Genomic DNA, 72,089 nt, shown 5'->3' with positions numbered 1-72,089 from the left:
TTCTCCCTGCACCTGATGTACCAGCAGATCTAATTCGCCAATTTCCAGTAATTCCTGGATATTTATATCAACAGCCAAATTGAGTCCCAATATGCAAGCCTCATATTCTGCTATATTATTGGTGCACGGAAATCTGAGTTTCACGGATACTGGGTAATGTTGACCTATTTCTGAGACCAAAACGGCTCCAATACCCACTCATTTGAAGTTTGCGGCTCCATCTAAAAACATTATATATCTGTCGTAGGCTTCGGCGATATATTCTCCGACGAATGATACTTCTTCATCAGGAAAATACATTTTTAGTGGTTCGTATTCTCCTCCTACAGGATTTTCTGCAAGATGATCCGTTAATGCTTGTCCCTTAACCGTCTTCTGAGTCACATAGACGATGTCGAATTCACTCAAAAATATCTGCCATTTTACTAGCTTCCCTGTAGGCATGGGTTTCTGGAAGATGTACTTCAGAGGATCCATCCTTGATATGAGATATGTGGTATAGGCACAGAAGTAGTGCCTCAGTTTTTGGGCTATCCTGGTCAAAGCACAGCAGGTGCATTCCAGCAAAGAATACCGTACTTCGGAAGGTGTGAACTTCTTACTCAGATAGTATATGTCATGTTCTTTCCTTCCCGTCTCATCGTGTTGTCCCAAGACACAACCGAAAGCCCCATCTAATACGAAGATAAAGAGAGGTAGTGGTCTACCAGGTTCTGGCGGGACCAGGACTGGCGGTGTGGACAAATATTCTTTGATTCTGTCAAAAGCTTTCTGGCAGCCTTCAGTCCAACTGGTTGCGGCATCCTTCTTTAACATTTTGAAAATCGGCTCACAGATCACGGTTGATTGTGCTATGAAGCGACTGATGTAATTAAGACATCCCAAGAAGCTCATCACGTCTTTCTTGTTCTTTGGAGGTGGAAATCTTGGATAGCCTTGACCTTTGATGGGTCTAGCTCAATTCCTCGGCGGCTGACGATGAATCCTAACAACTTTCCTACGGGGACCCCGAAGGCACATTTTGCGGGATTCAGTTTCAAATTATACCTCCGAAGTCGATCAAAGAATTTTCTCAAGTCTTCTATGTGATATGTACCCTTCTTGGATTTGATGATGACGTCATCCACATATACCTCTATCTCATTGTGTATCATATCGTGGAAAATAGTTGTCATAGCCCTCATATAAGTGTCCCCAACATTCTTCAGACCAAACGGTATCATTTTATAGTAGTACACCCCCATGGTGTAATAAAAGTTGTCTTTTCGGCATCATCTTCATCCATCTAGATCTGATGATATCCCGCGAAGCAATCTACAAAGGATTGGAGTTCATTCTTGGCGCAGTTGTCGATCAGTATGTGTATGTTGGGTAACGGGAAATCATCTTAGGGACTTGCTCTATTTAGGTCCTGATAATCGACGCATACTCTGACTTTCCCATCCTTCTTTGAAACTGGCACGATGTTAGCCAACCAAGTTGGATATTCAACCACTATGAGAACCTTAGCTTTGATCTTCTTGGTGACTTCTTCTTTGATTTTTAGACTAATATCTGGCTTGAACTTTCTGAGCTTCTGCTTTACTGGTGGACACATTGGGTTGGTGGGTTGTTTATGATCCACTATAGGCGTGCTCAAACTAGTCATATCATCAAAAGACCATGCAAAAAATGTCTTCATATTCTTTATGGAAATGGGTGTATTCTTATTTCTCTAATGGTGACTGGTGAATGCTTATGCGAGTTTCTTTGGCTGTTTCGGAATCTCCCAAGTTGACTATCTCAGTTTCGTCCAGGTTGGACGTAGGCTTGTTTTCAAAGTTTTTCACTGTTCTGACAATTTACTTGGGTATTGTATCCTCTTCCAGATCCTCTGAATTGTTATCCTTATGTTGCGTTGTCTCATTACATGTCACAGTCGTAAGTTCATCGGGATAGGTAATAATAATGTTGTAGAGAAAAACGTAAAGAATAATAATAAATACTAAAAACAGCAACGCATTAGATAAATCTTGAAAACGTCAAACAGGTACGGCTCGATGACCCGAGCAATTATTTCAAAACAAAACATGCTTAAAACAAAATACTGAAAATGTCTTAAATGCTCATAAAAATTTCTTTTAAAATAAATGATGCTAATTTCTAGGCTACCCAGGAACTCGACGGGCCCTTGATGGTGCAGCAGTCCAGTTCTCGAGAATAGCTCCTTTCTCCACGGTCTGAATAATGAGGCCTTCCTCCTCCTCCTCTTCAACTATTGCGCTGTAGTCCATATCTTCATCTTCCAGGAACAGACTCCTTAAACCGGCAAGAATTTCATTTTCTTCAGATCTCCACATCATATCGGCCTGATGGAAGGATTGGCTCAAATGTGGTATCGGCTGCTCAAGAAGGTAATAAGGACCACGCCATGGTGGCGACCAATTCTGATACTCATGCCAGGTGAATTCATACCCAAGCCCAAAAGTTGTGCCGTGAAGCTTTAGTTGTATCGGTTTGGTGATCCCCTGGAGATTCTTACCAAGACCTTTGTTGGGTTCATACCCTCTCTATGCCAATATGCTTTCTATTTTGCTACTCCACCATTTGTCCTTCTTGATCACGTTAACACGCTCAATGCGATGGTAAGTCTCTCCCCCTAGCTTCCTTCTATTCTCCACAACTGGGACAGTCTGGTTGGTGTAAATAGGGTTACTCCCGTCTCCATGAATGATCACCTCCTGATGATTCCATTCGAACTTCACAGCCTGATGCAGAGTAGACGCTACAGCCCCAGCGGTGTGTATCCAAGGTCATCCCAATAGCAGATTGTATGAGGCGTATATGTTGAGCACTTGGAATTCAACATCAACCCAAGTTGAACCCATTTGTAAGAAGAGGTTGGTTTCTACGATTGTGGCCCTTTGAGTCCCGTAGAGCGCTTTTACGTTCATAGTTCCTGCTCGTATCTCATGTAAACCTTTACCTAACCTCATTAAAGTAGTCAATAGGAAGATGTTGAGACTTGAACCCCCATCTATCAAGACCCTGGCGATGAATTTGTCTTCGTACTGTACTGTGATATACAGTTCCCTATTGTGATTCATCCCTTTCGGTGGCAATTCATCTTCGTGGAAAGTGATCTTATGGCTTTCCAATACTTGTCCTACCATGTTGGCCATCTCTCCACCGGTAATGTTGTTGGGTACATAAGCCTCATTCAACACTTTCATCAATGCGTTCCTATGCGCCTCAAAATTTTGCAGTAGTGATAGAATGGATATCTGAGCAATGGTTTTGTTCAAATAATCAACCACAGAATACTCCCTCGATTGCACTTTTCTCCAAAGATCATCCGCATCGGTTTCAATGATAGGTTGCCTGGAAGTGGTTTCTTTACTTGTTCCCCCCAAATGCTCGGGCGTGTAAACCCTACCAGTTCTGGTCATACCTTGTGCTGCACCAGTTTCTTACATTTTCCCTTTTCCTTTCCCTCTTGCGTCCGCAGTATAGTCCCGGGGCACAGCATTAGAGTTAAAGGATTGTGTGGGTACTACTGTTATGGTGAATGGTGTGGTCACTTCTACTTTGAACGGAGTTGGCGCGGCTGAGGGCGTTCTTACTTCAACCTCGAACGGAGTCGGTGCGGCTACCTCAAATTCAATTGGTGATTGTATTTGTACCACAACAGGTGTTAGAGTGACTGGAGACATTTTGGGATCATCCTCTCCTCGAATGAGTCCAATTAACCCCTTCGGGTCCCATTCCTCATCAGTTACTATCACATTTACCCCCTCTCCCCTTTGATAAGGGAGGGGATTGTTGCAGACATTGGGTGCAGTCTCCTTTTCCTGTATAACTTTGGTATCAATCAGCATCTGGATCTTATCCTTCAGAGTGCGACATTCATCAATAGTGTGACCCTTCATGCCCGAATGGTAGGCACATGTCTTATTCAGATTGACCCATTGAGAGAAATTTTCTATGGCGACAGTGGGAATGGTAGTGACATAACCGGCGGCTTTCAATCTCTCATACAACTGGTCAATAGGTTCGGCAATAGGAGTGTATTGTCTGGGCGGCCTACGGTCGATATTTGACCTGGGTTTTTGGTAATTTTGGCGGGCTGGTGGTGAGTAGTAATATGATGGCTGAGTGTTGTAAGTGTGTTAGGCGGTAGCGGGTTGTTGATATCTAGGAGGTGAAGGCTGATATGTGGGTAGAGGTGTTTGGTATGTAAGAGGAGATTTTGGACCTTGGGCTATCATCACAGCCCCTACTTCCTTCTTTTTGGATATGCCTCCTGACTACAAGGCTTTGTTCGTGGCCTGGAGTGCTTCGAAATTTGTTATCATCCCAATTTTGATTCCATATTCTATTCTTTCTCCCAATTTGATGATGTCGGAGAATTTATGATTTTCAATAACCATCAACCTCTCATAATATTGTGGCTCCTAGGCCCGGACAAAGAATTTATTCATTTGCTCTTCTTCCAATGTCGTCCTTACCTTTGCAACTTTAGATCTCCATCGAGTAGCATACTCGTGAAAAGACTTTGTTGGCTTCTTCTTAAGATTCTGGATATAGAAGTCATCTGGTACATTCTCTGTATTGAATCTGAATCGATCCATGAAATGTGATGTCATACTTACCCAGTTAATCCACCACTTTGGATTTTGACTGATATACCAGGATATGGCGTCTCCAGTGAGGCTCCTCATGGACAGCTTCATGCGGATTCTTTCATTTTTACAAACCCCTATGAGCTTGTCGCAATACGTCCTTAGATGTACCTTTGGATCGCCTGTCCCGTCGAACATCTCAAACGTAGGAGATTTGTAACCCTCTGGCAGTTCTACATCCGGTTGAATACATAAATCCTCATAGTTCAAACCTTTGATGCCTTACCACCTTCGACACCTTGGACTCGCCTTGTAAGCTTTTTAAGTTCCTCTGCCATGTTCTTGATGAGCAGGTCCTTCACGGCAGATTCTGGTATGTACGGGGATTGTTGTGAAATGTGGGGTAAGGTTTCTACGTATATGGGGTTACTTTGGTGGACTCTAGGGATTTGGGTGTAGTGGTGCTCATTGGTTGAGTTCTGGGGATCAGGGGTAGGTTGTGGTGTGTTTTGAGGAGTGCGGTTGTTAGTAGTTTGTGGGCACTGTATTGGATGATGTTGGTGTTGTGGAGGAGTTGGTACTGATGGAGGATTAGGATTTTGGGGAGGCGTGGCGTATTGATGAGGTGCGGGAGGATTTTGGGGGTGATGTTTTGCATGTTTTGAGTAGGTGTTGAGTTTTGGGCGTTTTGTTGGTTGATGTTAGGAACATTCAGGGTAAGGGAATGGTTTGCCAAGTTACGGACCTTCTCAAGTTCTCCTTGTAACTCCAGTATCTTTTTCTCTAATCGCAAAACCAAGTCGTTTTGTGCCGGAGTACTCCGACCATCCAAAGTCTCAAAATTCTCTGCATGTGTAGTGTTGTCTTTCCTGATACCGCTCAAATCATCCATCTTAGCCTTTCCTTTGTTCTTAGGATCACTTGGAGGAGGAGGAGGTGGAGGACCTCTAGATCTGGTATGATATGCCGATGATGCCAGTATGCACAAACCAACCTTAGGTGATGGGAATAAACAAAGAAAATAAGAAAAACAAAAGGTAAACAAGTCAGTAAGGAGTATTAAAAGGATATTTACGATATTTAAACAAGTATTGCGGAATTCGCGTCTTAATTTGGGGACCTCATCGTGCCCGAGGTAGACCTAGCGACATATAGATTTGGAGAAAATTCAATAACGATAACTGCGTCATTTCATTAATATGATAAATAGACCAAATCTCTACTAAAACGACAATAATTATAAAGAGTCACTAGTGGCATTGGCCTTATTACAATCAAATTCTAAAATGAATCCATAAAACATCATTCCTAGTCTAATTGGTCCCAGAGGGACCTTCTCTAAGCTTGGCCTTCTTAGCCCCGTCAATCAGATACCCCAGGTCGCGCATGTCCAATAGCAGATATGCCCTTTCTAGATGTCCTCCTTTGTTGCCCCCTGCGTTCTGACAATCTGAGACCCTTTTTCTCATATTTCCCTCAAGTTTCATCAAACCCTGCTCCAAATACTCCAACCTTTCTATTGATTTAGCAGCGATTCCCTTCCATTCATTGATTGCTTCCATGTCCACTTTATGTTGTTCCAAATGCATGGCCCCAGATTCAAAGACCCTTTTGCGCAACATCTTGCACTTGACTTGTGCTTCAGCAGCGTCATCTATGACCCTATTTCTCAAATCAGCCCCTGGCTTGACCTCTCCTGCTATGTCATCGACCAACCATGATGGGTATAAGTACACATGCTGACATGATACCTGTCTGGCTCGATGGTATCTTTCTCCATAATAATATTTTGATGCCGCATGTGTTGTGCCTCAAACTTGAATGGAATGTCATTCCTTTGGAAGTCTGCTTTGTAATGAACCATTTTGGAAACTCGCGGTATAACTTGTTTTCTCCCAGCTTGCCTCATGACTCTGATAGGAGCATAAAGATAGATTCCCCTTAATCCTATTAGCACTAGATGAGGAACATCTCTCGACCTGATGATGAATTCACTGCTAGGGAACCACTCGAACATCTAATGTACCGTGTCATCAGTACCTAACCCACAGCGTTTCCCGGTTGTGCAAACCTGTCTGGGATAAAAGTCATTCTCTTCGGATAGTGATAAGCTATGTGGACATTCCATGGTCGTCGCGGAAATTCTTGACGTTATTGTCCTCTCTGAAGGTGTTCCAACAACCATATTTGCAGCAACAGATTTCAACCCCTGAAATGCCTATATCCCTTTTTACAATGGTCTAAAGCTCTGTACATATCAGCCATGATCATTGGGATAATAGTGTAAGTTTGTCCCTCAATTCCTTCTATTAGGATCTTAGTGACCACAGCTAGGCGAGTGTGGATCCTTTATCCTTGTATCAGGAATATTAGCATCCCCAGAAAACAGACAATGAATACAAAAACCCGGAGGTGAGTCCAACCCAAAGAAGTGATGGCAAATTCATCATAGTAAAGACGATATGACTTGATGTGACCATAACGCTCGTAAAGGAAGTCGAATGGTATGTAAGATTACTTCAGACAGACTAACTCATCATTTTTTCCTGAAACCCATCATTTTTAGGAAACTTCGAGAAGTACGATTTTCCGGTACCAACAAGCCAGGGCTATCCCATAGGAGCCCAGCGAAGCCTCCTATTTCCTCTAGAAGGGGAGTCATTTCTATATCACCAAAATGGAAGACGGACCTCTTCTCATCCCAGAACATGGTGGCAGCCTCAATTAACACATTGTTCGGCTGAATATCTAACAAAGAAGGTAAATTCCCGAGAACTCTTTTCACATGGTTTTTGTCACTTGGCGAGATATTTTCCCACCAATCTAGCAACAAAGGTGGGATACTTCGAACCATACCGAACCTGGGGACTTCGTGCCTCATTTCTGCAAAACAAATAAAGTTAGCCCTTTCCCCTAGCGGATTCAACTATTTACACATTAATGATTAGCATATCGGCACATTTTCTTCAAATAATGCACATATCATGATTTTACCCATTGGGATTTAAGGAAATCTCGGCGGGCTTTGGACAATGCTTGCCTTAGAGAGTTATTATGCGGACAACGTTCTAACCCATACTAGGTTTAGACATGATGCATGAACAGTTAATATTAGAGTGGGGGTTTCTAGAAGAGTCTAGACTGGTACCCTCAAGTGGACAACTTGAGAGGGGAAGGCACGGAACCGTCGATTGCACCGCTGATCGACTAGTTTTACCCCAAAAAAAAGCCTTTTCGAATTTAAAGGGTGATTTAGGAAGAGCGCGGACACTCATCAAGCGCCGCTATGGTATTAGTTACGCACGAGTGAAATATGATGTGGAGCATGCTTTATGTAAAGATAAAACAATATGTTGTCAAGTATTTTTCATGATGAAAACAGTAAATGCAGTATTAAATGAAACGTAAAGACATAAAAAGAAAGGAAAACAAAGAAAAAGTTAGTTCGCGTAATGTGGAAATTGTAATAAAGTAAGCAAGGGAGTAGGGGTAGGGAGGAACATAATGTAGAAAATTTAAAAATGATTTGGAGCAAGTAAGCATGACTAAAGGGAAACACATATTGTAACTGAATTAAGCAGAGATTTGCATATTAATAGAATTCACATAAAGGAAAAATAGGGAAAGGATGTGCATGTAGCAATAAAAAGGAAACGGGAGCGGGATATTCATGTAATAGCAAAATAACAAATACACGCTTATCAGAGAAGACTAATTCATATAGACCAAGTTCGCTATGGAAAGAGCCTAAAAAAATCCTCAGCAGAGTCGCCATGCTATCGCGCCCCTCTTTTCTCGCGAAATCGGGTTTCGACACGGGACAACTCTTTTAAAAGAAAGGGTGTAAAAGAGAGAGTCGCCACCTAACGGGTTTGGGGTGCGTTAGGGCACCTATTTGCAAGTAACTCTGGTTTAACCAGTTTGCGTCACCAAAGATCGGGTAAGGTCTCAAATTACCTCGAAGAGAAGTTATTAGGCACTCTTCGAGGTTCACAACTATGGGTCCCGGACGAACTTGAATTATATGAATTAGTCAAATAGTCAGAGGAAAAAATAAGAAGTTTGAGTAATCAAAAGTCTACCAAGAAACACAAATAATTGACTTTAAGATAAGATGGGGGTCCTAAGTTTTTTAGCCTAAACGATCACCTCGTGCAACATAAATAATACTTCATAACTCCCTCGAGATGGGGTGTTACTCTTATTATTCAGCGGGCACAGACTATCATCTCCTTCTACCCAATTACTATCTTTAGCTTGTTACCTAAGGCGCACTAGTTGATTCTAAATTGTGCCTTATGTGTGCACTACCCGTCCCATGCCTATGGTCCAGGAGGCATTTGAACCTCTATTTCAGGTGGTTCTAGACTTAACTTAGGTTGCTCAAAGTGATAAAACTAGGCGACATACAGAAGCAAGTTGGACTTTATAAAGGTAATTAAGGGCTCAAGTTAGCCTCCACACTTAGACAACAAATGCACGCAAACGATTTAGGCGTTAGATAGTTTTAGAATTGTGACGAGTTAAAAACATTAAATCCTATAGACATGATTTCTATGCGATTCTGGATTTCAAGCGTGCAGGCAGTGTCGCTTTGCATATCGCGAGTATTACAAATTCTATAGGCATGCTTTCTAAATTGTTTGCGTAGTAAAGCAGTGAGACAGTTGGTAGTTCAAAATTGCCAGTGTTTCTTTTTGTCAACACGCTTTTAGGCGAGCATTAGGATCCTATAGGCAAGATTTCTAGGAATTGTCAATTGAAACTAGTTATTTATCCTTTCATTCCTATAGGCATGCTTTCTAGGCGAGCAATATAATGGGAATGGCGGTAATAGTAGCTAATTCAATTACAGTCCTATAGGTATGACATCTATGTGAATATTATAAAGAGCATGTGTTTATTACTTAACATAATCCTATAGGCATGATATCTAACATGAAGCAATTTGAACGAATAATTATTGTGTTGCAGTATAGTGGGAAGATAATAATGTGAGAGTGGAACATGAGAACATGTGAGATTATTTATGTCCTATAGGCAGGATTTCTACCCTTTTCATGCAAACATTAGAATAGACCCATTTTCCCAATTTTTGCTAATACCCCAATTTTTATTACAGAATTATTATAGGCCCCATACTGAAGTAAATTACAGAATTACAGAGTAGCTATTGTGATGACCCAAAATATAATCTTTAAATTTAATAAGTAATTATGTATTCTAAGAGCTCAAAAATCACCATTTATCGTTCCTCGACTTGCGTGCACAGTCCGTACAATTGTCCGGAAAGTTTTTATGTGAAAAATAGATTAAAATGGGGAATAGATCTTTAAAACTCAACTAAGTTGACTTTGGTCAACATTTTGAGCAAACGGACCCGGATCAGTGTTTTAAAAATTTTGGTAGGTCCGTATCGTGATTTGGGACTTGGGCATATGCCCGGAATCGAATTCCGAAGTCCCTAGCCCGAGTTATGGAATTTTGATGAAAACTTAAAAGCTTGAAAGCTTAATGATTTCTAAGAAATTACTGATGTTGGATTTATTGACCTCGGGTCCGTATTTTGGTTTCGGAGCCCGGTATAGGTCCACTATAATATTTATGACTTGTCTGCCGAATTTTGTTAGAATCAGAGTTGATTTGACGTGATTCGGACGTTCGGTTGTAAAAATATAAGTTTTAAAGTTTTCTTGAAAACTTCCTTTGATTTGGTGTCCGATTCGTAGTTCTAGGTATTATTTTGGCGATTCGATCGTGCGAGCAAGTTCGTATGATTTTTAGAACCTGTGTGCGTGTTTGGTTTGGAGCCCCGAGGGCTCGGGTGAGTTTTGGATAGGCTACGGGATGATTTCAGACTTAGGAAATCTGGTTTTCTACAGACTTCAGGCTTCTTGTGTGTTCTTCTTCGCGTTCGCGAAGGTACTCTCGCAAACGCGAAGAGCAAATTGGGCTGGCACATGTTGTGCTTCGCGTTCGCGACATAGTGACCGCATTCGCGAAGGCTTGTGGTTCAAAGCTTCGCCTTCGCGATAGAAGCCTCGCGTTCGCGAAGGGAAAGAGACTGGCCAGGAAAATTAGCCTTCGCGTTCGCGAAGGCCAAGCCAGGCGTGCATCGCGTTCGCGAAGTAGCCCTCGCGTTTGCAAAGAGTAAAATTCGACAGCACATAATTGTGCTTCACGAACGCGAGGCACTGACCTCGTTCGCGAAGGGTAAAAATCCCAAAAACAGAACTTAAGTTCTGGAAAGGGGGTTTCGACCCATTTTCAATTCTTTCCCATTTTTGAGCTCGGGTAAGACGATTTTTGGGCGATTTTCACAGAAAAACATTGGGGTAAGTGTTCCTTATCCTATATTGATTATATTTCATGATTTTATACTCATTTATATCATGAATCCGTGAATTTATGGAAGACAAATCAGATTTTTATAAAATCTTCCAAAAACAAAAATCTAAGATTTGAAGCTCCATTTGATATCGGAATTGGACAAATTTGGTATGGTTGAACTCGTATCGTAACAGATGTTCGAATTTCGTGTGTTTTTCCGAGATATGAGACGTGGGTCCTACTGCCGAATATTTTAATGAATTTCGGATTTTTATCCGAAAAATTCGTAAATTCATATGGAATTAATTCCTATGATTAGTATTGAATATATTGAATTGTTTGTGAATAGATTTGAAGCTTTCGGAGGCAAATTTAAAAGGAAAAGTTGTGGTTGAATAATTGATTTGGAATTTGCAAACCGAGGTAAGTGTAGGGGTTAACCTTGACTTGAGGAAATAGAACCCTTAAATTGTTTGTTATGTGAATTGCATGTAAACGACGCATAGGCGAGGTGACGAGTGTCTATACGTCGTCAAATTAATTGTTTGCCTGCTCACTTGAAAAATCATAAATTATTTTTAATCATAAATTAATTACTATAATAATTGTTTCTCTCTTATTCCTTGTCAAAATATTAATTCTTGAATTCCTACATTAATTGTTACATGCTATTTGAATTATATGTTTTAATTGCTAATTAACATTAAGCATATCAAATATTAAACTGTCTATTTCCTCTCTGATTTCTATAATAAATTGTTAATTGTCATTGTTTGTTTCATAATTAAATTATAATTGTTGTATGCTTGTTGTCTTATGATTTTATATTAATTGTTGCGTTTATTGGAGAATTTCTTCTATAAGAATTGATTGAAATGGAAATATTGGAGGATCGGGTTGCACGCCGCAACAGACTTGTTAAAAAGTTAATATTGGAGGATCGGGTTGCACGCCGCAACAGACTTATTAAAAGTTAATATTGGAAGATCGGGTTGCACGCCGCAACAGACTTGTTAAAAAGTTAATATTGGAGGATTGGGTTGCACGCTGCAACAGACTTATTAAAAGTCAATATTGGGGAATCGGATTGCACGCCGCAACAGACTTATGAAAAGTTAATATTGGAGGATCGGGTTGCACGCCGCAACAGACTTATTAAAAAGTCTATATATATACTTGATTGAAATAAATATATAACAGACTTGATTAAAATGAATATATTGGAGGAGCGGGTTGCACGCCGCAACAGAATTGAATGTGAATATATTGTGAGAGCGTGTTGCACGCTGCAACAGAATTGAATGTGAATATATTGTGAGAGCGGGTTGCACACTGCAACAGAATTAATGGAAATGATAATTGGTTATGACTGTTGAGTTGCCTTCAATTATTATAAATGAATTACCTGATTTATTTCTATTATTGTTGTTGTTACTAATATTGCGTACAGGTTAATGTAAGTGAACCGCCTTAGCCTCGTCACTACTTCGTCGAGATTAGGCTCAGCACTTACCAGTACACGGGGTCGGTTGTACTGATACTACACTCTGCACTTCTTGTGCAAATTTTGGATTTGACCACAGCGGCGTACCATAGTCTTGCTCGAATTTCAACTACCAGAGGAGACTTGAGGTATAACTGCATGGCGTCCACAGTTCTGAAGTCCCCGTCTATTGTACTTTAGTTGTGTGTTTATCTGCAGACAACTTTATTTTATTCAGACCTTTATTTGTATTTATTCTAGAAGCTCGTGCACTTGTGACACCAATTCTGGGATGGTATTTAGACACTGTTATCATTATGGATTATTTCAAAATTGCTTCCGCATTTGCTTCCTTTTTATTAATAAATTTAAAAATTATTTTAAAAATGGATAATGTTATTCTAACGTTGGCTTGCCTAGCAAGTGAAATGTTAGGCGCCATCACGGTCCGAAGGTGGGAATTTTGGGTCGTGACAGCTATAGTGAGCCTAAGACTTGCCCAAAATATGCCCAGTCAGGCCAGGCCATCAACCTCAAGTCCACATAGTTTTACAACAGTCCAAAAGTAATATCTTCATTTACATAAGGCAGCCAGAAACCAATTGATTCAGCAAGTAGGTGAAAACAGAGTTGAGCAATTAGAACCATGACCCTAGTGTGTCAGAGTTCACAAGGGCTTCAAGAACCCAGGGCAGTGCTTACACTAGGGAGGTTGATAAAGGAAAATTAGAGAATAACTAGGGACCAAGTCCTAGTATATCAGAGTTCACAAGGGTCTCAATTGGACCCCGAGCAGTGCTCACACTAGGGAGGTCAAATGATAGAACCTAAGTGGCCTTGGCTTTCAGCCGGCTAAGAATGAGAAATCAAAAAAGAATTCAGCTATCAAGTGAAAGAGAGTAGACCAAGGTTGAGAGGCAGGGATTGGGGACACTTATAATTTAAACAGACATGACCAAATTGAGCATATAGAGCAGATAATCGAACAAGTCACAAACTTAGCAGGTTTAACACTTAGCACATAGGCAGTCACATATTGAAAGAGTTAGGGAAAGAATAAGTTTGCAGGATTGACAAAGATTATTATGCACAGATGTACAATACTAAACATGTTGAAATATAATTGGAAATTATGCTAAGTATACATCCTAGTATCATTATCGAGAAACAAGACATCATTTAGACATGATGGGGAATGCGCATTGAGATGAGCCAAGTAATCACAGAAGGAATAGGGCATCAAGTGGATCAAAGACATACTGAGGGACGTGTTATCAGAGAGGCAAGATCATAGTCAATAGAAAAGGTCCCAACACAAATTAGGACATATAACATATGCAAGACTATCATTACAGAGATTCAGAATAGAGTGAAAATTAAATGCATGTCAAATAGCAGATGTAGGCATTCAGACATTGACATAGTAGACTAATTAACTAAAGAAGGTCAAGTTGTATCAAAGATTCATCCTAATATTAGAAAACAACAATTCAAACAGGCTGAGATAACTATTCTGAATCACAAGCAAACACTAGAGGGGTATGAGATCGAGTGAGCATGCTGAGTGACACAATAGTAGAGAGGAAAATTATAATTAACAATGAAAGTCTTAACTAAGGGTGGCATGTGGGCCGGTTAGAACCGGGCCCGGCCCAGGACTGCAAGCCCAAATGGGCGATGGGCCTAAACGGTCCTAACCGGATAGGACTGGGACCGTGGGGAGGTGGGCTGGGTAGTGGGACGGTCCCATAGGCGAGGCCCGCGAGACCGGGACCAGTTGGGACCGGGAGCGGCTGGGAAGTGGGCCGGTTCAAGCGGTCCTAAACGGGCCTATCCGGGCCCAACGACTAATTGTTTTTAAAAAACAAATTTTCCACATTATAGCCGTTATGGCATTTAAAATATGGCTGTTTTACCTGCCAAAATAGTCGTTGGCTATTTATAAAATAGTCATTTAACCCCCCCAACTTTATTTTTAACCCCAAACGTTTTATAGCTATATATACATGTTAAGATATATATATATATATATATATATATATATATATATATATATATATATATATATATATAAGCTATATTCGATTTACTATATATACATCTTAAGATATATAAGCTATATACATCTTAAGATATATAAGCTATATTCGATTTATATACTATTTATACATCTTAAGATATATATATATTATAATATTATAACTCATTGCTTTGAATATCTCTTTACAATATTTTTATCTTTAAATTTGAATTAAAAACTTTAGGTGACAATTCTATAATATAATTTACAAAAAATTGCCTTAGATATTTTTATTACCATTTTTTTTCTCTAACTTCTATAAAAAAAAAATTTAAAAAAAAGTATCTGTTGGGCCCACTTAGGCCCAGGACCGTTAGTTCGTGGTCTTGGTCCCGGACTGGTTCCAACAAAAAGCCCGTGAAGTCCGGGAGCGCCTAGGACTGACCCACTTAGGACCGGGCCCGCGAAGCCCACTTAGGATCGGGCCCGGCCCACATGTCACTCTTAGTCTTAACACAAATTACTACAAATGTGAGGCCTTCATTACAGATATTTAGGACAAAGCAAGTAAACAGATTCATGAACATTGAGGCGTCAATACACTAGCTAAACAATCTTAGGAAGAGTCAGATTATCCAGTTAGGCGTAGATAATCTCAGAACTAGCAGCATTAGGAGTAGTTAAATGCTAAAGAGACTTAAAGCGCGTGTAAAATTAACAGAGTGGTGCTTAAAAGTAACCCAAAAACATATTAAGCCATGGATTTCATAAGTAAGAACACATGCAAATCAGAGACACACAAGGATAAAATTGCAAAGGTCAAGTAACTTACCAGATAAACGAAAATACAAGAAAGAACAAAAGTCCACAGTATTCTGAACATCAACGAGAAGCAAGAACCCAGAATTTAGTGGCCTTCGCTTTCAGCCGGCCAAAACCAAAATATAGAACGAGATAATGAAGAATGACTGAGTAAAGCTTTAAATATTTAGTGAGATTCTAGCGACTCAAAGTCTTGTCCTAAAGGGGAATGGGGAGGGGTTTATATAGTGACAGAGATTGAACAAGTAAATAAGGAAAATTTTCAATCAAACACTAGAAAGGAAAGAACATCACATGCAATCGAAATCAGTAAGGAAAAGAGAGAAATTTCAAAACCCTAATTTTAGGGAAATTACAAAACAATCGGCAGAATCTAAAAATAAAAAAATCAAATATTGCACAGAATACGATGAATATAGACAGAAACATCGCTTAAAATCAAAGAATCGAACCAATTTTGGTTCGATCTTAAGAGATCTGAAACCCTAATTTTTAGGGTAAGTAAGAATCAACAGAGATACACAGAGATTCATACCCATAATACAACAAGAATGAACATAGACGGAATAGTAGAACGGTCAAGAAGTTGATCCGACTTTGGTTCGATTTGAAGAAAATCTGTAAACCCTAGTTTCAGGGTAAGTACGAATCAGCAAAATATAAACAAAATCAGACTCACACATTGTAGAATAAACGTGTGTAGATGGAATATCATCCAGATTCAAGAAATAAGAGTCAATCGGACAGAATCAGAGTAGTAGTACTTTCCATGTTTAGGCAAGTACTAGGTGATACCATAGTGAATCAACCAGTAGTGGAAATACACAGATATGGTAAGTGAATGAGAAGGAAATCCCATTAGAAGATGGATTAGGAGAGGGGTTTCGAGAGATGGCGGGTTAGGGTTTTTCAGAGGGGAAATAGTAGAGAGGATTTAGAGGTGGCGGGTGGTGAAAATGGTTAGGGTTAGGGGGTTTGGGTGGTGATTAAAAGAGAGGGAGTAATGTGGATCGTTGATCTCAGAGATCAACGACCATGATTTAAAAGGGGTCTCGGGCCGGGTGGTTAAACGGGTTGCGACCGGGTTGTGGGGTTGGGTTAAATGGTTTGGGCTAGGGTGCTAGGTTTGGGCCATTGTTTGGTCCGAAAATAGGTTTAGTGTGAGGCTAGTTTTTAAATACCCAACATTTTAGCAAACATAATTTATAAAAGTAATTAATAAATAATAAAAATATAATTTATATACTAAAGTGATTAAAAATAATTACTTAATATTATAAAAATATAAAAAGTTATTTTCTGCATAAAGAATATAATTATACATGCATATGGGCTATTATTGCAAAAATGTGCAATTAGCTATAAACTGCAAATGTAATTATAAGAAATGCACTGAAAAAAAAGTATTTAAAACCTCATGTTGGTATAAATGATAAGTTTAAATGATTAAATCTTCATAAAAATAATTTGGAGGATAATTATTGGATATTTATATAATAAAATGCAGGAATAGATTGGTTTAAAGTCTTTAAAAAATCATGGAAAATTATGAAAAATACTTGTGTACGCTTATAAATGAAATGATGATGCATATGCACTATTTTGATAGTGTATATATATATTTAAACTATGAGGGGAAAATTGGGTATCAACATACCTCAAGAAATCACTCAAAACCCCTCTCAAAAATCGCCTTAACCTGAGCTTGCTAAGTCCAAAATGACTGAAAATCTCGGAACCCTCGAAATTAAACACTACCCATGCATTTCCGCACCTGCAGAGCCTGGGATCGCACAAGCACTCCTGATTTTTCTTAGAATACTTCGCTTCTGGGAAACCCACTTAACAACCGACCTCGCGCACCTGCGAGGCCATACCTGCGAACCATTCCTCGCTTCTACGACTCCAACACAGCCTGCCCAAATCCGCTTTTGCGTTCGACCATGCGCAGATGCGCATCCGCATCTGCGGAACCTCTCCGTGCCTGCGACCCCCAGTGGCCTTCCTCCTCTCAGCAGCTGCACTAACTTAGCCGCTTTTGCGGCTCTGCATCTGTGACCAATCCCACCGTAGGTGCGATAACACCAGATCTGAAGTACTTCAGCATAACACTTAAGCCAAATTCAATCTGTTAATCATCCGAAACAAGTCTGAGGCTCCCAAGACCTCAACCAAATATACCAGTAAGTGCAAAAACACGATATGAACATAGTAGCAGCCTCAAATCACATCAAACAACATCAAAAACATGAATCACACCCCAATTCAAGCCTAACGAAAACTAAGAAATTTCAACTTCTACAATCGATTCTGAAACCCATCTAATCAACTCCGATTGACCTCAAATTTTGCACACAAGTCATAAATGATACAATGGACATATTCCAACTTCCGGAACCAAAATCTGAGTCTGGTAACCACAAAGTCAACTCTCGGTTAAACCTCTCAACTTTCCAATCTTCTAATTTTCCAACTTTCGCCGTTTCAAGCCAAAATCAACTACGGACCTCCAAATCACTGTTCGGACACACTCCTAAGTCCAAAATAACCAATGAAGCTATCGGAACCATCAAAACTACATTTCGGGGCCATTTACACATAAGCCAACATCCGGTCAACCATTTCAACTTAAGCATCCAACCTTGAGACTAAGTGTCTCTACTCATTCTGAAACATCCCCGAAACCAAACCAACTACCCCGACAAGTCACATAATAAAAATTGAGTATAAAATAAGTAGTAAATAGGGAAACGGGGCTACAACACTCAAAACGACTGGGCGGGTCGTTACAATATGTAAAGTTATTACCCATTCGATAAAATAAGAACAACCCCATGTCCTGTCATGACCCAAAAGGTCATCTTATGTTTTAGAACTCGAATCTGCAGTCTTAAGCCTTAAAAATCTCATTTTTACCATCCTCGATTTGCGTGCACAGTCCGGGCAGGTTTCCAGAAAGCTTTTATGTTGAAAACTAATGAAAATAAGAATTTTTGTATTAAAAGTTAATTTTATTGACTTCGGTCAACATTTTTGGTAAATGGGTCCGGATCTGTATTTTGATGGTCCCGGTAGGTCCGTATCAAATTATGGGACCTGGCGTATACCCGAAATCGAATTCGGAGGTCCCTAGCTCAAGTTATGAATTTTTGATGAAAATTAGAAGTTTGAAAATTAATTATCTTTTTTTAGAATTGATTTATGCTTGCCATTTTTGGTATCGGGTCCGTATTTTGGTTTCGGAACCCGGTACAGTTTCATTATGATATTTAAGGATTGTCTGTGAAATTTGGTGAGAAACGGAGTTGATTTGACGTGATTCGGACGTCCAGTTCAGAATGGCTAGGTATTATTTAGCCGATTTGATCGCGCGAGCAGGTCCGTATGATGTTTTTAGACTTGTGTGCATGTTTGGTTTGGAGCCCCGAGGGCTCGGGTGAGTTTCGGATAGGCCACGGATTGTTTTGGACTTGGGAAAAAATCTGGTTTCTGCAGATTCTAGTGTCTGTCATATCCTTCTTCGCGTTCGCGAAGGTCCTCTCGCGAACGCGAAGAGTAACCTGATGAGGCTGAGATTTCTTCTTCGCGAACGCAAAGTGATGGGGGATTTCCCCTTCGCAAACGCGACCGGCTCAACGCGAACGCGAAGCATATGAGGACCTAGGGGGCTTTGGTCGTTCCTTCATCGCGAACGCGAGCAACGTCTCGCGAACACGAAAGCCAGAGGGGAGTAACCATCACGAACGCTAGCTGGGTATCGCGAACGCGAAGGCTTGGCAGTCTGAACCCTTCGCGAAAGCGACAGTGGCCTCGCGAACGCAATTCACACTGTCGCCCAGCACTTAACAGAACCCAAAACGGGATTTTTGCCAAAAAACTCATTTTTCTCAAAAACCAAACGGTGAGGGGCGATTTTTCAAGAGTCATTCCTTCCCCAAATTGTTGGTAAGTGATTCTAAACCATTTTGTTTCAATTACCTATTACATTTCTTGAATTTTAAACCTAAAATCTAGAGTTTTTATGGTAGAATTAGGGGTTAGGGTAGAAAATAGGGATTTCGGGAATTTGGGGATTTAGACCTCAATTTGAGGTCGGATTCCAAAACTAATTACATATTCGAGCTCGGGGTGAATGGATAAAAGGATTTTGGTCTGAACCTCAGGTTTTGACCAAGCGGGCTCGGGGTCAATTTTTTGACTTTTTGGAGGAAAATTTGGGAAATTTAATTTATTCAATATAATTGATTCCTTTAGAAATATTTGATATTACTGAGTCATTTTTGAATAGATACGAGTGGTTTGGAGGTGAATTCCAAATGAAAAGTTGTGATTGAGAATTAAATGGCCTTCGGAGCGAGATAAGTGTTGTGTCTAACCCTAACTTGAGGGAATTAGGAACCTTAGATTATTTGCTAAGTGAAATTCATGTGAGCGGAGTATATGTGAGGTGACGAGTACTTATGCGCCGAAAATTTACTTGTTTTCCATGTTTCTCTGTTTTTCTTATATTATCTTTTTCCTATGCCAAATTGCTACGTCTTATGCTAGTGTTGTTCAATTTATCGTTCTTATCATGTTTACGAATTTTCTGGTGATAATTGAGTTTTTATTTCAAAGTTGAGATTGATATTATGGAACCAAAAGTTGAAGTAAGGTTTGTACTTGTTATTCTATCTCCCTGTTGTTATTTATGTATTGCATTATGGTAAGGGAGAGTGTTAATGCACGAAGGGTGATGTCGTGCCATATTGTGAGTGTTAATGCACGAAGGGTGATGTCGTGCCATATATGAGAGTTAATGCACGAAGGGTGATGTCGTGTCGTTTCTATTAATTTTATGGTAAGATTGAGAGTAAAAGCACAAAGGGTGATGCCGTGCATTTTTCCTTACTGTATTCACTACTCCTGTTGATTCATGGTATATTGACTGCTCAGGTGATCATTTTGTTGTAGTTTTTTATCTTGCATTCCCCTCAATATGTTCCCCTCCCGACATTTCCTATTTAGTCCTTCATTTCTGTTATTTGTATATACACTGTTGAATTGTACATGTTGATTTGTAGGTGCCTTGCCTTAGCCTCGTCACTACTTCGTCGAGGTTAGGCTCGACACTTACCAGTACATGGGGTCAGTTGTACTACTGCACTCTGCACTTTCTGTGCAGATTTTGATACCGACTCTGGTTGATCGAGATTTTGCTATTGGTCTGCTGTCTGGAGAATCAAGGTAGATCTGTCGGCGTCCACGGACCTTGAAGTCCCCGTTAATCATTTTTGTTCTACTGTTTCTTTTATTCAGACAGTTGTATTTCTTTCAGACTATTACTTGTAGTAAATTCTAGAATGCTCGTGAATTGTGACTCCAGATCCGGGTGGTAGTAATTAATACAGTTTTACGATATTCCGCACATATTATTTTTCATTTGAGTTAATTATTGTTATTTACTGAATCGAAATAAGGAAATGGTTTAGTGATTTTCTAACGTTGGCTTGCCTGGCAAGTGAAATGTTAGGCACCATCACGGTCCCGTCGGTGGAAATTTTTGGGTCGTGATAGTTGGTATCAGAGCACTAGGTTGCCTAGGTCTCACGATTCACGAGCAAGCTTAGTAGAGTCTGGAGGATCGGTACGGAGACGTTTGTGCTTATCTTCTAGAGGCTATGAAGTTTAGGAACAAGTTTCACTTTTATTATTCTTTGTCGTGCGATTTTGCTTTCTCAATACTGATTGAACTCTTCTATTCTTATTCTCTCGCAGATGGCGAGAACACGTACTGCTTCCTCAGCTGAGCAGAAGCCAGAGCCCCCAATGACAGCTCCTACGCGGGGCAGAGGTCGAGGCCGAGGCCGTGCCAGAGGCCGAGGCAGGGGCAGGGCTCAGCCTAGGGCCCGAGCAGTAGCCCCAGTAGTGGAGCCTTAGATAGATATTGACGAGGAGCTTCCAGCCCAGATTGTTCCTGTCAGACCAGCTCAGGTTCCGGAGGGGTTCATTGCTACCCCAGTACTTCAGGACGCTTTGGTCCGTTTGGTGGGCCTTATGGAGAGTGTGGCCCAGACTGGTGCATTTCCCATGGAACCAGCAATCTCTCAGGCTGGAGGAGGAGCCCAGACTCCTACCACTCCCGCTCCGGAGAAGATAGCTCCCCAGTATCAGGCTCCAGCAGCTCAGCCAATCAGATTAGTTTAGCTGGTTATTGCGGCACAGGTCGGAGATGGGCCAGCTATGTCTTATGAGGCTTTATGGACATTGGACAGGTTTACCAAGCTCTTTCCTATTCACTTCAGTGGTGCTCCTTTAGAGGACCCCCCAGGAGTATCTTGATAGCTTCCACAAGGTTCTACGGAACATGGGTATAGTGGAGACCAATGGGGTCGATTTTGCTGCATTTCAGATGACTGGTTCCGCCAAGAAATAATGGAGAGATTACTTGTTGACCAGACCAGCTGGGTCGCCTGCTCTTACTTGGGACCAGTTCTCTCAGCTCTTCATAGAGAAGTTTCTGCCTATCACATTGAAAGAGGGGCGTCACCGTCAGTTTGAGCATCTCCAGCAGGGCAGTATGACTGTTACTCAGTATGAGGCCCTTTTTGTTGATTTGGCTTGTCATGCTATTCTTATGCTTCCCACCGAGAGAGAGAGAGAGAGAGAGAGAGAGAGAGAGAGAGAGAGTGTGTGAGGAGGTTTATTGATGGACTTGCTCAGCCTATTAGATTGCAGATGGCTAAGGAGACTGGGAGTGAGATTTCTTTTCAAGCGGCTGCTAATGTCGCCAGACGAACCGAGATGGTTCTTACTCAGGGAGGTCAGGGGTCTGACAAGAGGCCTCGTCATTTCGGTGAGTTCAGCGGTGCCTCATCTAGAGGCAGGAGTACTTTTGGTAGAGGCCATCCTCCCAGGCCATTTCATTCAGCACTCCAGGCATCCCACGGTGCCTCAGGTGGTCGTGGCCCTCAGATGCATTATTCCAACCAGCTAGCCTACAGTGCACCACCAGCTCATATTAGTGCACCTCCACTCCAAAGTTATCAGGGTGGTTATTCAAGTCGACAAGGTCAGTTTCAGGGTCAGCAGTCACAGCAGTCGAGGTTATGTTATACTTGTGGCGACCCGAGGCACATTGCCAGATTTTGCCCTCGGGCAACGGGCAGCTCACAGCATCAGAGTTCTCGTGCCATGGTTCCTGCACCAGTTGCTGCACCACCTGCTCAGCCAGCTAGAGGCAGGGGTCAGGCAGCCAGAGGTAGGGTCCAAACAGTTAGAGGTGGAGGTCAGCCCGTTAGAGGTGGAGACTAGCCAGCTAGAGGCCATCCCAAGGACGTAGTTCAGGGTAGCGGGGCCCAGCCTCGGTGTTATGCTTTCCCAGCCAGGCCTGAGGCTGAGTCATCTGACGCCGTTATCATAGGTATTGTTTTAGTTTGCAGTAGAGATGCTTCAGTTCTATTTGATCCGGAATCTACTTACTCCTATGTGTCATCCTATTTTGCTTCCTATTTGGTTGTGCCCCATGATTCTTTGAGTGCTCCTGTGTATGTGTCCACACTAGTGGGAGATGCTATTGTTGTAGATCGTGTATATCGTTTGTGAGTGGTCACCATTAGGAGTCTTGAGACTCGTGTAGATCTTCTACTTCTCGACATAGTTGATTTTGATGTCATACTGGGTATGGATTGGCTGTCACCTTATCATGCTATATTAGATTGTCACGCCAAGACGGTGACCTTAGCCTTGCAAGGGTTGCCTCGATTAGAGTGGAGAGGGAATCTTGGTCATTCTGCCAGCAGGGTTATCTCTTATGTGAAGGCTCAGCATATGGTCGAGAAGGGGTGTCTAGCTTATTTGGCTTATGTCCGCGATTCTAGTGCGGAGGTTCCTTCCATAGATTCGGTGCCGGTTGTTCGTGAGTTTCCATAGGTATTTCCTGCAAACTTGTCGGGGATGCCACCCGACAGAGATATTGATTTCTGCATTGATTTGGCTCCGGGGACTCAGCCTATTTCCATTGCGCCATATCGTATGGCCCAGCCAGAGTTGAAAGAATTGAAGGAGCAATTGCAAGATTTGCTTGATAAGAGCTTCATTAGACCTAGTATCTCACCCTGGGGTGCACCTGTGTTGTTTGTGAAGAAGAAAGATGGATCGATGAGGATGTGTATAGATTATCGGCAGTTGAACAAAGTCACCACCAAGAACAATATCCATTGCCAAGGATTGATGATTTATTTGATCAGCTTCAGGGTGCCAAGGTGTTTTCAAAGATTGATTTGAGATCTGGCTACCATTAGTTGAGGATTAGGGCATGCGATATTCCTAAGACAGCTTTTCGGACTCGGTATGGGCATTATGAGTTTCTAGTGATGTCATCTGGGTTGACAAATGCCCCAGCAGCATTCATGGATTTGATGAACCAGGTGTTCAAACCCTACCTAGATTCCTTTGTTGTTGTATTTATTGATGATATCTTGATCTACTCCTACAGTCGCGAGGAACATGAGCAACACCTTCGGATCGTTCTTCAAACTCTGAAAGACAGCCAGTTATATGCTAAGTTCTCAAAATGCGAGTTTTGGTTGAGTTCAGTTGCTTTCTTAGGTCACGTTTTATCATCAGAGGGTATTCAGACGGATCCTAAGAAGAATGAGGCAGTCCAGAATTGGCCTAGATTCACATCAGCTACAGAGATCCGTAGTTTTCTGGATTTGGTGAGCTATTACCGCCGATTTGTGGAGGGGTTTTCATCCATATCAGCCCCATTGACCAGATTGACCCAGAAGGGTGCCCCGTTCAGGTGGTCAGACGAGTGTGAAGCGAGCTTTCAGGAGCTCAAGACAGCTTTGACTACGGTACCGGTATTGGTGTTACCCACAGGTTCAGGATCTTATACAGTCTATTATTATGCATCTTGTATTGGTTTGGGTACGGTATAGATGCAGAGTGGAAAGGTTATTGTATATGCTTCACGGCAGCTGAAGGTTCACGAGAAAAATTACCATGTTCATGATCTAGAGCTGGCAGCCATTGTTCACGCGCTGAAGATTTGAGGTATTCACTGATCATCGGAGCTTGCAGTATTTGTTCAAGCAGAAAGAACTCAATTTGAGGCAGAGGAGGTGGCTGGAGCAATTGAAAGACTATGATATCACCATATTGTATCATCCCGGGAAGGCAAAATGTGGTGGCCGATGCTTTGAGTAGAAAGTAAGTCAGTATGGATAGCCTTGCATATATTCCAGTTGGTGAGAGACCGCTTGCATTGGATGTTCAGGCCTTGGCCAACCAGTTCGTGAGGTTAGATGTTTCTGAGCCCAGCCGTGTTCTAGCTTGTACAGTTACTCGGTCTTCTTTATTTGAGCGCATCAGAGATCGCAGGATGACGATCCTCATTTACTTGTCCTTAGAGACACAGTGCGGCACGATGGTGCCAAGCAGGTTACTGTTGGAGATGACGGAGTTTTGAGGATGCAGGGTCGTATTTGTGTGTCTAATATGGATGGACTTCGTGAGTTGATCCTTGAGAAGTCCCACAGTTCCCGGTATTCTATTTATCCGGGCGCCGCCAAGATGTATCAGGACTTGAGGCAGCATTATTGGTGGAGGCGAATGAAGAAGGACATAGTTGTCTATGTAGCTCGGTGCCTAAATTGCCAGCAGGTAAAGTGTGAGCATCAGAGACCTGGTGGTTTACTTCAGAGGTTAGATATTCCTGAGTGGAAGTGGGAGCGTATCACTATGGACTTTGTTTTTGGACTCCCACGTCCTCAGAGGAAGTACGATGCAGTTTGGGTCATTATGGACAGGCTGACTAAGTCAGCGCATTTCATTCATGTGGCAGTTACTTATTCCTCGGAGCGGTTAGCAGAGATTTATATTCGTGAGATCGTCCGTCTTCACGGTGTGCCCGTGTCTATCATTTCTGATCGAAGTACACAATTTACCTCGCACTTTTGGAGGGCAGTTCAGCGTGATTTGGGTACGCGGGTTGAGTTGAGCATAGCATTTCATCCTCAGACGGACGGGCAGTCCGAGTGTACTATTCAGATCTTGGAGGATATGCTCTCTGCCTGTGTTATTGACTTTGAAATTCTTGGGATTAGTTTTTGCCGTTAGCGGAGGTTGCCTACAATAACAGCTACCAGTCAAGCATTCAGATGGCTCCCTATGAAGCATTATATGGTAGACAGTGTAGGTCGCTAGTTGGGTGGTTCGAGCCGGGGAGGCTCGATTATTGGGTACAGATTTAGTTCAGGAGGCCTTGGACAAGGTCAAGATTATACAAGATCGACTTCGTACAGCTCAGTCCAGGCAAAAGAGTTATGCTGACAGTAAAGTTCGTGATATTGCATTCATGGTTGGAGAAAGAATATTGCTTTGGGTATCACCCATGAAGGGTGTTATGAGATTTAGGAAGAAGGGAAAGTTGAGCCCTAGGTATATCGTGCCATTTGAGATCCTCGAGAGAGTGGGGGAGGTAGCTTATAGATTTGCGCTGCCTCCAGGGTTATCCTCAGTTCATCCGATATTCCATGTGTCTATGCTCCGAAAATATCATGGTGACCCGTCCCACGTGTTAGATTTCAGCTCTGTCCAGTTGGACAAAGATTTGACTTACGAGGAGAAGCCGGTGGCCATTCTAGACCGGCAGGTTCGTCAGTTGAGGTCAAAGAGTTACCCTTCAGTTCGAGTGCAGTGGAGAGGTCAGCCTATTGAGGCAGCTACTTAGGAGTCCGAGTTCGATATGCGGAGTAGATATCCCTATCTTTCACCAGCCCAGGTACTTTTCTATGTCCGTTCGACGACGAACGGTTGTTTTAGAGGTGAAGATTATGATGACCCAAAAGTTCATCTTATATTTTAGAACTCGAATATGCGCTCTTAAGCCTTAAAAATCTCATTTTTACCCTCCTCAATTTGCGTGCGTAGTCCGGGCAGGTTTCGGGAAAGCTTTTATGTTGAAAACAAATGAAAATAAGAATTTTTGCCTTAAAAGTTGATTTTAGTTGACTTCGGTCAACAATTTCGGTAAACGGGTATGGATCCGTGTTTTGATGGTCCCGGTGTTATGGGACCTAGGCGTATACCCAGAATTGAATTCGGAGGTCCCTAGCTCAAGTTATGAATTTTTGATGAAAATTAATTATTTTTTTTAGAATTGATTGATGCTTGGCATTTTTGGTATCGGGTCCGTATTTTGGTTCCGGAGCCCGGTACAGTTTCATTATGATATTTAAGGCTTGTCTGTGAAATTTGGTGAGAAACGGAGTTGATTTGACGTGATTCGGACGTCCAGTTGAGAAATTAGAAGTTTTAATGTGTTCTTGAGAATTTCATTTGAATTGGTAAAAAATTTAGAGTTCTAGGTGTTATTTTTGCGATTTGATCGCGCGAGCAGGTCCGTATGATGTTTTTAGACTTGTGTGCATGTTTGGTTTGGAGCCCCGAGGGCTCGGGTGAGTTTCGGATAGGCCATGGGATATTTTGGACTTGGAAAAAAATCTGGTTTCTGCAGATTCTAGTGTCTGTCATATCCTTCTTCGCGTTCGCGAAGGTCCTCTCGGGAACGCGAAGAGTAACCTGATGAGGCTGAGATTTCTTCTTCGTGAACGCGAAGGCCTGGTCGCGAACGCGAAGTGATGGGGGATTTACCCTTTGCGAACGTGACCGGCTCGGTGCGAACGCGAAGCATGTGGGGACCTGGGGAGGGGGGGCTTTGGTCGTTCCTTCATCGCGAACGCGAAAGCCAGGGGGAGTAACCATCGCGAACGCGAGCTGGGTCTCGCGAACGCGAAGGCTTGGCAGTCTTAACCCTTCGCGAATGCGACAGTGGCCTCGCGAACGCGATGCACACTGTCGCCCAGCACTTAACAGAACCCAAAACGGGATTTTTGCCAAAAAAACTCATTTTTCTCAAAAACCAAACGGTGAGTGGCGATTTTTCAAGAGTCATTACTTCCCCAAATTGTTGGTAAGTGATTCTAAACCATTTTCTTTCAATTACCCATTACATTTCTTGAATTGTTAACCTAAAATCTAGAGTTTTCATGGTAGAATTAGGGGTTAGGGTAGAAAATAGGAATTTCGAAAATTTGGAAATTTAGACCTCAATTTGAGGTCGGATTCCATAACTAATTATATATTCGGGCTCGGGGGTGAATTGGTAAAAGAATTTTGGTCCGAACCTCGGGTTTTGACCAAGCGGGCCCGAGGTCGATTTTTTGACTTTTTGGAGGAAAATTTGGGAAATTTAATTTATGCAATATAATTGATTCCTTTAGCAATATTTAATATTACTGAGTCATTTTTGAATAGAGGTATGTGTTGTGTCTAACCCTGACTTGAGGGAATTAGGAACCTTAGATTATTTGCTAAGTGAAATTCATGTGAGCGGAGTATATGTGAGGTGACGAGTACTTATGCGCCACCAATTTACTTGTTTTTCATGTTTCTCTGTTTTTCTTATATTATCTTTTTCCTATGCCAAATTGATACGTGTTATACTAGTGTTGTTCAATTTATCGTTCTTATCATGTTTACGAATTTTCTGGTGATAATTGAGTTTTTATTTCAAAGTTGAGATTGATATTATGGAACCAAAAGTTGAAGTAAGGTTTGTACTTGTTATTCTATCTCCTTGTTGTTATTTATGAATTGCATTATGGTAAGAGAGAGTGTTAATTCCCGAAGGGTGATGCCGTGCCATATTGTGAGTGTTAATGCACGAAGGGTGATGTCGTGCCATATTGTGAGTGTTAATGCACGAAGGGTGATGTCGTGCCATATTGTGAGTGTTAATGCACGAAGGGTGATGTCATGCCATGATATGAGAGTTAATGCATAAAGGGTGATGCCGTGCCGTTTCTATTAATTTTATAGTGAGATTGAGAGTAAAAGCACTAAGGGTGATGCCGTGCATTTTTTCTTACTGTATTCACTACTCCTGTTGATTCATGGTATATTGACTGCTCCGGTAATCATTCTGTTGTAGTTCTTTATCTTGAATTCCCCTTAGTATGTTCCCCTCCCGACATTTTCTGTTTAGTCCTTCATTTCTGTTATTTGTATATACATTGTTGAATTGTACAGGTTGATTTGTAGGTGCCTTGCCTTAGCCTCCTCACTACTTCGTCGAGGTTAGGCTGAACACTTACCAGTACATGGGGTCGGTTGTACTGATACTGCACTCTGCACTTTCTATATAGATTTTGATACTGACTCTGGTTGATCGAGATTTTGCTATTGGTCCGATGTCCAGAGACTCAAGGTAGATCTGTCGGCGTCAACGGACCTTGAAGTCCCCGTCTATCATTTCGGTTCTACTGTTTCTTTTATTCAGACAATTGTATTTCTTTCAGACTATTACTTATAGTAAATTTTAGAATACTCTTGAATTGTAACTCCAGATCTGTGTGGTAGTAATTAATACAGTTTTACGATATTTCGCACATATTATTTTTTATTTGAGTTAATTATTGTTATTTACTGAATCGAAATAAGAAAATGGTTTAATGATTTTCTAACGTTTGGCTTGCCTGGCAAGTGAAATATTAGGCGCCATCACGATCCCGTCGGTGGAAAATTTTGGGTCGTGACATGTCCAATCCCCTTTTTAGTAGTAATATCGTTGTGGTCTTAATATTACTTTTTCTTTTGTCTTCAATTTATCTTTTATGAAACTGGTTATATAAAGTGTGTTGGAGCAATCGGAAAACATAAGTATGTCCTATAATTTATTCAACTAATATAGCTAAAATCATAAAGAATTTTATTAAAATGCAGTAATTTAGTTTTATTTCACGCAGCTAATTCATTAGTTTAAATATAAAGCAGGGACAGAAAAAGTTGATGTGGCATTCTCAATGACCTGCAATTAGATTTATCTCTTTCTCCTTTTTTGCAACTTTTCCCTTTACCTTACGTAAAGATAAAAAGTAACAAACTTGCGTCTTTTCCCTTGATTGTAGCTGCACGATAACTAAGGAAAAATAAATCTTACCGCCGTTTCTGAATTCTAATGGATGTGACCTAACAGATGCGATTTTTTCCATTTGTTTCTAAGAAATTAGTATTGTTTTTGCTAATTTATATGGAATAAATGCTTACCGTTACAAGAAGGTTTAAATGCTTACCGTTATAAGAAGGCTTCGGCTTCTTCAAAAAGGCAAATAACTTTGACTCTCATGTGAATTCTCAAGAAACTAAACAAAAAATGAAGTTTCAGTGTTTTATTTGCTCATGGAGTACTCAACACTGAATACTTCATGGATTTCTTCAGTTTTTTTATTTTTTTGCTCAAACATCTCTAAATTAAATATCAGGTGAGTTATTCAACAGAATGATTATATATGGATATAATCCTTATGAATGTGATTCCCGTATACTATTATATGCTCTCAATGGGCAAGAATTGAGACTGTAAAAGGTGTGGAGTTCATAACTTTTGTTGGAGAATGTAAAAACTAGAAAGTTGTATGCTTGATCTTTTCTTTTATCTTTTGCAAAGTTAGAGAATTCGACGGTCTGGCATATCCCATTTTCTTCTTTAAAGAGCCTTACACGGCTTGGCGGCAAGAATCCAAATTTGTCCAATCAATGGTTACCAGATTCTGAATAATTATACAAGTAAAATACAAAGGCAAACTAATAACATATCCGAACGTTATTTTCATTTTGTTGTTATATCAATTACTAGGCTTTCATGTTTTTCTTATTGTATATGGGATTCTTTGGAACGCATTATCAGTTTGTGTTTCAATTTAAGATTGTTTTTCTTCTCTTTGACTAAAGTTACCTATTTCTTTTGAGACCAAATGTCTCTTATTATGAATAATAGTTACCTCTAAATTATAAATTTATTTTAAACTAATGATATTGTTGACAATAACTAAAATTATTTGGGGATAAATATAAATCAAGGGCATGCTAGAAGAGTTGTGTTACATATTCTTTTGCTCCATAAAATGAAGGTTAACTTCTCTCTATGTGACACACTTAATTTTATGTATTATTTTTACATTCGATTTACATTTTGCATATGTATGTCTTATATTATATTTTAATCATAAATTTTTGTATAAGCTTTTAGCTTTTCTATATAAACAAAATTTATAATGATACATGTTTGACAACTTAACTAGTCCATAATAGGAGAAAGTGAGGAATAAATATGCATCCACACTTTGGCTTCCTTTTTTTGGGTTTAGGGTACACTTTAGCTTTCTAATTTGCTGTTTGACTTCACACAGAAACTAAGGTATAATGTTTTAAATAAACAAAAAGAGATGATTTAATATATGAAGCTTCGCCACCCCATAAATTTTAAATTCCTATTATAGCTGGGTGGGGGGACAAAGAAGACCCCCTAAGCCCTAGCCTTTTTCACAAAATCTTTAGTAGGGACCAATAATAGAATTCCTTTGGTACCAGCTTAATAAAAATTCTACATTAATTTTTTTCTGATTTGGGATTGTATTGGGGTTTGATTATACTCAAATAAGATTGCAAAGTGCTGTATTGGAAGTAAAGCTGGGCGAAGCTACCGACGTTTCGTCAAAAATTATATAGAGAAGGTCCAAATATATTCATGTACTGTCTAAGAATACCCCTCGTTATACTATTGGGTTATCTATACCTATGCAGTCATACTTTGGGTTCAAATATACCACTCATTTAAATGAAGGGGCACGTGTCATCGTCTTATTGGCCAATTCTAAATATATCCTAATTAATTAAAAATACCCATTATCCATACCCGAAAAATAATTTTATAAAGCAATTTTGTTTTTTGTAAAAACTGAAAAAAACGAAAATATTTTTTTTTTTATTTTTTACAAAAACATCTGCTTAAAAAAACTGAAAAATATTTCTTGAAATAATGTTTTTGTAAAAACTGGAAAACAAAACTGAAAAATAATTTTCTAAAGCAATTAAAAACTGAAAAAAAAAACTGAATAATCGAAAATATTTTTTTCGAGTTTTTAGATTAACATTGCTTTAAAAAAACTGAAAAATAATTTCTAAAGCAATTATTTTTGTAAAAACTAAAGAACAAGAACTGAAAAGCAATTTTCTAAAGCAATGTTTTTGTAAAAACTGAAAAAACAAATATTTTCTTTTTTTCAGTTTTTAGTTTTAAAAAATTCAGTTTTTTTTTAGTTTTTAATTGCTTTATAAAAATTATTTTTTAATTTTGTTTTCCAGTTTTTACAAAAACATTTTTAAAAAAAATATTTTTCAGTTTTTTTTGAAGCAGAATTTTTTGTAAAAAATGATAAAAAAAAAAATATTTTCAGTTTTTTCAGTTTTAGTAAAAAAATAAATCAGTTTTTTCAGTTTTTACAAAAAAATTGCTTTATAAAATTATTTTTCGGGTATGGATAATGTGTATTTTTAATTAATTAGGAGATATTTAGAATTGGCCAATAAGACGATGACATGTGTCCCTCCGTTTAAATGAGGGGTATATTTGAACCCAAAGTATGACTGCAATGGTATAGATAACCCAATAGTATAACGAGGGGTATTCTTAGACCATTTTCGAAAGTAGAGGGATATTAGGACCTTCTCCGAAAATTATATCGTGTATACAAGTAAAATATTAAGTTTTAGAAGTATATAACATATCGAAGAATTGTTTTCGCTTCTTTCAAGTTTGAATACCATTGCAGACATTTCTCGCTTCGCCACTAAGGTAAAATATTTCATAACAAAAACGATTTCATACTCAAAATTTAAACCCGAAACATATGATTAAGGATGAAAATATACTTACCCTCCGCCACGACTATTATTGATAATTCAATATAGTAATTTCGATGCATATGTTAGGTCTGGTTGCACAAAAGTAGTAAATGTCTGGGGCTCCAATGACAGTGCCATGGACAATGTCTTACACTGTCTATGGCATTGTTGTTTCGTTGCCTTGCACTTCTTCTTTAGTGCTCCATTTTTTTTAGCTCTAAGGTATCCTTCCGTGCAATTTTTCTCCAATTTATGTCCAAGCATTCCTACACGTGAAATAAGCTCTATTAAGCACAATTGTCGCACAAATTAGCATTCAAACAACAAGCAAGTAGGGTAAATAACGTCAAAATATATAAAATTATAGCACGGCATCAACACCCCACACTTAAATGTTGCTTGCCCTCAAGTCAATCAACCAAACACTTCCTCTTCAAGGACCCAACAAGTCACACATTCACAACACACTACACCTATGACCATGGTTGACAGTAACAATTAAGCTCTAGCATATGCTGTCAACACTTCCCATACTCCTGCCCAATTTCAAAATATCCAACCCAGGAGGCAACATGATTATAACAATCCTAGCCTCAAATTTGGTGTGTAAATGGTACAAATAATCATCCACGTCCAAAGATCTCTATTTGTTCTGCATCCACATTTTGCATTGTTAAAGGTACTCTTCAAATTAGCACCAAGTAAAATATGGATTATTGGAGGCAAATTAGAACACAGCTATTGTCACGTCTGAATGGTAGGGAAAATGAAAGGCTAGGGTACAAAAAGTAGGAATATGGTGTGTTTGGTTCAATGAGAAATATATTTGTTTTTAAAAATACTATTCCACAGTTATAGTAGTAATTTTTATCTTTGAAATTTAACACGTTACGATACCAAAGTATCGGCAGATAGACTGGTAGTATTGGAGTGAAGTGTAACATTTTAAATTTGTGGATGTTTTTCTTCGTATATGATAGAAATGAACTTAAAACTCTAGCTGGAAAAATAAAACTATTATTAGTGGAAAAAGAAAATGCTTCAAAGAAAAGCCTAACATCAACTGTCGAACCAAAAAGACGAAAAGAAAAGGTGATATTGTTAGTAGACACTGTTGAAAGGACCACATGGTTTTCAACATTAGTCGTGATAAGATTTCGAAATCTGGGAAGTCAAGCAATTGGACACCGTGAAGGACCGACATGCACTTTATTTTTTTTATCCCAAAGAGGGTTGGTCCAAGAGGCGGATCTAGGATTTAATGTTAATGGGTTCCTACAACGATTTTAACTTAATATACAGTAGTTTATGGGTTCACAATATGATATTTATAGATATTTAATAAATTTCTTAGTACATATACAAGGTATAGACGCATAATAATTGACAAATGAGAGAATAATGTGTAATCAGTCACTGTACATGCCTAGGATTATATACAAAAGGAATGAATCTAGGGGTACATGTTATATTGCCAAGTGCCAATATCCTATTAGCTAGTATAAAGTTGTACATAAAATATATACAAGGAAGAAAAAATTAATTAAAATACAGGGTGTCATGTGTTGTGCACTATGGGAATATTCTAGAACAATGTTATTGTGATTGAAGCCCAATTCCAAATACCAGCCGAGCAAGCCCATAAGAATGCTAGTAGCAAGCAGACACAAAATGCAGAGGTGACCCAAAATATAACCGAGTGGCCATCCTAGACTTAAGTATAGTGTAGTACTTGTACTTCAAAATCAGAAAATCCTAGACATTTTTGTGCAAAACTTCATCGTCTCCAACAATCCTCTCCCCCCCCCCCCCCCAAGTTGGAGAGGAAAAAACACACCCAACTTGCCCAATAAATCACGATGAAGATGCCTTGTGAGTGATTTTGTGAAGAGATTTGCCAACTGGGCAGAAGATCGAACAAAAGATAATGAAACCAACCCAGCTAGATATTATTCGCGCACAAAATGATAGTCAATTTCAACGTTCTTCGTCCGTTCGTGAAAAACGGGGTTTTTCGCCATGTAAATTGTTGCTTGGCTGTCGGAGTGAAGGGTGACTGGAAGAGAAATAGGAATTGACATATCCTCAAAAAGACGAACCAACCATGTAAGCTCTGCGACCACTCGCCTCATAGATCTTCATTCTGCCTCGGCCGAACTGAGTGAGATTGAAGTTTGCTTCTTGGATTTCCAAGAGATCGGAGAGGTACCAAGGGAAATGTAAAAACCACTCGCCGACTTTCGCGAGTCCGGGCAGGTTGCCCAATCGGAATCACAAAAGGCTAGGAGCTTGAATGATGAGGAAGAAGACATAAAGAGCCCAACCCAGGATCTTTGAGCAAATAGCGAAGCACATGGAATGTTGCATCTAGGTGTGGTTGTCTTGGGTCTTGTATGTACTAGCTGAGGTGCTGGACCGTGAAGGACAAGTCTGGCTGGGTGTGAGTGAGGTAGTTAAGTTTTACAAGGAGATGGCGATACAGGGTGGGATCCTTCATTGGTTCCCCTGTTTGAGTAGACAGAACAGATGAGTAGATGAATCAAGTGGAGAAGAAACATGTGACAAATTGAGGGAGTCAAATTCTTGGAGAAGGTCTAAAGTGAATTTGCGCTGAGAAAGGATGAGTCCATTTGTTTCTCGGATAACTTCCATCCCTAGAAAAAAATGTAAGTCCCCGAGATCTTTAATTCTGAATTCTTGATTGATAAATTATTTCAATGCATGTAATTCTGCACTGTCATTTCCTATCAAGAGTATATCATCCACATAGATAGCCGCTATAGAAATGGAAGAATCTAACTTTTTAAAGAACAAGGAATAGTCACTTAACGAGTGAGTGAATCCCTTAAAGTTCAAAGCAGTTGTAAGTTTAGCATACCACTGTCGAGATGTTAGTCGTAGCATATAAAGCCATTTCTTTAACTTGCATGCATGAGTAGGTGAAGGAGGTACAATCCAAGGTGGAAATTTTATGTACACTTCTTCATTTAGGTCTCCATGTAGGAAAGTGTTTTCACATCTAGTTGGTATAGACTGCATCCTTTCTTTACTGCAGTGTCCAATATACATCTGATTGTGGTCATCTTCACCATGGATGAAAAAGTTTCATTGAAGTCTATGCCATTATTCTGTTTGTCTCCTGTAATGACCAATCTTGTCTTTAGTCTTTCCACACTGCCATTTGAATGTTGTTTAACCTTATTAGCCCACTTGCATGGTAAAGCTTTCCTCCCAGGTGGTAATTCAACCACTTCCCAAGTCTTATTAAGTTCAAGAGCCTCAATCTCTTTGTCCATTGCTTCTTGTCACCCTGGGTGATGTGCTGCCTGTAAATAGTTGATAAGTTCTTGTATACTGGACAATGTGTTTAGCATGTGTTGATTAGTAGAAGATAGTCCACTGAAAGATATACAAGTAGGTGTAACAGGTGTGAGAAAGCAAGAGTTGCTAACATTTGTGAGTTGGAGTGCATTACAAATATAATCCTTGAGATAAGATGGAGTTGTGTGTGGTCTGGTAGACTTCCTAATAAGAATATCCATCATAGGATCAGAATTGAGAGAAGGAAAAACAGGTACAGATGTATGTGATTGACTAGATGATACTGGAGAATCTGGAGAGAACCTAGAAGAAGAGATATAGGAAATAGGTGTGCTAGGATGAATTAAAGAAATGGGAGAAGAATAGAAATCAATTGATGATTCGGTAGGCTCTTGGGAAACTTCAATGTGAGGTCTGCTAGCAAAGGGTGAAATTTCAGGAGTTTGGTTACTTACACTAACTTTAGCAGTGGGTAAAGAAACATCAGAAGAAAATTAGACTTAATAGAAGCAAATGGAGAGAATTCTTCATGAAATACAACATCTCTAGAAATGAAGGGCTTTAAATTCTTGAGGTTCAACACTTTGTAACCCTTCTTTTCATGAGGATAACCTAAGAACACACAAGGAGTAGCCCTTGGTTCAAACTCAGTTCTATGATTTGAGAGAGTAGAAGCAAAACATAAACACCCAAAGCATATAAGGATAGAGTAATTTGGCTTGCTTTTAAAGAGAACTTCACAAGGAATTTTAAACTTTAAGACACTTGAAGGAAACCTATTGATCAAATAGGTTATTGTAAGAAGGCAGTCACCCCAGTATGATATAGGTAGGTGTGATTGGTATAACAAGGCTCTAGATGTCTCTAATAGATGTTTGTGCTTTCTCTCCACAACTTCATTTTGTTGTGGTGTGGACACACAAGTGGTTTGATGAATAATACCTTGTGACTGAAAAAATTCTGATTGAATGTTCCCACTTCCCAATTCAAAGACATTATTTACCATGTCTAGAAAGCCTTTTAGAATAGTGAATGAATTGGATTTGTTGGTTAGTAGATAAGTCCATGTCCCTCTACTGAAATCATCAATAATTGTAAGAAAATACTTAAATTCATCTTATGTAGCACTATTGTATGGTTCCCATGTATCCACATGAATTAATTCAAATACTTTCTTAGTAGAAATAGAACTAGATGGAAAAGGAAGTTTGGATTGCCTTGCCAAAGGACAAATAACCCATGAAGTGGAAAATTTAGAAAACTTGGATATAGAAACTGATGAAACACTTTTCAAATTGCTAAGGGGCATATGGCCTAATCTGTAGTGCCACAACTTTTCCTTTACACTTGAATCAGAAAAACTAAAACATGAATGCAAACCATGATTGGAAACAGAATTCCTTCTTAGAATGAAAACTCTTCTAAACTTAGATGAACTCTTAGACATTGTTGTTGTATGTATGAATCTGAGAATGTAGAGGCCTCCTTCCTCTTTACCAATCTCCAGTGGGCTCTTCATTGAAGGGCCCTGCGGAAGGAAACATGAACAGGGAGTGAATAAAATATATTTCTTGAGTTGTCTGCAGAACTTGTGCAAAGACAACAGATTATATTTAAAGGATGGAATGTAAAGAACATTTCGCATAATCAGATTAGGCAAAAGATAAACAATTCCTGAATGAGTGACTTTAACTCTGTAAGTGTTTGGGAGTTTAACCATGAGAGGTTTAGGCAAGATTTTCAAATCTGTGAACAATTGTTTGTTGAAAGACATATGTTTTGTTGCTCCACTATCCAATATCCAAGAATCATCATTGATTTGAATTAAACAGGCAAAAGAGTCAAAGAAATTAGTTATACCAGCACAACTCACATTTGCTGCAACATCAGAGGTTCTTGTACTATTTTGTCCCATTTTCACTTGTTGAAGGAGCTGCAGCAATTTAACCACATTCTCCTTGGAAATATTCTAACCTTCTGTTGCATTTTCTGCTCCCTGTTCACTTTCCTCATTTGAAAAGAAAGCGTTATTTGCCTGGGCACCTCCCTGAAACCTTTTCTGCTTTGTGAACTTAAAATCTGCTGGAAACCCATGAATCCTATAGCACTTGTCTATACTATGTCTAGGCTTCTTGCAATAGGAACAAATTCCTGCATTTTTCTTAGATTCAAAACTTATTTTATACATCTTGTTCTCATTAAATTTTCTGAAGTTTCCTAGTTGGTTTACAGCAATGAGTGAGGCAGATTCACTTGAGTATGCAGGGGTAGCATGTATCTCCCTCTATTTCTCATCTTGAATCACAAAAGAGTATGCTTGTCCAATATAAGGTAAAGGTGATGGCAACAAAATGTTGCTCCTTACCCCCAATAAATATGTCATTTAGTCCCATTAGGAACTGCAGTAGTCTCTCATCTTGGTGTGCTTTCAAACTTTTGACTTTTGTTCTACACTCACACTCACAAACACAAGTAGACAATGTGTTGAGTGCATCTAGTTCATCCCATAGGCTCTTCATTTTGATGAAGTAAGTTGACACACTTGAATTTTCTTGCACCACTGAACTTAATTTCTTTTGTAGTTGGAACAACTTTGCTCCATTTGCTTGACCAAATCTGTCCTCCAGGTCCCTCCATAAATCCTTTGCATTTTATGAATAGAAAACACTCTCAGCTATCTCTTTGGATAAGGAGTTGAGCATCCATGAAAGTACAGTGTCATTATATCTAGCCCAAGCTTACTGGATTCCAGAATCAGTCTTAGGGACAACCAGGGTAGCATCGATAAATCCTAGCTTGTTCTTTGCAGATAAGGCAATAATGACTGCCCTTCTCCAACCTCCATATCCTTTTCCATCAAAAGTTGAGGACACAAGGTTCATCCCTGGATAGTCAGAGGGATGAAGGTAATAAGGATAAGTAGAGTCAATCACTCCTGATGCATTGATAACTGCAGGTGCGGGAGCATTGGTGGTGGTAGTAGCAGAAGCTAGTGTATCAGCCGACTGTGGTGAAGAACCCATAGCAGACAAGCTTAAGAGAAGAAGAAAAATGAAGAAGGAAAGCTGATTTATGACTGAGAAAGCAGAAAATGATAGTAGAATCAAACCTTCTCTGATACCATGACAAAATGAGAGAATAATGTGTAATCAGTCATTGTACATACCTAGGATTATATACAAAAGGAATGAATTTAGGGCTACATGATATATTGCCAAGTGGCAATGTCCTATTAGCTAGTATAAAGTTGTACGTAAAATAAATACAAGGAAGGAAGAAATAATTAAAATACAGGGTGTCATGTGCTGTGCACTATGGGAATATTCTAGAACAATATTTCTGCGAGTGAAACCCAATTTCAAATACCAGCCGAGCAAGCCCATAAGAATGCTAGTAGCAAGTAAGCCCAAAATATAGAGGTGACCCAAAATAGAACCGAGTGACATCATATGTATATCGTAGACTTAAGTACAGTATTGTACTTGTACTTCATAATTAGAAAATCCTAGAAAGTTTTGTGCAAAACTTCATCGTCTCCAACAATAATGGTATGTAACTAAAGAGTCACAAAGCATTATTGGTATGATTTTTTAAAATAAAACTGTAAAAAAAAAAATGGAAGGGCAATAAAATAAGAATCATTTTTTATGAAGGTTATTGAAAGACAGAGAAAGCATTAGTAGTTACTCTTATTTCATATAAGAAGGGTACTCTCACCTCTTTAATTCACTCTTGTTCTTTGAACACCAATAAGAGAAAAATCAAACGCATAAAATAGCAAGCACATAAAAAGATTAAAAGGGGAATATGCACAAAAAACTGTTGCCTGCAATTTTAAAATAAATAAGGAAAGTCAGCATCCCACTCAACACAAACAAAAAGAAAGAAATTGAGAATGAACTATCAGAAGTCCCAATCTCCTTTTGAAATCAAAAGGAAAACGAAGTGTAACGACCCGGCCAGTAGTTTTAAAAGTTGTAGTCATGTTCCCCCATTTAATGCTTATTTTGTGCTTTATAACCGTTATGTTACTTGTCGGGGTAGTCGGTTCAGGTCCGGAGAGATTCTAAAATGAATTGGAACACTTAATTCCAAAGTTTAAAACTTAAGTTGAAAAAGTTGGATGGATGTCGACCTATGTGTAAACGACCCCGGAATAGAATTTTGATGATTCCAACAGCTCCGTATGGTGATTTTAGACTTAGAAGCGTGTTCGAAATTTTATTTAGATGTCCGTAGTTAAATTAGGCTTGAAATGGCTAAAATAGGAATTCAAGTTTGGAAGTTTGACCGGGAAGTGACTTTTTGATATCGGGGTCGGAATCCAGTTCTGAAAATTTTTATAGCTCCGTTAGGTCATTTATGACTTGCCTGCAAAATTTGAGGTCAATCGGACTTGATTTGATAGGTTCCGGCGTCGTTTGTAGAAATTGAAAGTTTCAAAGTTCATTAGGCTTGAATCTATGTGTGATTCGTGTTTTAGTATTATTGGATGTGATTTGAAGACTCGACTAAGTTCGTATGATGTATTAGGACTTGTTGGTATATTTGGTTGAGGTCCCGAGGGGCTCGGGCGTGTTCTGAATGGTTAACGAATCAAATTTGGACTTAGAACAATTGAAACTTGCTGCTACCTACTGATACAATCGCACCTGCGGAATTTGGCTCGTAGGTGCGAGCTCGCAAAAGTGAGCGTGGGAGCACAGAAGCAGACAAGGGAGAGTGGGCAGTGGCCGCAGATGCGAAGGAAAGCGGATGCAGACGAGGGATCGTAGAAGCGAAGCTAGCCGCAGAAGCGAGGGAGGCCTTCCGCAGATGCGGTCACGTGCATCGCAGGTGCGAAAGCCGTGACAGATTACAAAACAGAGGGGTTCCGACATTTTTGTCATTTTGGACATTTTCAACATGGTTTTGGGCGATTTTTCAGAGAGAATTCACGGGAGAACTTGAGGTAATTCACATATGATCATTGTTAGTCAATTATATTGGATTATCATTGAATATTTCGAATAGATTACATGTTTTTAAAGTGAAATTAGAAGATTTGGGCCTAGAGATTTCAAAATGAGAATTTGAGATTTGGAGGTCAAGTTGATGTCAGATTTTAGTAAAAATAGTATGGTTGGACTCGTGGTTGAATAGGCGTTCATATTTCGTGACTTTCGCCGGATTCCGAGACGTGGACCCCACGGGCAATTTTTTAGTTAATTTCGAATTAAGGTGTGATTTTCTCCCTTCTTTCGTCTATATATATTCAATACTAACTCATTCCAGGAGTTCAACCAAAAACATCGAAACCTCATGTTTTAAAGTACGCGTTGCACTCGTTTTTTTCCCCTTAGATTGGTTTTTATCCCAACTTGGTTTTTCTGACAAGGTTTTTAACGAGACAACAACTATGTGCTACCTAAGGACAATTCAATAGTATCCAAGGCTTTTTTACAATCAACCTCAAATACTGGGGGGCTTTACCATCGAATAAATCGAGTTCGATACAAGAAAGTTATTTCGTACCAAAGTCATATCAAACAGGGTCTCGATAGGGAAAAAGTATGAGGGCCAAATGGTCAAAACGAACCATGCCCGCATAGTTTTGCTCGAGCCCTGGCACAAAATACGAACATATGTATAACGACCTCTTTACCAATAACTCATATTTTGAAAATTTTCGTTCTGCTTCATGATTCAAATAGGCTTAAGGGCCGACCACTACCAAAGGAGTTATGAATAAACTTACACCATAAAGTCTACGGGCTACAATACTTCGAGTTCGAGCAATCAATCACTCGAATATTAAGCCTAAGGACTATCTTACTTCGAGTTCGAGCAATCACTTACTCGATCATTAAGCCTACGGGCTACATTACTTCGAGTTCGAATCACTTACTCGATCATTAAACCTACGGGCTACATCACTTTGAGTTTGAGCAAGCACTCACTCGACTACCAAGCCTACGGGCTACTTTTATTTCGAGTTCGAGCAATCACTTGACCATTAAGCCTATGGGCGACATTACTTCGAGTTCGAATCTTTCACTCGACTAATAAGCCTACGGGCCACATCATCTCGAGTTTTGAGCAAGCACTCACTCGACTACTAAGCCTGCGGGCTACTCTTATTTCGAGTTCGAGCAAATACTCACCCGATCATTAAGCCTACGTGCTACATTACTTCAAGTTCGAATCACTCACTCGATCATTAAGCCTACAGACTATATTACTTCGAGTTTGAATCACTCACTCGATCATTAAGCCTACGGGCTACATTACTTCGAGTTCGAATCACTCACTCGATTATTAAGCCTACGGGCTACATCACTTCGAGTTCTAGCAAGCACTCACTCGACTACTAAGCCTACGGGCTACTCTTATTTCGAGTTCGAGCGAATACTCACTCGACCATTAAGCCTACGGGCTACATCACTTCGAGTTCGAGTTCGAGTTCGAGCAATCACTCACCTGACTACTAAGCCTACGGGCTACCTTATTCCGAGTTCGAGCAAGCACTCCCTCAGTTATAAAAGCTACAAGGTCCAAATACGATCGAATTGTCTAAAACCTTATGAAAGTCTTCATAAGGCATGAATGAAACAAAATCTTCATGAGGCAGAGAATAAAACAGAGGAAAGTCGGGAAAAGAAAAAATCTTTATATATATATATACAAGAATGTTTACAATGTCCGAACAAGACCCTACACAGAAAACCAAAATGAAAACTAAGGGCTAATATTCTTGGTTATCTACGGGGACAGTCTCTTCTCCATCGGGTTCTTCCCCGCTCTCGGACCCACTTTTGCTCCCATCATCAAAATCATCATCAGCATCACCATCGTCATCATCGGAAGCCAAGGCTTCAGCATCAGCTTCGAGCTCTTTAGCCTTTTTTTATCTCTTCGGCGAGATCGAAACCTCGAGCATGGATCTACTCGAGAGTCTCCCTCCGAGATCGGCACTTAGCAAGTTCAGCAACCCAATGTGCTCGAGCGTTTGCGGTCTCGGCTGCCTCTCTTGCTTGTACCTGAGCAGCTTCAGCATCAGCCCAATAAACGGCCACAAATGCATCCGCATCGGCCTTTGCTTTTTCAGCGTCAGATTTGGCCTTGGCAAGTTCGGAGGCCAACCGAGCCTCGAGCTCCTCTATCCTTCTTGCTTGAACCGCGGTTTTCCCCTTCATGTTCTGAAGTTGGTTTTCGGCCGATGATAATTGGGCTCGGGCAGCCTCTTTCTCTGCAGCAAAATGGTCCATACTTTTTTTCCACTTCAAGGACTCCGCCTTTATCACATCGACCTCCTCACAGAGTTTTCCGATCATCTCAAGTTTCTGTTGCAGCTGTGAGACCGAAATATTAGCCATCGTTCCGATATCGAGCCCATAGGCTTTTAATAGTATCATTACCTGCTCAGACAGATCGGTCCGATCCTGGTGAGCCTTGGCCGACTCAGCTCGGAGGTCTTTGATTTCCTTTTCCTTTTGCCCTAATAGGAATTTAAGGGCGTTCCTCTCCTCCATGGCCCGTTGAAGGTCGGCCTCGTATCAACGCAGCTTGGCTCGAGACCGAGAACATACTTCTCGATGAGCTACTACGGCCTACGAAGAAAGAAAAAAATAAGTTAGAATAGAATAGCGAACATGAAAGTGGTATCAACGAAGGGAGTTAGAGCTTACCCGATTTAGAGCTTGTTGCACTTCACAAGGCCTGAAACATCACTAGGCCAACAACATCCTCGACACCAGTAAACAAATCACAAAAGGGGTCATCCCCTTAATGTGATCGGTTTATCTCGTGGGGCCCCAAAGCTTGGGCATCCCAAATCGCCCTTTCGGAAAAAGCAGGGAGATTGGGCGAGTCCCCAATTACTATAGCCCCGAGCGACTCGCTTGGGGCGTTCTCCTCAGTTTGAAGAGCTTCAGTATCAGTCTATTTTGATATACCTACTGATTGTTGATTTCGGTAGGAAGCATCCTCGATCTCTAACGGTTCGGGGACTCTGCCCGAACCTTCCTCGGATATCTCCTTAGTACGAGGCGGAACTTTATAAATCACTATCGACGTAGCTGCCTTAGGGGCATCGATGGTTTTCTTCGTTCGGGCCACCATCACGCACCCATCATTTTCTTCTTCTTCCTCGTCTTCATCCCTTAGACGCAAAACTGATTCCATGGTTAAATGGATGGTATTCTTCTTCGGCTTACGAGCCATCCTCGCCTTCGGTTTAGGGTCTTCGGAAGCAGAGGCCCTTTTTCTCTTATTATCTTTCACCGGATATGGATCAGAGGCTGAAGCCTCTTCTTCAACGGATGAGGGCCTCAAAATCGCATCTTTGCCCACAGCTACATACAGGAAAATTGATTTAAGCATATAGAAAGCATCTCGTTCGAACTACCAAAGATACAAGAAAGAGGCTCACCATGATTTTTGGCCTCCCATCGGCCCTTGGACAAATCACGCCACAAACGCAAGCATATGTGGAGGTCGAATCTAGATCCTGTACCCAGTTGTTGAGATCGGGGACTGCACCGGGCATCCAAGGAACCGTTGTATCACAAGAAGGGGGATATCGGTGAGAAAAGGAATGAAGAGGAAAAATAACAGAAGATAACGGCAGAATTACACTTACGCTTCATGTTCCACTCCTCGGGAAAAGGCATCTTTTCAGTTGGAATCAGGTACGAAGTCTTTACTCGAACGAACATGCCCATCCAGCCTCGATCCATGTCCTCATCTATACTCGAGAACAGAACCTTGGTAGCCCGACGCTGAAGTTTTATTAATCCGCCTCGAAAGAGGCGAGGGCAGTACAATCAGATGAGATGATCGAGGGTGAAAGGCATCCCCTCAATTTTGTTCACGAAGTAACGGATAAAAATGACGATCCGCCAAAAAGAAGGATGGATCTGGCGTAGGGTTATTTGGTATTGGCGGCAGAAATCAATAATAACGGGATCGAGGGGACCTAACGTAAAAGGGTAAGTATACACACTTAAAAACCCTTTCACATAAGTGGTGATATCTTTTTCAAAAGACGGGATTACTATTTATTTGTTCTCCCAATTGCAATCTTTCTTTAGTTGTTCGAGGTGCCTCTCGGTTATCGAATACATATACCTCGATACTGGCTCACATCGGTCGGGAATCGACGAGCCTTTGTCGACCTTAAAATCGGAGGTAAGAACATACGCCCTAGGAATGCACTCCTCAGGCCGTGGCTCCACCGGTGTTTTGTCGGCGGGAGATTGTGAAGAATAAGCTTTTTCTTTCTGAGGAATGGTTTTTGATGTTTTCGCCATTTCTGGATTTAAAGATTGAAAAGAGAAGGAGGTAACAGGGATGCGGTGTTTTTGAAGAAAGATTTTGCAGAGAAGAATCACAGATTTTGCGAGTGAATTCAGAAAGCGTGAGAAAGAAGTTAGAAAATTTAGAGTTTAAAGATGTAAAAGTGATAAATGGTAAAAGGAAGGGATATTTATAGATTGAAGCAATGGCGGTTCAATATCAGCGGTGGCCGACCACCGTCTGACACGCATTAAATGCCCTGATAAACTAAACCGACGGGACATCTATCACGTACGTCATGGTCGGGCTCGATGCAAATGTCAGCGCATATCCAATCGAACCATTGAGAAATCATATCGTTTCTCACCACATCCTTCCCGAGAAACGAGGGGACTATCTGTATACGGTCGAAATTAATTTCGACCTTCGTACGATTGATCAAGATGGGATCATAATGAACCAAAGAAAGACTTCATAATATTGAGATGGGTTCCGAAGATGGTACGAACGAGCTACAGATTTCAGGTATAGGTCAAACACTGAGCTCGAATTCATTATCGAGCTCGGGTCCAAATCGAACTATGATGAAATGTTACATAATCGATCTTAAGGGGCAAAGGCCAACCGAGCCCGAGTCATTACCAGATCCCGAATCGGCATCGAGCTCTAAAAATAATACTGACTAGCACCGAGTCCGATCAAGCTCGAACTCACAGACAATAGCCGTTGTAACCACACTAAGGGAGAGAATCTCGGCGGGAATTAGGGAAAAACTGATTCATCATGGGCTCTCCACTATGTATTTTTAATTATATCTAAAGTAAGATCCTCCACTATAAAGAGGATGGCTACATTTCTGTAAAAGACAGTTTTTAGCTTACATTGTAACAAAAATACCATACACTCTTAGATTGAAGGATTATTCTTTTTGGCTTCATAGATTGATTCATCTTGCTTAGTCCTTAAATCATCTTCTTTCCAACCTTGTTACTTTTCATTCTTTACAATCCATATTTGATAATTTATATTTATCCTTACGATTTATGTTAAGTTATACCACATATCCTTAGAAGTACGTACAAATTTAACTCTATCCATTTTTCGGGTAAACATCATTTCTTCCCCAAATTTTCATAACCCTAGTTTATAAATTCACGAGACCATGTGGGTAATCAGGTGAGTCAGATTGGTTTTGTTGGAGAAAGACAAGAAAATGCAATGAAGATTCAAGGGTGTACACATTTCTATTCTCTGTAGTTCAATATCGACATATTTAACTATCACTATCACAAGAATGAAACTTTTCAGTTAGAAACTTTGTTTGCCACTTCCACATCCTCTTGAAAGGCACATCATTAACTATTTTTTCTCCTATAGCATGTCGAATTTTTAACTTTGTTCTGATTCTATTTCCTATTGCTAGTTTGATCTTCTTTTAGATTTTGAAATTTCAGTATATTATTATTCGTTTGGTAGCAGCTAATTTGCTTGATTACTAGCTGAAGGAATAGACAATATTGGCTATACACTTGCTCATTGATTGACTATGAAATAAGCTAAAGTAAATAATAATTCCTCCAGACTATACTACTCTCTTGGATATGTTTCTGCAATGTGGTAGAAGTTTTATGAATTTGAGATCTTATAAAAAAAAGATTTATGAATTTGAACTTTTGTAGGAATATGAAGTGCATAAATACATCTAGTTCTTTACTTAATCAAAAGGTATGCTTGGTACTTAGTATGTGTTTTACTTCTTGTTGAAATCAAGATCATGCTACTTGTGGAAACACATAGTCATGAGAAAGTAGAGACACTGTCTTAGTGCTTTTCTTGCGACTGCAATTGCCAATTTAAACTACTCCATTGTTATTAGTTAGCAAGTTCCGGTGAGAATTAAACCCATAATTGTTGAGGTTACTTATATATAGTACTTGCCGCCAACTCTGCCATTTCAAGGAAACTAATGGTGTTTAGGGTCGCGCGGAATTCAAGTTTTATGGTCGTAAAACACCAAAAAATAATGAGGAACGGTCATGGCGGGGAGGTGATTGTGGTTCCTTAGGTCATTTTTGATGGCCCTGTATTTTTGTATGTTATAACCCATGCCTTACGCATGGGCCCGAGACCCCGGACCGGATACCTAATATTTTTACAAGCCATCAAAAACTACCTATGGAACCATAGGCACCATCCTACCATGACTGTTTCTCATTTTTTAGCGTTTTACGGCCATAAAACTGGAATTCCGCCTCCCTCCCTTTATAGAGTAGGGGTAAGGCTGCATACACACTACCCTCCCAGACCTCACACATGAGATTAAGCTGGGTTTGTTGTTGTTGTTCTATTGTGGCATGCAGCCCGCTCTCCAAACAATTTCAATCAACATAAACGCGGTCGCACCTGCGATATCGCTTCTGCGGACGTGGATGCGCTTCTGCGGAACTCCCCAAATCCATCGTTGGTCACTCTCAGAGTACTCAATCTCATTGTCTCACACTTTTCACTCATCATGCTCAATCACTCGACATGCTCAGTCACTCAGTACTGTATATGGTCAATCCAGCCCATGAATATAGCAGCGCGAATACATGTGAATATATGCGCGTGCAGCTGAACTGCCCTGATTTTAGACGATTTATGTTATTGTATTCATGAATACATTGCATGAATATATGTGAATACATGCGCGTACAGCTTGACTGCCCTAATTTTAGATATTTTTTACTGTTGTATTCATGAATACACTAGCGCGAAGTGATTAAAAGTGCACCACTTTGTTAAAGAAAAATGACTATTAGTGCACATGTTAAAGAATATATATTATTTTAAGTCTAAAGCTATAGATGATGTATGATTTTGGGATTTTGGTTTCAAACGAATAAAATTCAAACGTTAAAAGTTTTTGTAACTTTAAACGGTTACAATGACTTTTTGATTTATTGATTAGTGGGCAATGGAATATAGTGAGTGAGACTTTATTTATTTTTTAAAAACAAATATATAGAATGAATTAAGAGGAATAAAGAAAAAATTGCCAAAAAAGGAGAAAAAAGATAAATGGCCATTCTAGTACAAGAGAGGTGTCAAGTCATCTTTTCCATTCCCATATATATATATAGAGGTATTACACAACTAAGACATGTTTGGAAAGTCACCCATAATTAGAATTGGACACAACCTAGTAATTACATAATTTAGTAATTACGACGACCTGTTTGTTTTTCATAGTGTAATTACAAGCGTATTGTTTGGTTTCACAAGTGTGATTACATTATTAGATTAAATTTTAAATAAAGTAATTATCAAAACTTAAATGTTAATATAATAAATATATGCTTATAAATAATTTTTTATAAGTATAAATGGTATTAGATTTGATATTTAAGATGCATATTTTTCCTTGAATATACATCAATTAGTCATCATATATTTATAACTAATATTGTATAGAATATAATAAAATGCATTTTTGCTAAAATAAACTAATATTTATAAATACAATATCATAACATTATTCAAATGTTTGACAAGACTAATCTATCAATTCTAGCTAAAAAATGAACAACATGCAATGTGAAATAACAAGCCAATATTACTAAAACAAGTAAATTGGAACCATGAATATAACATAATTTCAAAATCCAAAAAAATAAATAGTTTAACATATTTCAAATTCTAGAATAATAACACAGTTACGGTAAACAAAGAAAATAAAACAAATAAGAAATAAAATATACAAGAAATTACATGAAATCCCAAGAAGTAAAGGTAGAGAAATAAAAAATAATAATGTACAAAGAAAAATATATTTTAAAATTAAAAAAGAAATTAACAACATACCCAGTATAATCCAACATAGTGGGGTCTGGAAAAAAAGAAATTAAAAAGTAAAAATAAAATTTAAAATTTAAAATGAAAAGAAATTAAACTAATGGAAATAAAAAGTTATAAAGAAAATAAATAAAGATAAAATAAAAAAGGAAAGAAATTAAAAAGTAACCTTGTAATTACATAGTGTAATTCCACCAATTCTCACATCTCCTTGAGAATTGGAGAGTATAATTACACCCAATTTCATGTTAACCAAGTAATTACTTGGTCAGGCAAACACGCCAAACTGTGTAAACACCCAAATCCAATTCTGACTTTCCAAACAGGCTCCTAATGTTAGTTGTGTGAGTCACACCATAAAACTTTTCGAATATTAGATTAGTTAAGCTAGAATTATTTCTTTATTAGTTTGGTGTATCAATGCTACAAATTCTAACTTCTCCCAAGCATATAATTTTTTCTAAGACAAATATATTCTTATAATAAATTTATATTTTTCAAATTAATTTAAGCTCTTTTTCCTTTTTTTATTTCTACCATCATTTTCTTTTATTTCTATTTCAACTGAATTCCTTTAAAAATGCAAGGCTAAGTCTTTTATCATTATGGAGGCATTGAGTAATAAAATTATTGAGTAATGTTATAATGTATGAATTGTTATGAAAATAATTATATTGTGGATGTTCATTTATTACTCTGCTATAGATAATCTTCTTGAAGAAGATTATACATTTAGTACTTTGTTGAAGTTTATCTACAAGCAGCTGATGCAGGCAGGTTGCAAGCAGCTCAATGAAATGATTTGCAACAGTTTCTTATTAAACAGGCAGGTTACAAGCAGCTCATGCAGACAACTTACAAGCAGCTAAAGAAAAGCCTCGCAACTGCTTCCTTTCTTCTATAAATAGAGGAGTTTTTAGTTCATTATGTACATAAGTTTGAAATTTGAATAATATATCAGTTTCTCTCTATACTTGTCTTTACTTTACAGTTTTTATTTTATAACGCGTTATCAGCACGAGACTCTGCCATCTCGAGAAAATACTTTGAAAGTATCAGAGAATATGGATAATCCTCAAATTATGTTTGGATCAAAGACCAATCATGAAGATATTTGTGTAATTGATAGTGGAACAACTCATGCTATATTCAAAGATCAGAAATACTTTTCTTATTTGCATAAGGAAAAAGCAAATGTTTCTACAATTTCTGGTAATATAAGTTTGATTGAAGGCTCCGGAAGAGCTAGTGTATTTCTGTCTAAGGGAACAAAACTTATTAAAGACAATGCATTATTCTCCTCCAAGTCCCGAAGAAACTTGTTGAGTTTTATATATATCCGCCGAAATGGGTATCATGTTGAGACAATAGATGAAATGAACGTGGAATATTTTTGTATTACAAAGAATATTTCTGGCCAGAAATGCATTGTAGAAAAGTTACCAACTTTATCTTCTGTCTTATACTATTCAAAGATTAGTACAGTTGAAGCACACTCTATCGTAAACCAGAAGTTTACTGATTCAAATACTTTTGTGCTTTGGCATGGCCGTTTGGGCAATCCTGGATCAATAATGATGAGACGAATTACTGAAAATTCGAGTGGGCATCCATTAAAGAACCTGAAGATTCTTACAAATGATGAATTTTCTTGTGATGCTTGTTATCAAGGCAAAATGATCACTAGACCATCACCAATGAAGGTTGGCATTGAGTCCCCTACCTTTTTAGAACGTATACATGGGGATATATGTGGACCTATTCACCCACCAAGTGGGCTGTTTAGATATTTTATGGTCCTAATAGATGCATCTTCAAGATGGTCTCATGTTTGCCAACTATCATCTCGCAACCTGGCGTTTGCAAAGTTATTAGCCCAAATAATTCGATTAAGGGAACAATTCCCAGATTATCCTATAAAGGCTATTCGCCTTGATAATGCTAGAGAATTCTCATCTCAAGCTTTTGATAATTACTGTCTATCAGTTGGAATAAAAGTTGAACATCCTGTAGCTTATGTTCATACTCAAAATGGCCTTGCAAAGTCATTTATTAAATGACTGCAATTGATAGCAACACCACTACTTATGGGAAAAAAATTGCTCACTACTGTTTGGGGCCATGCTATCTTGCACGCAGCATCACTTATCCGTCTCAGACCAACACATTATAATAAATATTCTCCGTCACAATTAGTTTTTGGTCATGAACCAAATATTGTCCATCTACGAATTTTTGGATGTGTTGTATATGTGCTAGTAGCACCACCACATCGCAGTAAGATGGGCCCCCAAAGAAGGTTAGGAATATATATTGGGTTTGAATCACCCTCTATTATTCGCTACCTTGAACCATTGACGGGAGATTTATTTACTGCTCGATTTGCAGATTGTCGATTTGATGAAACAAATTTCCCACAATTAGGGGGAGAGAAAAAGGAAATCAAAAGAGAAATTATGTGGAAAGTTTCATCATTATCTCATTTTGATCCACGTACCCCTATATGTAATCAGGAGGTCCAGAAGATCATCCATTTACAAAATATAGCAAATCAAATGTCAAACGCATTTACTGATTTGAAAAGGATAACTAAGTCACATATCCCTGCAGAGAATGTGCCTATATGAATTGATGTCCCAGCAAGACCATCTACTAGCATAAGAACTATTGAACCTAAAGCACGCCTGAAGCGTGGTAGGCCTTTGGGTTCTAAGGATCGAAATCCTAGAAAAAGAAAATCGACAAATGATCAAAATGATATTATGAAGGGATCTCCTGAAGAGACCCAAGATCTGATTAGTTCTGAGATTCCTGAAGAAATCAATGAACCCGAGACTCAAGTGAGTGAGGAACTTTTAATAAGTTCTACTGGTGATGAGATTAATTTAAATCGATCTGAAATAGTGGTGGATAATATTTTTGCATATAATGTTCCACTTAACATTATGCAAGATAGTGAGGATTGTCAACCTCGATCTGTCGAAGAATGTCAACAAAGATCTGATTGGCCAAAATAGCAAGGGGCAATTCAATCAGAATTGAACGCACTTGCTAAAAGAGATGTCTTTGGACCAGCAGTCCAAACACCTGCTGGTGTAAAACCAGTTAGTCATAAATGGGTTTTTGTGCGAAAAAGGAATGACCAAAATGAAGTTGAAAGATACAAGGCTCGCCTTGTCGCACAAGGATTCTCACAACGACCTGGAGTCGATTATGAAGAAACATATTCACCAGTTATGGATGCCATAACATTTCGATATCTCATCAGTTTAGCCTTGCGTGAAAGACTTGAAATACATATGATAGATGTGGTTACAACTTATCTATACGGGTCACTTGATAATGAGATTTACATGAAAATCCCCGAATGATTTAAAATGCCTGAAGCATATTCGAAATCTCGGAAAATGTATTCAATCAGATTACAAAGATCTTTGTACGGTTTAAAGCAATCTGGGCGCATGTGGTATAATCGCCTTAGTGAATATTTACTAAAAGAAGGTTACATAAATGATGTTATTTGTCCATGTATTTTTATAAAGAAAATGACATCAGAATTTGTTATACTTGTTGTTTATGTTGATGACATAAATCTTGTTGGAACTCCAGAAGAGCTCCAAAAGGTAATTGAATATCTTAAGAAAGAATTTGAGATGAAAGATCTTGGAAAAACAAAACTTTGTCTTAGATTGCAAATTGAACATTTAGCAAACGTGATCTTTATGCATCAATCTGCCTATACAGAAAGGGTCTTAAAACGCTTTTACATGGACAAAGGGCACCCATTGAGTACACCAATGGTTGTTCGATCACTTGAAGTGAATAAGGACCCGTTTCGACCTCCAAAAGAGGATGAGGAATTCCTTGGTCCTGAAACACCTTATCTCAGTACAATTGGTGCACTTATGTATTTTGCTAATGCTACAAGGCCTGACATAGCATTTTTGTTAATTTACTAGCAAGATATAGCTCTTCTCCTACTCGGTGACATTGGAATGGGATTAAGCATATTTTGCGATATTTAAATGGAACTCTTGATATGGGTTTGTTTTATGCTAACAAAGGTAGTGCAGATCTTGTTGGTTATGCAGATGCAGGTTATTTATCTGATCCCCATAAAGATCGATCTCAAACTGGGTACGTGTTTACATGTGGAGGTACTGTCATATCATGACGCTCCACAAAGCAGTCAATTGTTGCTACTTTTTCAAATCATGCTGAGATAATAGCTATTCATGAAGCAAGTAGGGAATGCGTATGATTGAGATCAGTGATTCATTTTATTCAAGAAAAATGTGGTTTGGAGTGTGATAAAAGATCCACAATTTTATACGAAGACAATGCTGCATGCATAGCCCAATTGAAGGGGGAATTTATAAAAGGAGATAGAACGAAGCACATTTCACCAAAATTATTCTACACACACGATTTTCAGAAAAATGGTGACATTGATGTGCAGCAAATCTGTTCAAGTGACAATCCGACAGATTTATTCACTAAATATTTGCCAACTTCAACTTTTGAGAAGATGGTATACAAGATTAGAACGCGGAGACTCTATATTTCTCTCTATACAAGATTGGAATGCGGAGACTCAAATATACAAGGCCTGACATAGCATTTCTGTTAATTTACTAGCAAGATATAGCTCTTCTCCTACTCGGTGACATTGGAATGGGATTAAGCATATTTTGCGATATTTAAATGGAACTCTTGATATGGGTTTGTTTTATGCTAACAAAGGTAGTGCAGCTCTTATTGGTTATGCAGATGCAGGTTATTTATCTGATCCCCATAAAGATCGATCTCAAACTGGGTACGTGTTTACATGTGGAGGTACTGTCATATCATGACGCTCCACAAAGCAGTCAATTGTTGCTACTTTTTCAAATCATGCTGAGATAATAGCTATTCATGAAGCAAGTAGGGAATGCGTATGATTGAGATCAGCGATTCATTTTATTCAAGAAAAATGTGGTTTGGAGTGTGATAAAAGATCCACAATTTTATACGAAGACAATGCTGCATGCATAGCCCAATTGAAGGGGGGATTTATAAAAGGAGATAGAACGAAGCACATTTCACCAAAATTATTTTACACACACGATCTTCAGAAAAATGGTGACATTGATGTGCAGCAAATCCGTTCAAGTGACAATCCGACAGATTTATTCACTAAATATTTGCCAACTTCAACTTTTGAGAAGATGGTATACAAGATTGGAATGCGGAGACTCAAATATTTGAAACAAGGTTTTCATCAGGGAAAGTGAAATACGCGATGTACTCTTTTTTCCTTACTAAGGTTTTTTCCCACAGGGTTTTCCTTATAAGGTTTTTAATGAGGCAGCTAGAAATGCGTATTACTAAATATGTGTACTCTTTTTCCTTCACTAGGATTTTTCCCACTGGGTTTTTCCTAGTAAGGTTTTAACGAGACACAATACCTTTTAATGAATATCCAAGGGGGAGTGTTATGAAAATAATTATATTGTAGATGTTCATTTATTACTCCGCTATAGATAATCTTCTTGAAGATTATCCATTTAGTACTCTATTGAAGTTTATCTACAAGCAGCTGATGCAGGCAGGTTGCAAGCAGCTCAATGAAATGATTTGCAGCAGCTTCTTATTAAACAGTCAGGTTGCAAGCAGCTCATGCAGACAGCTTACAAGCAGCTCATGCAGACAGCTTACAAGCAGCTAAAGAAAAGCCTTGCAGCTACTTCCTGAAAAGCCCCGCAGTTGCTTCCTTTCTTCTATAAATAGAGGAGTTTTCAGTTCATTATGTACATAAATTTGAAGTTTGAATAATATATCAGTTTCTCTCTATATTTGTCTTTACTTTACAGTTTTTATTTTATAACATGAATAACTTTATTTATGAATTTATGGTGGATTTTCAATGAATAGTTATTTATGGAGTAGATTTTAAATTTATATTGAATGATGTATTTTAATTATCTAAATCATGTGCAAAAGAAAAAGTAATTATACTAGATACTCAATATTATTGCTTTGGGGTAATTATATGTAATACTGATTAAAAAATTTAATGTATATATTTTTACTTTATGTTTTATATTAATTAAAATAGGAAAAACAATTGATTATATTCTCTTATAATAAATATTTAAATTTATTTTTCTCTTTTAAATATTTATAAATTGAACCTTGCTACTATCCTTTTTCGTAATTTGATATTCAAAAAAATTGATTAGAAACAATCTGCCTATCGAATAGTGCAAAAAGCACTTCTCATCATTTGACCTAACACAAACTATTATTATCCAAAAACACTTTTTCGAAAAATATTTATGACAAAGGGAGTTTTTTCAAAACAAGCAATTTAATGGGTTCGCAATATTTTTCAAAGTAAAATTCATGTCCAAAAGTTATTTCGCGCGAATCAGGATTAATTTGAGCCCCAAAACGTGTATTGAACACCGAGTGGCCATAGGCCACCAATTGCATTGAGCTGCCCTGCTAAAAACATTAGCAGGAACAATCAAAATATTTTTTGTTATAAAGAAAAAACCTCAAAGAAAAGCATAACATGTCCAACTAGAAGAACGAAAAGAAAAGGTAACAGTTGGTCAGACACTGTTAAAAGGATCACATGGTTTCCCACTTTAACCGTGATTGGATTTTGGAATCTGGGAAATCATGCAATTGGACACCGTAAAGGAGCATTTCATTTCTTTAAATTAAATTAAAGAGGGCTGGCCCTGCTCATCTATGGAGTATTATATTTGGAAGTCAAGTCTTTTAAAATTGGTTATCATTTTAAACAGATCTCTCTTTTGCTCTCTAAGCTAAGAGTAACAGCGGAAAAACAAAGAGATAGAGAGCTATGGCTTATGCTGCTGTGACCTCTCTTATGTCAACTCTTGGACTGCTACTGCAATCCAGTTGCCGTTTAAATCTTCCCCACGAAGAGCAAACTGAATCTCTTCACAAAAAAGTAAAAGAACAGATTCAATCATTTCACCAAAACGTCAGTTCACTGCAAGCGTTTCTGGAAAGTTTGGAGACGAATATCAATGATCTTAAGACAATTGAACATTGTGAAGTCAAGATCAAAGATGCAGCATATGACGCAGAATATAGAATTGAATCAGTATTGGAAAATTTTTATAAGGCTCAAAATGAAAAGGTTAGGAGAGAAGCTTATGAAGAGTTTTGCAAGAGGTTGCAAAAAGCATCTGAGTCCATAGATTCCAATTCCAGAAAATTAACTGAAAGTATGAAGAGTGGTTTGCAGGCAACTAGTTCACTTGTCCAAAGTTTTGATTTACCAGAACATTCTCCACAGCTTGGCAATAACATGGTTGGACATGAAAATGAATTGGAGGATGTGAAGTGTAAACTCATGAAAATCTCATCCGATGAAAGAGAAACTATGGCAATCACAGGTATGGGGGGCATAGGCAAGACAACCTTTGCTAGAAAAATTTATGATGATCCAGAAATTAAATCACATTTTGACATTCTAGCATGGGTTACTGTGTCAAAGGAATACTGTGTTAGAAAGATGTTGCTGCAGCTTCTTCATTGTATTCCATCAACAGAAGAAGTACGCCGTGAAGCAAGGGATGATGGTGAGCTAGCAGGCAAATTGAAACAGAGGCTGTGGAAACGCAGGTACCTAGTTGTCATCGACGATATATGGAGCAGCAAAGCTTGGGATGATATAAGTCTATGGTTTCCAGATTGCAAAGGAAGTCATATCCTACTTACCACAAGGTGCGGGAATGTGGCCAGTTATGCTGCTCCAGGTAAGCCTCCTCATCACATGTCTTCTCTAAGTTCAGAGAAAAGTTGGGAACTATTGCAATCGAAGCTTCTTGAGAAAGTAGAGCTCTCTCCAGAATTAGTGAAAATTGGTAAGAAAGTTGCAGAAAATTGTCATGGAATGCCCTTGACCATTACTATAGTTGCTGGGCTTCTATCTAAATGCAACAATGGAGTATATGGATGGGAGCAAGTTGCACATGATGTAAAATCAGCAATATATGAAGATCTTGGTAGACAATGTGAAAAGATCCTCGTGTTAAGTTACTACTATCTACCTCAACACCTAAAAGCTTGTTTTCTATATTTTGGAATTTTTCCCGAAGATGAAGAGGTTGATGTGAGAAGATTAGTGGAACTATGGGTTGCAGAGGGATTTTTAAAGCAAGCTGATAATAAAAGTTTGGAGAACATAGCTGAAAAATGTTTGCAAGAACTTATAGACAGAAATCTAGTTCTTGTAAGCGAACAGAGTTTTTGGGGAGAAGTGGAAACATGTAAGATCCATGACCTCTTACATGAGTTATGCTTAAGACAAGCTCGAAGTGAGAACTTCCTACCTGTTATAAATAGTAAACCACGGAATAGCGTCACGCGTGTCTCCCGATCATCCAAACGGGACTGTCTAATGATTGTTCACCCGATTAGCAATTTTTATTGGTTAAACTCCCATCGATGTGATCAAAAGAAAATACGCACTATTGTCTATCAAGGTGCACGCAGACATGCGGGGAGAGAAAGTTTAGGATTCAAGAATTTCAAAATGATCAGAGTATTTGACTTGAGAAAGTTATACTTTTATGGTGAAATTCCAACTTTAGTATTTGATTTGGTGCATCTAAGGTATCTATCCTTGTACATTAGAGACCATGAATTTCTCCCTCTTTTCAACCTTCAAAAGTTGCAAATTTTGATCATTGAAATAGGAAAGAATTGGGCAGATAAGATACCTTTAAACATTTGGAGGATGCCACAGTTAAGGACTCTACGCTTTATGAATTCAGGATGGTTATGTCCTCCGATTATGCCTAGTGGTGAAGAGAAGCATGCGGTTTTAGAAAAACTGCAAACTATAACTGGTGTTGGTCCTGCATGGTGTCAAAAGGAAATTTTTGCATTAATGCCTAACTTGAAGAACTTGGAAATCGTGTTGAAAGGAGTTGCTCATGAATTGTGGATAGGTATTTCCTGTTTGCCTCTAATTGAGGTACTTAGAATTATAGTTGGAAAAATTGATTATACGGCCTTTTCCGTGTACCGATCAAAAGCACATGATGCTTTTTTGAAATATAAAAGCACTTTTCCACCAACCCTTAGAAGGTTGACATTAGGCGGGACATGTCTTCCTTGGGAGGCTATGGACATTGTTGGCATGTTGCCTAACCTCGAGATACTCGAACTGGAAGACGATGCCTGCGGAGTTAAACCTAAGACCACATGGAAACCTTCCGAAGGAGGGTTTCCTAGATTAAAGTTCTTGTCACTATGTCATATGCTTTGTTTCACAGAGTGGAAGGCTACCGAATATCATTTTCCTGTCTTGGAGAGACTCTTTATATCTCATTGTCCGCAGCTAGAACAGATCCCACAAGACTTTGCAAATATTTTTACACTTCAATTGATCGAGTTACATGACTGTTGTATTCACCTGGCCATATCAGCACAGCAGATTGAACAAGAGCAAGAAGCCACTTTTGGAAGCCAAGTGACATATGTCCACACATACAATTGTGGACAAGGTAAGATTGACAAATAGAACATATCACCATGCTTTCTTGTGAGTGTTAAAATATTTCTTTCTTCTGCGTTGGATCAACTTCATGACTAATGTGTTAAAAGAGCTATTGACTGAATTGAAGGAAGAAGAGAAAAGGGAGAGGAGAGGGGGCAAAATTTAAAATAATAAAACTTCTGAACATATTTTGACTAAACAAACTACACTAAAGCTTTCTAATCCTTTCATTTCTCTTGTGGCCATTTCATACACTAAAATTAGATGCACATTGCTTAGTCTCCTGCACTCCTCTCTTTTCTTTAATTTGACAATTCGAGTACAATAAAGTTTTTTAATATGGTTGAGGAAATATTAGTACGACCTTTTTTTAATTTGACATTTCAAAACACTTGTGTTATTTGAATTGCACTGAATTCTTACAGTAACTTTGATACATTTGTCATACCTACATCAACTTTTATGCAAATATAGAGAATGATTTAACAAAGAAAAAGCTGGAAATATATTGGCTTTGAACTTGTTTATTACCAGAACTTTTTATTAAGACTTGGCTTTTATAGTTATCCCAATATATGCGTGAAGATTGTACTTTTAACTGTAATTTGATGGTTAAGATGCTAATATTTATACTTTTCTTTTTAATAGCTTACTGCCGCCAATGTCATCATTTACTGAAGAGAAACTCTAGCTGACTGATGAAGGTAGTTGCAAAGATATTTCATCACACTTCTTTTAGAGCTTTCTATTTTTCTTGAGCACAGTGTTAAGAAATTAAGATCCTTATGCATTTGGTTGTGTTTTTATTTCTTGCTTTTCGTTTTCAATATGCATTTGGTTGTGTTTTTATTTCTTGCTTTTCATTTTCAATCGTCACTTTTTAATTTGAAAATAATGTTTGAACAAAAATACCCCTACTTAACACACTATGATGGAGTTTGCAAATTCCAAGCAGTGAAATATGAACTACTGAAAGTGTGTCATGAACTCTAGATTTTATTATTTCTATATTCCAGTTGTTTCAGCAGTAAATAGCACAAAATTTATAGTCAAGGTAATTTTAGAAAATTGAGAGCATTCAAATCAAATTTGGTTGCTTCACCTGTTTTCTTTCTCTCGCCGGCGACGGAACTGGAAAGCCAACGTTAAGACGTGACGGCAAACTCCGGTAGCGCTCAACGCTCTCTGAAAAGAACTTTCCCGATGGCTCGACGGAACCCTAACTTCAATGCTTCTGCATTCCAAATTGTGAAAATTAACCCTCCTTTTCAATTTCCGGAGTTTAAACTTCGGCACAAAATTAAACTCCGAGAACAATTTTTGGAGTTCAAACTAATAAAAATTTAAATTCCATGAATTGTTTCTGGAGTTCACAACTGAAACTTCAAAAATAATTCATTGAGTTTGAAGTGAGCCGTTAAGGTATTTTTATTTAAAACTATTTTCATGTCAAAAAGCTTTCAAAATAGTGACTAATGTTTGATAGCAAGAAATTGCTATTTGCTCATTTTTCCGTCTATTTATACATATAAGTAATGTTATCACCCATTTTCTTTTCCTAAAGATCAAGAAAAAGGAAGCTTAATTTGTTTGTAAAATACTTAAATTGCAAATAAGTCATAATATATTTTAAGAACTTACGAGTTCGTCATCCTAAACAGGTCTCAAGTTCAATTCACATATTAATTTTAACAACAAAAAAAAAAAAACTTTTGATAGGGGAGCTATTCCCTCTTTGATGACCTTATACGATGTGAATGTGAATTAATCAAATTCAGGAATTTTAGATACCAGATTATTTTAAAAACATAAGGAATGTGGATCTTCTCTAAATAGTGATATCACGATATTTTTGGTTCTCAAATATATTCATCTTTCTCTCTTTTTTCTTTCAAATGAAAGTCCTTAAAATATTTTAATTAGCAACACTGACAAAAGTACCTACCTACTATTCGAATAGCTATTGTGATCACCTAATTTTTAACTATATTTGAGTTTTTCATTACTTTGTAGTATGTAAATACTTACTAAGTTTAATCTTAATATTTTAGCCTTTATTTTATTTTTTATTAGGTTTAATTGATAAAATTGAAACCACAAAAATATTTTATATTCTTAGAGTAGTTTTTTTTATTTTTTTATTTTTGTTTTTGCAAAAGAAAGAAAATTCTTTTAAAATATGTATATTCTTATACTAGAAGTAGTTAGTTAATATTTTATCTTATTATTTCAATTTAGTAGGAATAATAATCTCTTTCACTTAACTAAAAAAAGGGAAGATTCCATATTGTTTTCATTTCACAAATTTTGCCCTTACCATTGGATTTCACGTGATCACAGTGCACACACCTGCACTTTGATTGACTTTATTATATATTTTATCACTCACTCCTTTAGGGATAATATACAAATGTCACTCTTTTGTTCCTTAGCCATCTCAGCTACAGATGCACATACTCACATAGTAAATTAATTCTTCAATGACAGCTAGCAAAGGTGGCCTTCCAAGAAACTTCCCAAATTCTTATCCCAATTCCAAATACAACTGCGTGCATACATGCCTATATATCTACGCACACAAAAACATAAAAGAAAAAAAAGGGACCTAATTCCTAAAAGAACTTCTGCCGTTTAACCTCTAATCTCCAAGAGATTTTTCTAAGCTAAGTGTCACGTCCTTAGTCATTAACTAAGTACACGTACGACACTTGACAATTTTATCACGTTCTTGGTATGCCAAGTCAGCCTTACTACACTCAAGATCGCTAAGAGAATGGTATAAAGAACACAAGAGAATTGTTAAAAGAAGTTTTGTATTAGAGAAAACTTGAATTGTTTGCTTGATGAATTATAAATGAATGGCCTCCTTTATATACTAGTCTCCTAGGGGCTAGTGTGCAAATATTAATTGTTACACAAGTCCTTAATATTTATAAGATAAAGGGCTTTCTCTAGAATTCTCTACAAACCTAGAAGATTCCAAGGGCTTTCCTAGTAAATCCATAAACATCTAGGATCTTCCAAAGGAAATGTCCATACTTCTCTAGAATCTTCTCACAAATGCAAGCATTCCTCCTATGTAAGCTTCCACATGGCATTAATATATGCCAAATGGCGCTTATGTGGCATGATGACATGGCGAGTCATCACACTCTCCCCCACCTAATGTTGCGACGACCGCGGCGCAATGTTGCTGCATAAACTCTCGGATCTTATCTTTGAATTGCCATAAATCTTCATAACGTTCCCATGTGGCCTCCTCCGGTGATTTCCCCTTCCAATGGACGAGGAACATTGCGGTGGCTTTTTGCCCTTATTTTCACCTGGCCTGATAATCAATAATAGCCTCAATCTCCCGATCATGCGAGGCGGTGATAGTAATAGGCGCTCGACTTGATTGGCCCCTACTTGGATCATCATTGTCTTCATGATAGGGCTTAAGCATGCTGACATGGAAGATAGGGTAGATCTTAAGATATGATGGCATGTCAAGCTTGTATGAGATCTTGCCTACCTTGGCGACTATCTTAAATGGCCCCTCATACTTACGAATCAGATTCTGATGCATGCCCCGTAGTGCCTTAAACTGTCTTGGATTAAACTTCACCATGACCATGTCCCCAACTCTATAGTCCATGGGACGCCGCTTACGATCTGCAAACTTCTTCATCTTCTTAGCTGCCTTATCCAAGTAGGACTTAGCAGTGTCAAGCTCCTCCCATCCTTTGGCCATATGATAAGCCCCCAAACTCTTTCCCTCGAACGCGGCTGGTAATGAATGTGGAGTTTGTGGCTGTTGGCCTGTGGCTAGCTCAAATGGTGTCCGTCTCGTGGACTCACTCCGCTGCAAGTTATAAGAGAATTGGGCGATGTCTAGTAGCCTTGACCAATCTTTCTGATACGCGCTTACATAATGCCTCAAATAGCATTTTAGTAAGGCATTGACCCGTTCCATTTGTCCATCTGTCTGTGGGTGGAAACTAGTGGAAAAGTGTAGTTCCGTGCCAAGTATGTCAAATAATTCTCTCCAAAAGTTCCCAGTAAAACGGGGGTCTCGATCACTGATAATATGCCTTGGTAAGCCCCAATACTTCACCACATTCTTAAAGAATAGCTTGGCGGATTCCTTGGCAATGCAACCTGGTGTGGTGGGCATGAAGGTGGCATATTTGAAAAATCTATCCACGACCACCATAATAGTACCATAACCGTCAGACTTTGGTAGGCAAGTGATAAAGTCCATAGTCACGCTCTCCCATGGATGCTCTGTAACTGGTAGTGGCTCCAAAAGTCCTCTGGGTTTTTGTTGCTCAACCTTGTCCTGTTGACAGACAAGACAAGTCTACACATAACACTCTATGTCATCTCACATGCGTGGCCAATAGTAGACTGACTCAACCAAGGCCCTAGTGCGACGTTGGCCTAGATGACCAGCCCACATTGTGTCATGACTCTCCCTTATAATCTGCCGTATAATGTCTCCAAACTTAGGCACGTAGACCCGTCGACCTGTGGTAAGTAGTAGGTCGTCTTCGACCCAAAAACGTCTCGTATTGCCCTGGTTGGCTAACTCGATAAGTTGTTTGGCTTCTGGATCGTGTTGCATGCCTTCTTTTATAGCCTCACGAATGTCCCATCTTGTTGAAGTGATTGCAGCAAGCTCGGCTTTTCGGCTCAAGGCATTGGCAACAACATTGCCTTTGCCCGGCTTATACTCCAGCACATAATCAAATTCGGCCAAGAAATCCTGCCATCGAGCCTGTTTTGGGGTGAGCTTCTTGTGCGTCTGAAAGTAGCTAGTAGCTACATTGTCGGTCTTGACCACGAACCTTGACCCAAGCAAATAATGTCGCCATGTACGAAGACAATGTACAATAGCAGTCATCTCCTTCTCTTGCACTATGTAACGCCGCTCCGTCTCATTTAATTTGCGACTCTCAAATGCTATGGGATGCTTATCCTGCATCAAGACACCCCCAATGGCAAAATATGAGGCATCTGTATGTACTTCAAATGTCTTGGCAAATTCAGGTAATGCCAAGACTGGCTCCTCTGTTACAGCTGCCTTGAGGTCTTCAAACGCCCTTTGACAATGCTCCGTCCAAACCCATGACTTGTTCTTCTTTAGCAACTCAATCAATGGTGCGGCCTTTGTTGAGTAGCCACAAATGAACCGACGATAGTAGTTAACAAGGCCAAGGAAGGATCTCAACTCAGTTACCTTTATAGGTGCCTTCCACTCCTGGATAGCACGTACCTTAGCCTCGTCCATGCGTAGCTCACCATTGCTAATAACATGGCCTAAGAAGTGCACCTTTGATTGTGCAAACTCGCATTTCTCCCTCTTGATGTATAGCCTGTTCTCCCGCAAGACTTGGAAAACCTTCCTTAAGTGCTTCATGTGCTCTTCCAAGGTGTTGTTGTAGATGACTATGTCGTCTAGGTAGACTACCACGAACTGATCAAGGTAGGGATGGAAAATCTTATTCATAAGGGTGCAAAATGTGGCAGGTGCATTGGTTAAGCCGAAAGGCATCACCAACCACTCAAAGGCTCCATATCTCGTCACACATGTTGTCTTTGGTTCATCCCCCTTTGCAATGCGAACCTGGTAGTAGCCCTTGCGAAGATCTACCTTGGTAAAATACTTGGCTTGCCCAAGTCTATCGAATAAGTCAGCAATGAGCGGGATCGGGTACTTATTCTTCACTGTGACCTTATTAAGTGCTCGGTAGTCTATGAACAAGCGTAGTGATCCATCCTTCTTCTTCTGGAACAATACTGGTGCGCCGAAAGGTTCCTTTGATGGGCGAATGTGACCAGCATCTAGCAACTCTTTCAATTGTTTCCTAAGCTCCTCTAGCTCGGGAGGTGCCATACGATCTGGGGAAAATGCGGGTGGCTTAGCCCCTGGCTCCAACTCAATCTTGTGATCCACCTCTCGCCTAGGCGGCAAGTGCTTAGGCAACTCCTCGGGCATGACATCTTTGTTTTCTTCAAGCAACTACTCTATGCAAGGTGGTAGTGTCTCTTGAAAACTCTTGTCTTCCTCCAGACTTGCGATGGTTGCCACGAACGTCGGCTCCCCCTTCTTGATCCCCTTGACAACCTGCATAGCTGAGAGTTGTGCTTGGCTCTGTCCGTGTGGCATAGACACTGTAGGTACCATGCAAACTCCTTCTCGCTCCATAACCAAGAGATGTTGGAGGTAGGGATCGATCAAAGTATGACAATGTCTAAAGAACTCTTGTCCCAATATGATGTCAAAGATATCCATAGCGGTTACGGTAAAGTTTGTCATACCTTTCCAAGTTCCTAATTTGACACCAACTCCATTAGCTACCCAACGAGCATTTTGTACCTCGGCATTCACGGTCTTGACGCGGGAGTTGGTTGGAGCAAGCTTCAATTCTAGTCTTTTTGCGGCAGCCTCAGTCACGAAATTATGAGTTGCTCCAGTATCCACCATTGCACGAGCAGGCTTGTTGTTGATGGTGAGATCCACGTACTGGTTTCCATTCTCGGTAGGTTGGATAGATTGCTTTGTGACAGCACCGCATAATCCGATCATACCTAACTGTGCGGTTCCCGAACTCTCTCCTTGCGGCTGCTCCTTCCGTTTATGGACCATGGCGCTAAGGCTCTTTAGGTCGGGACAATTCCTGAAGCTGTGCGGCCCTCCGCATATGTAACATCCTTTCTTCTCGGCCTGCACCTTCTTCTCGGTGTAGCCCTGACGGCCACTCTGCTTTTTGGAATCTTGAGTCTTGTAGTATTATTGTTGTATCTCCTTGACTTTGCCACGGTCTCGCCCACCTTTAACATTGTTAAACTTTGATTCTTTGACTTTCCCTTTGTCGTGCTTGTCATGCCTGAAATCCATCAATGATTCAGCCTCCACTATGGCTTGGTCTATATTTGCGACTTGTCGGCATTGTAACTCCTGCTTAGCCCAATTTTGCAACCCGTCCATGAAGTGGAACAACAAGTCATCATTGGTCAGGTTGGGGATTTGAAGCATAAGGGTAGTGAACTCCTTGACATAGACACGTATGCTCCTGTTTGCTTCAACTTCCTAAGTTTGCGCCTTGCCTCGTACAAGACATTGTTTGGAAAGAACTCTCGCTTGAACTCGTCTTTGAACTGATCCCACGTGCTAATAGTACATATACCTTTATCCATGTCGGCCATCTTCCTTCTCCACCATAGAATGGCAGTCTCTGAGAGGTACAACACCGCCGTGTTGATCATGGCCTCGTCGTCCTTCACTTTGCCGTGCTTGAAGTAGTTCTCCAAGTGCCAAAGGAAGTTTTCCACTTCTTGCGCATCACGAACACCTTTGAACACCGGGGGCTTGGGAGCCTCGATCTTGGCCTCCCTCGTCACCACAACATTGCTGGCTGCCTCGGTCACGCCAGCACTAACATGCTCCTCGAGTGACTCTATCTTTGTCTTCATAGCATCGATAGTACTCAAAGCCTCTATGAGTCTGCACTCTAAGGCAGTGATAGTTTGCCTTAGTTCCATCTCGGTCCGTATACATCCCTCCAAGTCATTTCGGATGCTCTCAATCTCTTCGAGAGTGTGCCCCTCAAGAACACTAAGGGTGCCTTCCACCTTCCCCAAGCGTAGGCCAAAGATCTCCACGGCGTCCATCCCCGCGTTCATCTTCATCACCCACTCTTTACCGAGCGAGACGTCCTCAGGCAGGACCTCCACTTCATCCTCGCTCGCCTCAATGGCAGATGGTTCTTGGGATGTAAGCCTTTCGTTTGACACAACCTCGAGTGGCACCTCCTGGCCCTTGTTGGTGGCATTTCTCTTTTTGTTACGGCCGCTCTTGCCAGCAGAATCCTGGATGACATTGGCTTGGGTGTTGGCAACATTAATGTCTCCGTCATTCACCATTCCCTTAGTCGCAACCTTTGCTTTGATACCACGTTGTCACGTCCTTAGTCGTTAACTAAGTACACGTGCGACACTTGACAATTTTATCACATTCTTGGTATGCCAAGTCAGCCTTACTACACTCAAGATCGCTAAGAGAATGATAGAAAGAATACAAGAGAATTGTTAAAGGAAGCTTTGTATTAGAGAAAACTTGAATTGTTTGCTTGATGAATTACAAATGAATGGCCTCCTTTATATACTAGTCTCCTAGAGGCTAGTGTGCAAATATTAATTGTTACACAAGTCCTTAATATTTATAAGATAAGGGCTTTCTCTAGAATTCTCTACAAGCCTAGAAGATTCCAAGGACTTTCCTAGCAAATCCATAAACATCTAGGATCTTCCAAAGGAAATATCCATACTTCTCTAGAATCTTCTCACAAATACAAGCATTCCTCCTATGTAAACTTTCACATGGCATTAATATATGCCAAATGGCGCTTATGTGGCATGATGACATGGCGAGTCATCACATAAGAGACCTAACCCCCCAAAAAGAGAAAATAGACAGATGCACACACAGTCACGAGGACGGCGGGAAAAGAAGAACGGAAAGCAGAAGTCAATTTGGGTTTCGAGTTTTCCGGTGCCGAGTCGAGGTTCCGGTTCGCGATTTCAGCGTTTCAGTCCAATAATTATTGTTTTGTTATTCCGATTGAATTGCAAATTTTCAGCTTTGTTCATCAATATAAAGGTCCATTCTCTTCTACTTTTTAAATAAAATTTTTACTTTGGCTAGCTTTAGCGGTGCTTCATGGATTTATCCGTTTAATTATGTTAATGTGAGATGAGATGTGTTGAATATATAACTAATATTATCTTGACATCTTAAACTTTTGATTAATATCCAACAAGGTCAAAACAAGTAGAGTTCTACATTTTATGAAGAATTATCGTGTAACACAGTCTTAAAATGGTACAATTACTGGTGTTTCTTCACTTTGTGTACACCAAAATTGTTCTAACTTTCAAAATCAAGATTTTAGTAGCTACGTGGTCTAGATATATCATCGATGTTTGGAAAAAATTATGAAAGATAAGACAAAAAGAGGAAGGTGCACAATATGATATGTTTCAATCATATGGAATGAAAAGTTTGAACACATATGGAGTTAATGGCCAACTGTTTTATGGATAGTTTGTTTGTTTAAATGATTAAAGTGTTTCATGTAGTATCTTTGTATTTCTTTTAGTAATACTAAGTTGCGTTACTTTTAGTGCTAGTTAGCATTTGTTTTAGTTTATTTATTGTGACGTGACTGAGATTTGTTGGATTTTAGGAGATGTTTGATTATGTTTGGATTAGTTGGAGGCTTACCCATATGTCACAATTATCTTCATAATTTGTGGCCTTACAACAATTTCAAAACTTAGAAAAATAAAACACTTATAAACAAACATCGTAACTTACTTTAGGCGCGATTAATATATCATTGTGATTATGGGTACAGTTCCCGTTGCATAGTCATGATACGTAAATCTCAACTCAAGTGCGCGTTTCACGTAACTTGACCATTCAAGTAATTAAAATAAACATGTTGTAAATCGCGGATGCGCTTCACGTGGCGCAATTTATAATATGTACAAAAATAACGAGTGCGCGACATCGCGACTTGTTCAAATAAATTTCATAAATATTAAAAGCGGTAAAAGACAACATGCACAATAAGTTTAAAACATATAATAAATCAGATAATTACGCCTAGTATTAATTGTTAAGTGACCGTGTTAAAACCATGGAACTCGGGAATGCCTCATACCTTCTCCCAGGTTAACAGAATTCCTTACCCGGTCTTCTGTGTTCGCGGATCATAAATAAAGTCAATTTCCTCGATTTGGGATTTAAAATAAATCGGTGACTTGGGACACCATAAATTATTCCAAGTGGTAACTCTGAATTAAATAAATAATCTCATTTCGATTAATGTCACTTTAATTGAAAAAACTCCCCTATCCCCTCTGAAAAAAGGAGGTGTGACAGCTATTAATATCGTAATAGTTAAAAATCATGATTAAGGGAGAACATGCCTATGCCAAATAGTTTATGGTCATTTGATGTTTTCTTTGGCTCTTTTTTCCCTTCGTAAGAAGAGAAGATATTCAAATTCCTTCATTTTTATCAACTTAATAATGTTTTCGTCAAGAAATTATTATTATAGCTCTTTTAAAATTACTTTTGTAAATTATAGAGTTACTATTCGATTAATCGAAGACCGGATATATAAGAAGCTTTTCACGGGAAAACAAAACAAAATAAGATCTCTATGAGTTTTGTACACAAAAAAAAACAAGTAGTATTATACGTACAAACATTGAACTTATTGTACTAGACATTTTAGAGGAAAGAGTTCCATCATTTAATATGACATTGTATATATATAGTTGAGGTCAACATTAGAAAGGAAAAAAAGAATTAATTTTTTGAAGGCGACAAATATTTATTAAATAATTAAAGCCAAAATAGAATTACATCATGAAAACATCTATGTTCTCTATATGAAAAGCAACAGAACAAAAAATATTTATAGAAAAAAAATTAACACATAATAATACTGAAGTATTATTTATATTCTTGTGATCTTTGACGTGTCATTGTTCATATAAAAACATATTAATAAAAATAAAATAAAATATTTCTACAATTCTAATGTTCAAATTTAAAATATGACAGAAAATTCCTTCAATAAAGTTGATGAGTGCAAATTTTTGGATTTAAAACATGTGAACAAAAGAACATTTTTAATTTTCATTACTAGAGAATCCAGTCTAATAAAAATAAAATAATGCACACACCTACCGCCTTTCCTTTTAAAATATTCTTCATTGTATAATTGGAAAAGCATATCAATTAATTTCACTCCACTCTAGCAGAATCTCACACTGCGAAAATTGGAAGAAACGATTGATGACTGTTGCTGCTCTGCAGTTTGCCTGTACCGACGATGTTTCCACCAACGTCGCCACTGCCGAGAGGTTTTTCCCTTTTTCTTTCATAGCCCCTTTTGCATATATGTATTAATTACTTACCAGTTTTTGTTATCTTTTTCGATTTAAGGATTTCTAAGTTACGTTGATGACTTTTGTTGCGTCCTCATTTGTCAATCACAGTTGTAGTTTTTTTTTTTTTTTTTTTGTGGTAATCTAAGAGCTTAATATTTGTATAGGATAAAATCGGATCATATTAAATGCTCATATAATAGAGCAATACGTGGAACTAGAGATAGGAGGAAAGCGAAACAGGTGGAAGTCAAGACCGGAGGCATCATTCTTGGTTGGCACCGCGAAGCCCCCAATGGGAATGTTGTTCGTGAAGACAAATGAATAACAAAGTTTTATATTATCAATGTGATGAAAACGATATAGGGTTGTGTGCTATCTAACATTCTTATTGTATTCTTCAATTGAATTGACTAACTATTTTATCTAGTTTATTGGTTAACAAGGTTAATATTACTCATAAGAATCTGTCGAGTTCCTACTCGCATATTCAAGCTAACCTAATGCCTATTATGTCTATGGAATTAGAACTAATAAAAATGCCTACAGAAATTAAATCACATTTTGACATTCTAGCATGGGTTATTGTGTTTGAAAAAAGCTGGTGCCGCTTCTTCATTGTATTCCATCAATGAAAGAAGTACGTCGTGTAGCAAGGGATGATGGTGAGCAAGCAGGCAAATTGAAACAGAGGCTGTGGAAACACAGGTACCTAGTTGTCATCGACGATATATGGAGCAGCAAAGCTTGGGATGATATAAGTCTATGGTTTCCAGATTGCAAAGGAAGTCATAGCCTACTTACCACAAGGTGCGGGAATGTAGCCAGTTATGCTGCTCCAGGTAAGCCTCCTCATCACATGCTTTCTCTAAGTCCGGAGAAAATTTGGTTGCAATCGAAGCTTCTTGAGAAAGTAGAGCTCTCTCCAGAATTAGTGAAAATTGGTAAGAAAGTTGCAGAAAATTGTCATGAAATGCCCTTGACCATTACTATAGTTGCCGGGCTTCTATCTAAATGCAACAATGGAGTATATGGATGGGAGCAAGTTGCACATGATGTAAAATCAGCAATATTTAAAGATCTTGGTAGACAATGTGAAAAGATCCTCGTGTTAAGTTACTACTATCTACCTCAACACCTAAAAGCTTGTTTTCTATATTTTGGAATTTTTCCCGAAGATGAAGAGGTTGATGTGAGAAGATTAGTGGAGCTATGGGTTGCAGAGGGGTTTTTAAAGCAAGCTGATAATAAAAGTTTGGAGAACATAGCTGAAAAATATTTGCAAGAACTTATAGACAGAAATCTAGTTCTTGTAAGCGAGCATAGTTTTTGGGGAGAAGTGGAAACATGTAAGATCCACGACCTCTTACATGAGTTATGCTTAAGACAAGACGAAGTGAGAACTTTCTACCTGTTATAAATAGTAAACTACGGAATAGCGTCACGCGTGTCTCCCGATCATCCAAACGGGATTGTCTAATGATTGTTCGCCTGATTAGCAATTTTTATTGGTTCAACTCTCATCGCTGTGATCAAAAGAAAATACGCACTATTGTCTATCAAGAAGCACGCAGACATGCGGGGAGAGAGTTTAGGATTCAAGAATTTCAAAATGATCAGAGTATTTGATTTGAGAAAGTTATACTTTTATGGTAAAATTCCAACTTTAGTATTTGATTTGGTGCATCTAAGGTATCTATCCTTGTACATTAGAGACCATGAATTTCTCCCTCTTTTCAATCTTCAAAAGTTGCAAATTTTGATCATTGAAATAGGAAAGAATTGGGCAGATAAGATACCTTTAAACATTTGGAGGATGCCGCAGTTAAGGACTCTACGCTTTATAAATTCAGGATGGTTATGTCCTCCGATTATGCCTAGTGGTGAAGAGAAGCATGCGGTTTTAGAACACTTGCATACTATAACTGGTGTTGGTCCTGCATGATGTGAAAAGGAAATTTTTGCATTAATGCCTAACTTGAAGAACTTGGAAATCGTGTAGAACGGAGTTGCTCATGAATTGTGGATACATGTTTCCTCTTTGCCTCTAATTGAAGCACTTAGAATTATAGTTGGAAAAATGGATGACAATATCTTTGCCCAGTACAAGTTGCATGCACGTAAAAAGTTTTTGAAATATCGAAGTACCTTTCCACCAACCCTTAGAAGGCTGACATTAGGGGGGACGTGTCTTCCTTGGAAGGCTATGGACATTGTTGGCATGTTGCCTAACCTCGTGACACTCGAATTGGAAGACGACGCATGCGGAGTTGAATCCGAGACCACATGTACGGGAACCCACTGAAGGAGGGTTTCCTCTATTAAAGTTCTTGTCACTGTGTCATATGCTTTGTTTCACCGAGTGGAAAGCTACTGAGGATCATTTTCCAGTCCTTGAGAGACTTTTTATATCCCACTGCCTGTGGCTAGAAGAGATCCCACAAGAATTTGCAAATATTCTTACACTGCAGTTGATCGAGTTACATGACTGTTGTATTCACCTAGCCTTATCAGCACAGCAGATTCGACAAGAGCAAGAAGACACTTTTGGAGGCCAAGTGACAAATGTCCATACATACATTTGCAGACAAGGTAAGACCATCCATGTTTCATGCTTTGACATACATTTTTTTCTTCTGGAGTTCTGATTGGATCAACTTCATGACTAATGTGTAATGTGTTGAAAAAAACTATCGATTGAACTGAAAGAAGAAGAGAAAAGGGAGAGGAGAGGGGGCAAATTTCAATATAAATAAAACTTCTGAACATGTTTTGACTAAACAAACTACCCTAAAGCCTTCTAATCCTTTCATTCCTCTTGTGGCCGTTTCCAGACACTAAAATCAGATGCACATTGCTTAGCCTCCAGTCTCCACTCCTTTAATTTGACAATTCCAGTACAGTAAAAGTTTTTTAATATGGTTGAGAGAGTATTAGTACAGAGTTTTTTTAATTTGACAGTTCAAAGACGAGGAAGGCAAAGTATTGGTAGAGGAGGCACACATTAAGCGAAAATGGAAGACATACTTCCATAAGCTCTTGAATAAAGAGGGGACAGGAATATTGTGTTGAGCGATTTAGAACACTCCGAGAGGCGTCGAGATTTTGGGTTTTGTAGGCGTATTAAGTTTAAGGAGGTTAAGGGGGCTACGAGTAAGATGAGGAGGGGAAAGCGACCGGGTCAGATGAGATATCGGT

The 72,089-nt window shown here is 38.9% G+C and overlaps 2 protein-coding genes and 2 long non-coding RNA genes across 4 annotated transcripts; 2 read left to right on the top strand and 2 right to left on the bottom strand.

Moving 5' to 3' along the window:
- Nucleotides 1-32,009: 32,009 nt before the first annotated feature.
- Nucleotides 32,010-59,426, bottom strand: LOC138900768 (uncharacterized). The gene is made up of 2 exons (XR_011412037.1): nucleotides 59,047-59,426; nucleotides 32,010-32,253 (listed from the first exon to the last, which is right to left on the bottom strand). It is a non-coding gene; the product is annotated as an uncharacterized lncRNA (long non-coding RNA).
- LOC104108402 (putative late blight resistance protein homolog R1A-10) lies at nucleotides 55,032-58,793 on the top strand. Its single transcript, XM_070188322.1, has 2 exons — nucleotides 55,032-57,951; nucleotides 58,593-58,793. Exons 1-2 carry the CDS (start codon nucleotides 55,272-55,274, stop codon nucleotides 58,637-58,639), a joined length of 2,727 nt encoding a protein of 908 aa, XP_070044423.1. The 5' UTR covers nucleotides 55,032-55,271; the 3' UTR covers nucleotides 58,640-58,793.
- A 4,522-nt stretch (nucleotides 59,427-63,948) lies between the features above and the next one.
- On the bottom strand, nucleotides 63,949-64,575 carry LOC138901969 (uncharacterized). The gene has a single exon (XM_070189770.1). The coding sequence runs from the start codon at nucleotides 64,573-64,575 to the stop codon at nucleotides 63,949-63,951; it is 627 nt and encodes a 208-aa protein (XP_070045871.1).
- A 4,160-nt stretch (nucleotides 64,576-68,735) lies between these two features.
- Nucleotides 68,736-69,342, top strand: LOC138900683 (uncharacterized). The gene is made up of 2 exons (XR_011411813.1): nucleotides 68,736-68,867; nucleotides 69,059-69,342. It is a non-coding gene; the product is annotated as an uncharacterized lncRNA (long non-coding RNA).
- Nucleotides 69,343-72,089: the final 2,747 nt, after the last annotated feature.

The sequence above is a fragment of the Nicotiana tomentosiformis genome, chromosome 11, assembly GCF_000390325.3.
Source record: "Nicotiana tomentosiformis chromosome 11, ASM39032v3, whole genome shotgun sequence".
In the NCBI taxonomy this organism is placed as follows: Eukaryota; Viridiplantae; Streptophyta; class Magnoliopsida; order Solanales; family Solanaceae; genus Nicotiana; species Nicotiana tomentosiformis.
This window is presented reverse-complemented; position numbering and strand designations above follow the sequence as displayed.

Coding starts and splice junctions, on each gene's coding strand:
- LOC104108402 (XM_070188322.1), top strand. CDS start 55,272: ATGGCTTATGCTGCTGTGACCTCTCTTATGTCAACTCTTGGACTGCTA. Junction 57,952..58,592: donor CACATACAATTGTGGACAAG/GTAAGATTGACA, acceptor TCTTTTTAATAG/CTTACTGCCGCCAATGTCAT.
- LOC138901969 (XM_070189770.1), bottom strand. CDS start 64,575: ATGGTCCATAAACGGAAGGAGCAGCCGCAAGGAGAGAGTTCGGGAACC.